At 33.4% G+C, this 60,948-nt stretch overlaps 1 protein-coding gene across 1 annotated transcript; it reads left to right on the top strand.

The window, feature by feature from the left end:
• The first annotated feature begins 672 nt into the window (after positions 1-672).
• LOC106121815 (uncharacterized) lies at positions 673-33,763 on the top strand. Its single transcript, XM_013317634.1, has 4 exons — positions 673-1,153; positions 30,375-30,434; positions 31,442-31,516; positions 31,721-33,763. Exons 1-4 carry the CDS (start codon positions 1,028-1,030, stop codon positions 32,717-32,719), a joined length of 1,260 nt encoding a protein of 419 aa, XP_013173088.1. The 5' UTR covers positions 673-1,027; the 3' UTR covers positions 32,720-33,763.
• Positions 33,764-60,948: the final 27,185 nt, after the last annotated feature.

The following is a 60,948-nucleotide window of genomic DNA, read 5'->3' as shown; positions in this document are numbered from 1 at the left end:
CAAAATAATGTTTCCGAGATACAAATAACGAAATGTTATAAGAAAGAAACGCGAAAGTAGCAAATGTGTTGTATCACAACTTCGAGTATAAGAAATGAAACAAGATTTTAATAAAACAAAAATATTTTCTCTTGCATACTCGTATACGTACTGGTTTTTAAAAAGGGCGACTATAAAATTAAAATATCATAAAACCCTTTAATGATAGGAAATTTGAATTGTATTTGATGTAGCGGCCATTAATAATATTAATATGGCATCACGAAGCGTGAGCCATAAAGTTGAACAAACGAGAGAGGCGGGATACTTTTTACCACTCGAGGTCCCATAAAAACGCAAGCCCTAAATTAGCTCGATTCTTTGTCACCCCTTTTGAACGACCCTAAAATTTCTACTACAACCGTCTTTGTCTAACGATAACCACTACATTCCCATCAGTTAAACTGCATCAAGGAAAAACAACGTAAAACCACCCGAGATGAAACGAGATAGAATAAAATATATGCACTAGTAGAGACGACAGAGAGAGCGCTATATGTAGTAGTACGCTCGTACGGTTCGTGTTAGGAGCGAGCGAGAGGAGGGTAACCCTCTTGCGCGAGCGAGAAAGGCGACAAAATTAACCATCAGAGGGGAGAGGAACAGAGCTTCTTCAGGCGGGGTGGTTAGTCCGCAGTCGACCGCGCTAGAGTTCGCGTCGACTCTCGTCAATCTCAAAGCGAACGATTGAAGTTGTGAAAACATTTATCTAGTGCGACATCGTATTACTTACAATTTGTGTTACTTTATGTTAATGTATTACTTTATTAACATAATTCTGTTAACGATTTAAGTTATCTTCTTCGAAACAACTCAATTTTTCAATAATGTTTTTCGTGCCGAAAGCTTTTCAGTAAGATTAGCGAAGTTTAATATTTTCAGTTTGTTTTAGTTATTATGATAACTATTCTTGCGGGATTCGTGTCCCGGTTATGATAAAGCAAAAACATTGACCGGGACTTGACTTTACTTAGGAATACCAAAGAAAATGTGTGCCAAAATGTTATATAGTTCGCTGTTGCCTATTGTAATGTTATGGATTGGAGTGCTCGCCGAAGAGGAAGTTTCATCTCCTTTGCGGGTAGCGCAATGTAGAGCGACCTGTTTGCAAAAGGTAAGATTATATTTCATTGTAGATTACTATCTAGTTTTACTTTTAATCACACGCTGTTTTTCTTTTGTGTAGTAGGCAAATCCTATATTATTTCAATTTTATTTTGCTCATTTACGTAACATTAATCAATGATTTTACTGGTTCAATTAATATTCTACGTATAGATGTATACTCCGTGCTATATTAATTCCATTCGTTTGTCCCTCAATCAATCACACCGAGGCTGCCCGTTAGGCCGTCAGCGGCCGCTACACGTACAGTCTGAACATTAAATTCGTCACGAACCTAATGAAGTATTCCGTAATATTAAAAGATGACTTAACATAAAAGACGGTAACATTTCTTTATAACTCGTAACCCTGTCAAAAGTTAATTTTAACAAATACTAATGTTAACTGTTTATTCGAGTGTTAATGAAAGAAGTCAACTTAAATTTAAATTAGGATTATTATAATTATTATAGAAACCAATTACAACATCTAAACTGTCATTGTGATAGATCCCGTAATGCTTAACAGGCATATTTAGGAAAAAGATCGGAACATAACAAAAGGAACAAAATGAATCAATTAAATTAGATATCCACTTTTAAAAGCGCAAAAATCTTCTAAAACAATATAATCAGTTTATGACACGGTCTGCAATACATAATTCACACGTTCAAAATTACTGTATCGCCATTGCGCTAAAATTTAATTTGGTAGAGCAAGCATTAGTTTGAAGTAGTTCATAGTAACAATTATAAGAATAACATAATAATTTTTTTAAATTTTATCAAACGTAGAAAATTTTGATGTATTGATTTTACAACATATACGACATATAGATAAGCATTGGTAAATATTTGTAAAAGCCTCATTGAGGTTACAACTTGAATTTATTTCATTATCCTCAACATTTATTGGTCGGCGACGCTAACGAACCGCAATCACCGCGGTCCAGTAGTTACACCTTTAGATCAAATATTTACTCTCTACCCACAAACATAAAAACACTCTCTCACTCTCTTCACAACAGGATAGGTAGAGATAACGAATTCCTATACGTCCTATACGTTACGTTTCTGACTCACATCCAATTTATGACGTAATATTTTTTCCTATTTCAGTGTTGTCTTTCAAGTATTAGCCTAACTTAATTGATAAAGACAAAATAGATGTATCAGGATTAATCATAAATAATTCCATAAAAATAACTAAAAACTTTTTTTAATTCCTTTATATGACAGTTTTATCGTATGCGTTTATGTAGACCGCGTAGATTCGCTAAGCATGTTCTCTTTACATTTTTTTATTATCATATATGCACACGAACGTCACCTATCCATCTTATATCATTGCGTTTCTTCGACCATTGTTGAAACAAGCTGTGGATATAAAAGCAACAAAACACAACGTTATAATCATACATGAACAGTAAGTCTTTTTAAGTCATAGAAAGAATTATAAGGAATATGGGTTCACTTTAAGTAATTTTCAGTAATGGTCAAGGTATATCTGCTTATCGTAATCATTAGTGTATTCAATAAAGCGCATGTTACACGATTTTAAGCATTTTCACAGGTCCTTGCCAAGATAATCCGATACAATATAACGCTCAATATTTACGGACAGAATTTATCTAAACAGGTTATGTTATTTATTTGAACCATTCGAAACAGGTTGCCGCTGTTATCGCTATCGGGACTATGCGTCCATAAATGTAATTTGTATCGACTATCCCCTTTAAATCGAAATAAACCTATTTGTTTCAACTCTGCACAGCCATTAAGCAAGGATGTAATAAAATTTTATTGTCGGTCTCATGTTTTTTCCAACATTTGCATTTCAATTTTGTACACCCTTTATTGGAAATCAAAATTGCTATGTTATACAAAGCCAACGCGGCTTATGAAAGATAAATATTCAAATCAACATACAAACATATTTTTATCACATCTTACTTCAACCAGATGGGGTATTTAAAGGGCCTTATAATTCAAGCTAATTTGAAAGCAATATTTCCCGTCTTATTTAATTGGATTCTTTGACTTCTGATTAGAAGTCAAAACCCAATCACTCGATTGTACGTGACTATATACCCGATCTGTCAGGTAGAGGTATCTTTATACAAAGCTAATCGGCCGTAGAATTGTTTCGGAGGTTTCATTGTTGGGTATTTTTTCATTAATTTCATGTTACCCATATCATGCATTAGTTAAACATTTCAAAAATTGACATCTGTTGATAATCCGAGCCGTTCGCTATAATCACGCGTCGTCGGATTTTTTGTGCAATCCTTCGCATTTAGTGGAATCTTTTTTTGTTCAGTCTACCTGCGACTAAGGGCTCTGACAATGCGCTGTTCAATGCTCTTTTTTTTCTCCGCTCGCTTAGGGAAGGATGTGCGTGACGTTTGTAAGGACGGAAGGATAGACAGCCTTGAATTCTTTGTCCGGATTATTAGGATACCATTAGATAATTTACGATCACACAAAGAAAACACTGTACACAGCTCTTTATGATGTATGTCAGCTTCCGTTGTAAGAAGATTAGAGACCAAAAGTTAATGTATTTGTCACAAAAAATACAAATTACGGTTAAGCTACTAACCGACGTCAAAAAATTTGATGACGCTACGTATTTAAATGGGTCATAAATATATTAAAACTTTGAAAATTGTTGTTTAAATATATTATTGATAAAAAAACATGAATCTCTATGGATAAAAACCTTCCTACAAAAAACCTATTTTGTAGGCTCGACGAGTCTACAAAAACTCTGCTACTTTTTAAACAGTGATGCTAACACTGGCCAGAAAGAACTCATTTAAGGAGTCATACAAAAGATTTTATTTAAAAAGAAAAAAGTAGACGGGCGCATTGTAACGCCTTATGCTGTCGCCAGAAACTATTTCCTCTATTGTATCTCATTGCAACATGGTCCTTTTTAAACATCGACCCATGTTTTTCTATTTCTTCTTGAACTTTTTTGTTTTTTGGTTAAAAGCGTGCCTCCCTCGATGTCGACGCGGACTTTGGAGACATGTGATGAATTTTAAAAAGTGTCTGCAGTAAATGCCAAGATATGCTTATGACTATGTAGGACCGTGAACCATGTTCATAACTTTACTTATTCTTCATTTTTAAGGACACTTTTTTTTTTTTTTGGGACATACAATATCCAGAAAAAAAAGTCATCAAACCTATACCATCGAGATTTATTAATTAATTTAATGAGTGTTACTTTGTAAAGAGAGCATGAATAACAGCCGCCTCACTATTGCAAAAAATGAACCATTCCCATGATCGCGAAATAAAATCTCAATTAGAAATTTAGGAACGCCTTCCTGCCACGATCCCTTTTCGAGTCGGTCAGGTTTCGATCCAGCTTTATTATTTTATAGTTGAACCTAACAGGTACGGTAGAAATTCTGATGGAAACAAAAGTGAGAAAAAAAATTAACAGTCAAGGTCTCGGCTGCACGTCCTCGGGCCACGGAGCGTTTAGAAAAAATAAACGAGAAAGTCCCAGCCGAAATGACCTGCGTTTTTGTCCATGATTTGTTTTCGTTTTTGTTACGTTTGAGTTCATTTGGAAGTAGCCATGTCCGTTGCTTACTGAATTAACTTAAATTGCCTCCAGTGTTTTTTTGTTCGTTTTTAAGTTTTTGTGTTTTGCTTTTGTGATTTGCATCTTTAGTCTATTCATTAAAGTACGAAGAGCTATTTGTTTTCTTTACGTTTTTTATTATAACATCGGTTCTCACTTACCTTTATAGTAGTTTTGTAATTTTACAAATATAAAAAGAATCATTTGCCGAGCATTTTGCAATTTATAGCTATCTTTGTTCTCCTTAAAATAACTTTTGCAAATGTAAACAAAAGGAATTATTTTGTTGTTCGTTCAAAACTCAATGTAACTTAAAAACCTGTCAAATGTTTTATTAACTTATCGTTATTACTTGTTTTAATAGTGCATTACCCGTAAGGTGAGAAAAAGGCGAACACGAGAAAGCGAACGAGAGCAGGAAGAGATCGCAGGAGCTCAGCCCGTGAAGGGTGGCTTATCCAGCAAGGCAGTCGTAATAGAGCCGTAGAAGAGCGGGCGATTAATGATTCATGACCCTTCGCAGCGCAGTGTCATCAATATTATTCTGTTTGTAGCTCGCGCGTTGGCCCACCCTCGCCCGCGCCCCTTTCATACATAAATAAGCGCGACACGTCGTCTTCTCTGATTACATCGCGCCGATGTAGTGAGAAATAGTGTGCTCGGATGCTGAGCCCGTCTTTTGTTCAATATATTCTCCGGAGACACCGAATGAATAGTTAACATAGTGTGCTCAACGCGCATGTTTACGGTTTCGGATTTCTCTTAAAGATCCTGGATAAGGAAAGGTGACGGAATTTATTTGCTTAGCGGTAATAAGCCGATGTTACAATCGAGTTGAGCTTCAACTTAGACTATACTTTTTATAAATTGATACGTTTCATTTTCGAGCGTTCGTTTTTTCTTTTGAATTCTATCCGTTATCGCTTGATGTTATCTTGGTAGAATATAATAACATCTTCGGAGTCAGTTATAAGAAATCATTTATGATCTATAAAAAAAAATCATGGGTGGGCCAACAAATATAGACACAAGGTTGTAAATAATGAAGTAAACATAGCTTTTGTTATCAACAAAGCTACCAAAATTTATAAGGACCACCAGTATTGTAAACTTTTACCTCTATTAGTAGTCCAGACAAAGATATCGAGATTGAATCTGGAATTTTTGCTCCGGTGGCAAACTATACAACAACCATTCGGCTTCATTTTCAATTTTTAAAGTCGAGGTTGTTCACAGACATATCAAAATTCATTGTAGTGGTCCCGCCAAGGTCAACGTGTGAATAAATTTAAAAAATAAAACCAATTCAACACATAGTTACATAAAATCTGAGTAAAGAATACTGAATATAATTTGAGCTAAACGAAGTGCAAAATTATATTCGAAAAATATATAAAACTAGCTATCGCCTGCGACGCCGTCCGCGCGGTGGTAAAAATAAACATAATTAGTAGCCTATCTGTGCTTCCAGATTATGCCAAATTTCAGCGAGATTCATGTAGCCTTTCTGTAGATACTTTCAAACAAACTTCATCCATCCACCCAAACATTATCATTCATAATATTAGTAAGATATATTTAAAGTTAAGAGAGAAGATGAAGTCATAGTCATCTTAGGTAGGTATTTTATACAAACACAAGCGAACTTCCAGTATTTTAATAATAAAAGGTAATTTAGCGCGCGTAAATTGTGCTCAAATATCACAATGCTTCATTATAAGCATAATTAAACCGTAATTCATTTCGAACGCGACACAGGAATGCGCCATTACCCATATACGACCTGAAATAGTTCGATGCCTTCTAAAAATAATAAAAACATAGTAACTAGAAATTACATGATGTCGCTTTAGCCCTGCTGATGATAAAGAGACTTAAGTCACGCGATGCATTCGGACGCCCAAACTTTACTACATTGGACATTGCTCCTAACATAAATCTCCTTTTGTCTCAATACATTAATTAGTAATTGATTGAGACAATAAGAAACTACGTAATTTACAAATAATCCGCACTAAAGCCAAAATTAACTTATATTACGAAAATAAAACTATTTTCGTTATTTTTTTATTCGCGCCGTCGCATATTTTTCGCATTTCATTTATCATTTAATATTTAAAAATGTGCAACATTCTTAGTGGCCAGTACAATATCTTTAAAAACAACCTCCTTGACTCCCAAAGAGGTCGAATATATTAAGCATCACTAAACACGACAACTTAAGAACAACTTTTTAGTGACCAAAGACTTCACACGTCGCTAACATTCTACAAGTAGTATGTTCTACTAAATGTAACAATACGAGGCGGCCATTGTTGGTGGCAGTGAAACAATTAAATATCCCTTACGGGTTGAATTCTGTGACGTTAAAGTGAACGCGAGATACGCCTCGCTCCTGATAAATGATACGCCCGTTCCTACAACGGTTCGCTTTTAATCCTCAAACGACCATTGTGTCCCGTCCGATATTTGACAGTAACAGTTTCCTTCCTCCGCAGACACCTACGTTGGTTTTTTCTAAATTAATGGCGCTCTCAACTTTATCTTCCTTCGAAATCAATCCTCGAGCAAGTGACATACGACTAATTTCAGTGAACTGGTCCCATGTGTTTATCAAAAGAGTTCTACGGTAATTTGATATCAGTTTTAAGATTTCTTTTTAAATTTGATATACCATTTTACACTAAGATTTAGGCGTCGATATTTTTTTTATGAATACAATAAAGAACTTACTTTCAACTAAAAGATATCAAAGCAATATATTATCTTGTCTCTACTCATATGTAAAAACCTCCTCAATAAACCCAAAAAAACGCACTAGGATCTTTTCCAACAGCCGAAGTTGTCACAAATCGCAGTAAAAGTAACTGCTTTGATTAAAATATTCATAAAAATGTTAATAGCAAAGAATTTATATTGGTCCATTAACGTAATTTTTGAATTTTTAAATTTTGAATTAGGAAGACAAACGGCCATTAGCCCCACTTGACATCGGTAAATTAAATCAAAAAGTTCTTGTATCTGATACATTTCAACTGTGAGTAAATTAAAATATTCAAGGTAACGATCAGAATGATTAGAAATTATGACGTAACTTTTTCGTTTTGTGTGAGCGCGAGCGGTCATTTTGATTACGTATTCAATACACCAGTAATTCCTACATCATTCCTAGTTGATTGGTATTCGATTAGAAGCAGCTGCTCTCGGGTAAGGCGTTCACTAAGCTCTGCACTATTCGATGGAATGGAGATAGTTTTAATGCTCGTAAATTTCGTACCGAAACTAACGCTCCATCGACTAATCGATTTTAATAGATTTCGCCAAAGTTTAAATAATCGACAATCAATTTCCAAATTAGATATTTTGTTTGAAATCTCATAAAATAAAGTCCTATTTATATAGATAATTTCAATCGTTTCAAATCAGAAGGTTCTCCTGAAAGTTTTTCACAACTGATAAAACCATAAACATCTAAAAAATTAAACAACAATTTGACATAAAAAGAATATTAATGACGCATTACAGACTGTTTATTACTCGTAGTGTTATAGTGTTTCGCTATGTGTAAAATTGTTACATATTACGTTACTACAGCAAGCAATAAAGGAGTATACTGAGCCCACTTCACGCATCGCTTATTCGGCTTAAACAAAGCACAGCAGGATGCCCCATTATGGGCGGAGCCAATACCATGCACTGCGTAAACGCAACTGAGTTTAAAGAAATTTAAAAAGAGTGGGGATAAACGAAAGTGGGGAAGGATTAATTTTGCTTTTAATTAAAACATTTCCTTCACAAAGTTCCTAATTAGAAAACACAAATCACTCTCCTACGAAGCGGTTTTGTTTTATTTAACAGTAAATAAGGTGTCAAAATTTATTGTGCCCCTAAAATTCCACTCGGTCGCAGCCGGCCCAAATCTCTTTATCTGTGCATTAATCTTTTAAAACCCATAAAAACGAATCTTTGGATCTCACCAAATATTTTGTACGAAATTGATGGAGAGACCGTCACTTATCTAAGACTCAAATCTACGTGCGGCGATCAAAATTCTTTGAGGTGTCGATACGCGGTACAAAAATCTGAATTATTTCTGCCTCATAATAAACTTCATGGTTTCAAATTAATAATACGACACAGAAAAATAAAATAAGATTTAATGTCTGTAATTTGCATCTTAGTAGCACAATTTTACACTAATAAGCAAAGATGCAAAGTTGCTTTTGCATTTTTGTTGTTAGGTGCGTACAATTTATGTAAAGTAACAAAAAAATTTAGGATATGAGAACAAAGAAATTCCTTTACAGTTTTTTGTTCTATCTATGCCTTCTGAGAAGTTCTAATAATAACTCGAGTACGTATATATCACTACTGTACAACCACTTAAAGTGTGAACCGATCATGGGCCTCGCGTGGGCCGCGCAGTTGGTATTCCTCTTACAAAAAAAGCATGAGGCACCCCGTTGTTTTAGAGGAAAAAAATAATGAAATATGCCTGTTTATAACGTTTTTTATGTAAAACGTTGAGAGTTTTAAGTGTTGTATTTATAACGAACAACCCGCGGCGTGTAATAAAATTTGAGATCCAGCAAGTAACATCCACGTTTTTATTTTAAATTGAATATCACTTGTTTCGTAATATCGGTGTTAGAAATTGACACACAATAGCGTAAAATGCGTTTAATTACTTTCACACCGATAATCATCTACAATGTACGGACCCCCCATAATCTGTCCTGTTTCTCTTCTTACGTCCACGGTACAGAGAGAAAGACATAACATGTGTACACGTGAGAAGTTATACCACATAGAAACAATGTATTTTATTATCAACAGTCTAGCTATTTTAGTATGTGTTAATTCACAAGCTTTTGTATTACCAGCTACCAGACACGAAAATCATAAGTACAACAGTTTTTGCCTCGTTCGAGATGTTAGCTGTAGACCTCGTTACGATGAAATGAATTAAAGTGGGGAACTATTTACGGAATGTCTTGCCTATTCTTATTAAGAGAATGGTTTCTAAACTAATTTTAAAGTCACTACGAGTCATGTGAATAAACACGTTGCGAACAAGCGGTGCTGGGAACGTTGACAAAAATACCAATAGGGTGCCGAACGATCTGTCTCCAAGGGCCGCCTTGCATGTCATGCCCAATAACACATATCAATGTAGCGTGCATTTGGCCACGCCACTCTAAACAAACTATTTCGGAACCACTTGCTGTGGATACATTGTTCTTTGACTGAAATAATTAATCAAACACCAGAGAATAGCTTTGTTTCAACGTCTAATGTAACCGGTCCAATACTACCGAGAACATTCACAATCAATTAGGAAGTTGATTATCAATTTGGCTCAGCATTCTAAACAACAACGACGTTTTTTTCGGATGCTCGGACAAGTTCGCCAAAAAATATGTTATGCAATGATGATTCTTGAGTATCCTGGCACAAAAATCGTTGAATATTCCTGCATGAAATACCTGAATTATTGGCAATACTTCTGCATTGCATACTTAAATATTCTTATTGTTAATCAATACTACAATACCATCTAAGAAAGCATATTTTTATAATAATTGAAGATAAACGTATGTCACTGATGTTGAAAATGTTATGTTGACGATTCTAGAAGCTATTAATAAGAAGCCGAGACGGTAATCCAATTGAAGACAATGTTCCAAATTAAACAAAAAACGCTTCTCGATAAAACGAATTAATTAACATAATCTTGATAAAAGTTTCTACGGAAAGATAAAGTACAGATAAGATCATTATTATTTATGACAGCGTTTAAACAAGCTAAGCCCATGGCGAAACTAGTGTTTTATTATTTCATAAATTTAAACTTTACAACCATTATTGAAACATTTAATTATCCGTGGTTGTATCGATAATAATTTATTCAATTTCATTGCCGTTTAGTTGCACAAAGAACGGACAGGTTTATTATCATCGTCCAGATATTTTAACGAACTCAAGACTCAAGATACGTCTAAAATAAAAGCGGAACATGTCGGAGCATTTTTTGTTCATCCGACACGCCATTTAAGTCACAATCGTAAATTTTATTGAAATGTCGCAACAGCGATCGCCGCACGAGATGTCTTGTCTTCGGGGACGAATTTATGCGTAATTCGTAAACAAATTGACGTGTTCGAGTAAAGTCTGTGAAGGGAGGCAACGCTTGACGACTTGACACTTCTTTTGAGCGGCTACAACGTTTTTTTCCAAGAGGATATTTATTTATGTATATTAGACAACTACAAACATTGTCAATGTAATAAAGGTACTTGATTTATATCCAATTGATTGTTTTTCTACAATTTTTACACAATTACATAATACAAAAAGATAGAAGACAAGTAATGTTTAGGTCTTGATTTTTCATGTAAAATATTATCTTCATCGTATTTTGGAATCTCTTGTGTTTTGCAATTTGTGACTTAACTCTCCAAATAAACACTCGGATTAAGTGGCTTGTCCATCTGGATTTTACTGCACTATTACACTGATTCAAGAAAATTCCAATCGCACTTTACCTTTTACGGTATGAATAAGTATCGATACAAAAAACAAAGTAATAACAATTGGGTAAGTTGGATTTAATGTTTTGTTTGTTGTTTTGGAATGTCACTCGGCTGCATCGCATCGGCGAGCTTGTATGGCTTCGTAAGTCGTACGATATCAGATAACACAATGGTCCGTGAAATCTTTTTATTTGAACTTTCTTCGTTCCTGTAATCTGTTGACATTTTTCATTGTGAGAGTATCATTTGTTTCATCGGATACGGAACGTTTGCTATAAAATAACGTTCGATTTCCGCGTTACAATAGGTTTAAGCCTTGTAGAATTTATTGATATTGATCTTATGATAAATTAATTTGGATTAAATATTACAAAAAATGTTAAAGAACTAGTAACTAGTAATGGTTGAATAATCAAATATAGCATAAATGTTCGCACTATTTTTATCTATTCAAACAGTTTTCACCATAACAAATCATCATTTACCATTTATTAGCGTGAAAAATCAGATATAAAGTGGGTTTAATTCGCCGTACCTCTTGATCATTTTGATTGAGTTCAAAACAAACAAGAGCGTCATAAAAATGTTTGGTATCTAAGTCGCCTGCAGCGAATGCCTTGCTCTGGGCGTCCTGCTGCTAATGTTGCCATCTAAACGACCATCATGCGTTCTTTACGCGAGCCACACCGCCCGTCCCAGCGTGTTTATTTCTAATCGCCTCTTAAATATTGTTATTTCTGTTCCGATTCTAATTCGGATGTATTTATTGGAATACATCTGGATCTCCCTCTCTGTCGTTTACATTCCCGTTAATGGTTATCGTTCACCATTTTCTAAAACCACATCCGATTACGAGCTTTTCGAAAAACCCGCTGTTAATTAAATACTTCCCAAGCAATGTTTATGGTAAGCGATAGTCACAACAATAATACATCTCGAACGACTTCCTTTCTCGGAGTCGGAGCTGCCGAGGTTTATCTGATGTCGTAAGTAGTATCGCTAATATCTACTACACTCAGACATGCGTTTTCTCTTTTTAGTTATCTACTCTTAAAAAATCTAGAACGCTGATTTATTTTTTTTGGCTAGGTCCTTTGTAGTACATTAGTAGAGAATTCTTTCATCTTGGACACTTTGTTTCAACATAAATTACACGAACGCTCCAGTTCCGACACTACGGCGTTGGTACCTATCTTCGCTCGGTTTCGTTTTGCATTCGCCCAGCTGTGTTTGCTCATTGTCCGTTCGCCTTAAATTAAAAAAAGATTCTGTTTTTATTCGAGCTGTCTTCCTCGCCCACGACTTTATGTGACGTTAAGTTCGGAATGAGGCGTCCTTATTGTTCCTGGGTCCGTTTACGCAACGTCGCATAAATTAACTTTGCACGAGGGCTTTATTGTACTCGTGGTCACTTGTTGTTTTGTTCTTTTATATAATGAAAATGATCAACGACTGCAATTTAGATTCACTTAACTTTAAGCGATTGTGACCATGTTTATCCAGTAAACGAAATAAATGTAAGAAGAATGTACAATGTATGAATCCTTATAGCGTATTAAGAATCGAAACAATACCCTACAATCTAAAGGCACGTTTTTATTATTAAGGCCAATAAATATTTGAGTTTTTAAATAGTTAAATGTTAGACGGGTGATTGATTATTAAGTATCATACATTTAAAAATTGTATATAAGGAGATTTGGACTTCTTAATTGCGTGATATATGCATAGTATTAAATAGAACCTGTACACTTCACTGCGTATACTGCACAGGAAGTGTTGTTTAAGTCAGGTTAGGCAGCGCACATAAGTCAACTTCGTCACGCGCCTGAAGCTCGGTCAGAAAATGCGCTTCGCCAACAAATCTCTGATAGCTTCGTAATAATTATATGAAATTAAGTGCTTATTGTCGCCTGTGATAATTCATACAGTAGACTCTTGAATTACTTTCATTTATTGCTCTTTAAAACATTTTCTTCAGATTACTTGCACCTATGTGTATGATTCTACTAAAATTACTTTGCGTATTATATACGTTCTACTGCATTTAATGCGGCTAATTCATTATTTTCACGTACCAGGAATCATATTAATAAAAAAAAAACATTAAAAAAGAAACAGATTTTTAATCATAGTCCATCTATCCTCTTTAATACAAAAGAATCTGTATAGATAAATCGAGTCTATGAAGCAATTAATACCAACGAACAAGATTTTATCCACAAGGCAAGTAAATTCTCTAGATAATCTGTTCATTCCAACAAGGGAGAGATAGCTCGACATACATTCTTTAAGCATCGTACAGCTGACTCCTTCGATGGCCTATCATTTAACTTAACCCGTGCCCTTTCGAAACTTTCTAATTACTCCACTTTTGTGATTATAACATTGTCTGTCTCCTCGATCTAACATAACGGTTGTAGGGGTCAATGAACTGTGGCCGGCTCGATCAGCGTCGTGAATGAGTAGTAATAGTCATTACATATGTGTAATAACCGAACGACCCGGTCGACTAAGTTATAGTCTGTAACGACTTCCTAAGTAGGGACGTAACTTACATACTAATTACTCCAAACTATACAAAAAAAAAGTATTTTATTCTTCGTTTTAATTTAAGTGATTCTTTTAAATTGGTTCAAAAAGAATCTGTTATAATGTTACCAATACACGAGTTTAACAACTGTCAAATCCACATTACAATGGTTTCACCCGTCCATTATTTCCATGTGACATAAATTTGGCGGCAACTTATTGAAGGAAATCGACTTTGTTACGAAAGTATCCCGAAAACCATTTTGCAAACATTTCGTGAACATCCGTACCTTTCTATTGATACGGAGCGGAAATCGTCGTAATTGAAATTGGCTACGTATATGTAACAATGTCAGCCGAACCCACAAATAAAATGTTAACGGAGCACAATTTCTATTCTATTGCCAACAAGCATGTCCTAGGATCATTTCAATAAAAGTTATTGTATTGAAAACTGACAATGGGTGGCACAGGAAGTGTGAGCCGAGTATTGAGGCAAGTGGACTGTTTATAATTTGTGCATTGTACGGTTAGAATGGAACGAGACCGGTGCCCGACGCACAGCCCGCTACGCCATTGTGTGGCGCGAGCCGCTGTATCTCTTTCTAATTGACTTTTTACACGATTGAATATCGAAGCTAAACGATTATGGCGACATTAGATGGCATCCGCGAGGCTATAATGGCGTGATACTGACGCCCGGATTAGTGGCCGCGCATACAAAGATCCCTTTTAGGCTATTCAATTTGCTACCTTCTGCATATCAACATTACGACCGGAATAATGGGAGCCCATTTATTTTTATTTCGCTTAAGATAATGCGATACAAGATTGCGATATACCGTTTATTGTTTTTCTTGTATAGAATTATCTTAAGTAAATTAGTATAGGAACTCGAGCATAAAACGGTTTTTTCATCAATTATACTTAAAATTGTTCGATGGCTTTAATTCAGTATGCCAAAAACAAGATGCAAACTTTATTAAGTTAAAACAAAAGTCCAAAACATAATCATATTGTATAAATTGGAAATGCATCGATTTTCGACATTTGGCAATGATTTTTTTTGTTAAATATGTGCTCAAAACTGACGTTTCAATTTTAAAAGTAATTAAAAGTAGTCTAGTGCGAGTCGAATCTCATGCTATGAGAGCCCTACTGAAATTTCAAGGGAGGAAGTTGAACACTTCAAATTAGCGCTGTTAATGCTCAGCTACACGTAATTTACGTTTTATTTTCCAGCAGAATAATATAACTATCTAAATAATAAGAATGTAAATTTTCTACTTAAGTCTTCGTAAAATAATATAATTTGACTAGAAAATAAAAACAAGTAACAAAAAAAAACATCTATAGAGTTCGAAAATAAATTCAACAATTATATGCATATAGAACTTTTTAGTACTTAAGAATGATAGTCAATAGAAAAAGTAATGGACATTTTCTACCAATTAGTAAATTTCACCGAAAAAGCTTTTAAAGCGAAATTCTATTGTCGATTCGGACACGATTCCCTTATATCCGCTGATTGTTTTATTACTGTTAATTATAATTGAAATGAGAACTTTTTTACAACCTCCATTGTAATAACAGTCCTGTCTTTTGTTTTTCTTTAGTGGAACAAAATACTGGCCTAATATTTTAATTCAATTAAAATATATACGAAATTTATGAAGTTTTAGTAACATACGACGTTCGTTTTGTATTTTCCAATATCGGGCTCATTAATTACTTTATTAAATTATTAAACACTTTGTGTATCTTTATTCCTATCTGCATCTGATACTGAAACAGGATCGCTGTCGAACCAACTTTTATAAGAAGAACTATGTTTTAGTAATCTTGTTAAAGTAAATACTAGAAGCTGATCGGTCAAGTTACACTGGTAGACTATTTACCGCCTTTACTTGCAGACCGCTTCGTGGGTAAGACTTTAAACCGTTTATTAGAATTTTATTACGTTTTGTGAGTTTTATTAAAAAAAATATTCTAATTTGTATCCTGAACACGTAACACGTAAGCTTTAACAAAGTCAAGAGCACTGTTGAATATGTAACGCCGGTGGGTACTTTGTAACTTGCAGGGCTAACGTTGAGAACAATGGAAGTGTAAGTAACACTTTCCTAGAACCATTAGCCGTCGTGTCTTTTCAATAACTTGTACGGTGTTAGTGTTTTTTTTAATTTGTTAACGTTTGTTTTTGTATTCAAATAAAATGCAGATCTTTTTTATATTATGTACAGCTGGTAAATAGAAATTGTAACCGTCATAATTAGGATTGGAATCTTCATGCTTGCTTGCTTGCATTGAACAATTTTGATCTTAAATATAGCCGATAAATCCTGTATTTAAAATTCTCGTGTCATTATGTTACTTACTATACTCCTGAAACGGCTTGACCGATTTTTATGATTTTTTTTAAGCATATTCAGTGGGAGTTGCGAGCGACAGCTATTTATCTATACTTTTCTTTCTACAAACAAATAAATCATTCTTTTTATATACTATTACCGTTACATCTCCATCCTTGCGTATTATAATCTCATAGCATTTATTGTGAGGTGACGTCACAGAGATGCGGCCATTTGTCAGGCTGAGCCGACACTGCATTGAACCCGCCTTATCTAAGAAAGCTGGCTTTAGTCCCGTATCGTATCAAACTGAATAACCCGACTCGATATGGCTTGGAGCTGCAGTGCTGTGCCTCTCTATGGATTTATTGGTTGTAATATAAATGGTACCGGGTCGAAGCCTCTCGCGACTGAATGTATAACTCTCGTTACGTTATATTGTTGGATACTTTGTTTCCCTAGATTGACATGGTTTTATTCATATGAATACAAATTGCATAGTCGGTATTGTGATATCTTTGAACAATAAATCATTTACTTTAAGATACTGCAGTCCACAACTTAAACTTAGCATAACATATATGGTACAAATTTTTACACTTGACAACTATAATATGTTATAATATGATTTACTACACTAGAAGTGTAAATATGTATATTTCCCCCTGTCGTCTCGTGTGGTACTTCCCAAGTAAAGAACCCAACTACTTATTCTTAAAAGGATACTTACTTTAACGGATTCATAACTCTGGATAATAATTTATATTTTACTACTAAATACAAAATATGTAACATGATGTTATGTATGTTAGTTCATAAACATGATCTTATTTACGATTATTTCTTCGAAGACCTTCCCACGTCTTAGCAAGTTTTGTGATATAAATGTATTTACAAAACTACGTCGCAATGCGTAGTCCGTATAGAAATTTATTTGCGCAAACTTCACTGGGAAGCTAGTACGTACGTATTTGCTATTAACCTAGATAAGTAGTCGAGTAGGTACATTATGTAGGTACAATGTTAGCGTCGGTAGAAAGCGTTTACTTTGCCGCTTTTGTTTTTGCTGAATTAAGTAGCATTTATACTCTAAGTGGTACTCAAACTATGCAAGTAGATAACAATAATGTTTCTTACCACCTCCGCCGCGCGGCTTAAGTGTTCTTGTTCTTGATTCTCTTGTACTATTTGCATTTGTACTTTTCAACTTTGTAAAGATAAGTTGCAGATAAACTATTATGTCTTCTTTTAAGAACTCCCTTTTCTAGTTTACTAACCTAAGGTCTTAATCGCACAGACGCTTTTTTAACGCCACGTTAAAACTTGGCTTTGGTAGCTGGCGAGCAATGAACGCTTTAATGTCAACATTGTTCCGTTCGTCCAGCGCTAAATATGAACCCTGCGCGGTAAAAAAACGCCGCATTTTAATGAACAGATGAAACAAAAAACGCATGTGTGTTTGAACGCCTTTTAACACAAGACAAAGATCCTGCTTTAGTCAAATAAACTCACAATAAATATGTCCATACATCTCTTGACAAATTTCCCAGACGTGTTCGCTAAGTTGCACCGTTATTTATTCTATCAGGTTCATCTAACATCGATTAGAGTTAAAGGTCCTATTCTCTTTACAATTTATCAATATATTCATTTTAGTGTTTCGAAACGTCTCCTAATTAGAAAGCGTACAAATAACAAAGTATTATAAAAGGAAGTTAGGATGCGGGCGTGACCGAGCAACAAAGAGTTGGGACTCTACCGGCCAGTAGCTTACCGAGTAAATTGGATGACTATCGAACCGTGACACTTTCTGACACCAAAGAATTGTTTTAACCCTTCCCTTCCCTTTAGTAATTTAACTAATTCTTTGTTTAACAAAGCTTCATTTAGTCCGATTTTTGCTTCTTACCAGTACTGTTAATCATACCTAATTAATTGATAAACTAAAGTTCGGGAGTGTTCATTTTATTAATTATGAGTATACTAAGGTTTAAAGGAATCGAATTATATTTGAAAATACAAATACATTCAAAAATTGTATGCATCGGATAATCAGTTTGCAGGTGCGCTTTAAGTTAGAAAGTAGACGGGGCACTCCTCTCCGAACGGCCTGTTCGCTAGATTATCTGACTTTAAGGTTACTGGGACATTGATGCTACAAGTGCCTTTAGCGAGTGTGAGAACCGCAAATTTTCAATGCACTACAACAATCCCTTCTCTTATACGCAATTGACACTTAAATGTCATAATTATGATAAAAGAAAAAACAAGTAATTTATGCATCTCTTTTTCAAATGCATAAGTTATTCAGTCTAGTGTTAGGTGTGTAAGTAATCTTGGTTTTATCTTAAATTAATGAATTAAAAAATTGTTGTCTCGTAAGTTTTTAAGGGTTTCGTAAAATCAAAAGCTGTCCACTTAACTAGTTATACCACTAATACACTTCTTTACGGACTGTCGAGTTTAAAGGAAGGAAACTTAGCGTAAAATACAAAGTTTCCGCTCTATTAGTTCGTATAAAGTAAGTCCTGGAAGCGTTTTGTCATGTTATATAAGTGATTACTGTTCTCATAAAGTCTGGTGTAACGCTAGTTTCACACTAGGGTAGAATAGCTGACTGTGCTGCTGTTGTTTGAACGCACACTCATTGACGGAACAATACTGAGACGTAATAAGTCGCATTCGATTAAGCGTAGCGTAATAAGAATCGTCAAAATGTGTCTAAATCAATGATATCTCTAATCAAAAGTTGCTTTGTCTAGGGCGTCGCGCCCTTCTGCCTTTGCGTGTTAGTCAAGCAGTGATAGGGTACTACTACTACTAGTTATACTGCACTGCTTTACTGGTCTACCTCACTATTCTGCCTGCGTGTGAAACTAGCATTAAATACAAAGAGTGGTTCCGAGATTTATCGCGCAGCTAGCGCGGGTGCACCATCACAGTAAATATCCGTCTCGCGCCTTCCACTTCCTCTGAACTCTTGCCTATTGATTTATAGCGGGGGGATTTTAAAAGCTAACTTTTTATAAAGCAACTCGGGGCCAGTTGTTCCCAACTGTCTGCGGCATCTGGCTTCTTTAGTTCACTTTTTACTTGCCGTTTTCCACAACTTTGTTATTTTAAACTTTTCGCCTAAAATTATGTTTCAGAAGTTACCTAACGTCTTTACGATAAGTTGAATAAGGAATATTGTTCAAAAAGTAAATAAATAATTTGTATACAATTTTATACGATACATTTTTATTTAAATTTATTAATAAAGATAATCGTAAATAAGTATCAAAATGTGTGTTTATTATTAGTTATTGCCTGCTACACCGTCCGCGTGCGATACAAAAACTTAATTATCCTATGTGTTCATTCGCACTAAGTTCTACGTCTACGAAATTTTTCAGCGCGATCCTTATAGTTCTGGAGATTTATAAAAAAAAAACATCCCGTCATCCATCTAAATTTATGCATTTATAATATTAGTAAGATGTAAATCTAAGTTGCTATAATTGATGACAAAATATGAATTGAACTAAAAAAAATCAACATTTTAAATGCTCGTAAATTATGTTCGTTAGTATAAAATATTTCCGAAGCATATAATCGATTGCAGCTTTATTGCAACTTGCGCTTGATGTCAGTTGCTTTGGCTAACACCGTCTTAATTGGCCATAAATTCACTTGAAGCAAGTCGACCAGTTCTTGCTTTTACGATACGCTTCCTCTTGTTGATCTGTTATATCTCAGCTACAAACCGATCGGAATAATGATGTTTACTATTTAATTAATTTAAATTGGTCTTCAACTTTTAAGATTTTTGTTAATTATCTAAACAAGGAACGTAGATACGAGGTTACTCAAAAAAATGTCCGAATGTTATTCTTGTCGAAGTTAAACTTTACAAACTACTTTTTTGTCGAATGCTCCTTACATCAACATATTTTTATCAGTACGTTGGTAGCTTTTACACTGTCAGTTATAAATAGTTATAGTTAAACTGGTTGTCACCCGCGACACTGTCCGCGCGGCATTAAAACAAATATTTATTACTATTAATTATTAGCCTATGTATTCTTTCAGGCTATGTTCCACATCTTTGCTAAATTTCATCAAAATCTATTGAGCCATTCCGGATATAACTTCTGAGAAACAGCCATCCCTCCATCCATCTAAACTTTTATACTTTTAGTAAGAAGTAAGATTTATCACCTACATTGAATGTGTGCAAACAATTAATATTTAAAAAAATAAAATAAGAATGTATTTAAATATTTTAGCGGAAACTCATCATCATCATCAACCTGCCCTTATCCCTATCGAGGGTCGGCAAAGTATGTACTACTTCTCCATACATCTCTTTCACACCCTCTAATATACACATTTTTAACTTTTCTTGTCACACCACACATCCATCGTAGCATACGTATTTCAGCTACATGCAATCTTCTTTCAGCCGAAACATATATTATATAAAATATTTTAGCGGAAACTCATTTATAATAATTTATTAAATGCACAGTTACGCGTATCCACAATATTCATCGGGCTTGTATCGAACGAATGAATTATGATATTTTGATAAGCAACAGTTACTCCGCCGCCTCTGTTTGACAAGGCGATAAAGCACACTAACTAATTTTCATTCTATAATTATTTGACTTCCTATCTCATGCTGTTCACATCGCAACATTTCATTTATTATTGGAATATCAGTTTTAATAATTGTAGTTATGAACGAGTCAGTGATCGATTCTCATTCCTTTTTAACGTAACTTTTTTTTTCACTCTATTGTTCCAAAGAGTTTGGGAAATATTATTATTCTATTTGGATAGAAAATAATAGTAATAAGTGAAGCATAATGTGTTGTCTTGTGATATGTAAAGACATATCGAGAGTTTTCCGAATTTCAACATACAAACGACGACAGTGATTTTTTTTGTATAAATTTTACATATAAAAAATATGATGGTAAATTTACGTGTTTTACTAACTTATTATATATACCGAAATATAAGTATTTTTAACCAAGGACTTTTACTCCAGTAAAACAATATAAATCTTTGTCTTTTTTGTACTTGTTTATTGTCCATTTCCATGTTTCCAAGCTTTAGTCAACAACACGGTGGAGTGGTAATTAGCAGCGGAGATGAAGCAAAAAGAGTACGTGATATACGCCCACTTACAGTTCCTAGGGTGGGTAAGAATAGTTAAGGGGAATATCGTGTTTTAAACTAGAAGAAACTATTTGTAATTATTTACATTGTCTTTTTTACACTAGACAGTATTCACAAGCAAAAATATTATTATCACACTATATTACATTCTATTTTTATCTAGTTACAACTTTCAATAACCATACGAAAAAACAATTTAAATAAAAGGAAGATTGTTTTACATATAAATTATAATTTCACGTTTAATATGATATTAAAATAAGCGCTTACGTTGATAGCTAACCCAAATTGCTTCTTACGAAATACAGATGATTGCGTGTGGTTCTTAAAAACTGTGAGGAAAATAATAGGCATTAAATATAGTAGATACTCTTTATTCTCACTAACGATTCAGCTCCCGTACGTCGTAACGGCAGTCGACTTCTAAATACCGTTCCACGACACTTAAACGTGCCAGTTTCTAAGATCATAATCTAAACAAGTTGAATTGAAATCGATGGAGCCAATATATTTTTATTTGTACTTATTGCGACGTTAACTTTGTTCCGTATTTACGGTTATCGTTTACAATACATCGCTTGTTTCAAGCGTATTTTAACTTAATACAAGTACATTCCTTTCTTAAAATATAGTATCGTCTCTTCGTAAGTATATCATACATATGCAGATTACACCTTAATCCAGTTGAGAATTTCTAAGCGAGTCATTTACATTTTGAATCGAGGTGCGCCGCCTTAACAAGACTAGTGTAAACCGTACGCTAGGAAGGATTACCTCACTCGACGCGCGATGCTCCTGTGAGCCTCGCCCCGGGGGAACGACAAGCATTTATGGTGTTTGTGTCCCGCTCCTGTAATTCTTTCAGCCTGTTTGCCTTGGATTAAACCCATGTCTTCGCTTTTAGCGTTACCGTTTGTACACCCGCCTGTGTAAATATTTGGTGGAATATTCGACCATTCACTTCCACGCCTTCGGATCCCTTAATTGCGCTTCGTACTTTATAACTTCTAAATTTTCTACGTCAAAATTAGTCTCGCCGCAGTCGTAAATAAAGTCGTAAAAACTCTTCTGTTCCAGATTACTTTAATAGATATTAGTGTTGAACGATAAGCCCCCATCTTAACATAAATTATGCGCCTCGATTTGATGCGGGATTTGCGGCTCTATCGTAATACCTTCATCGTCAGAGATCAAAGGAAGTGCCTCTAGACTCGGCAACTGAGCTACGGCTAACTGTACATTTGAACTAATCATACCCGTATTGTTCACGTTTTGAATCGATACATCCGAGCAAAAGTTGTAGCTCGCATCTCAGATGGGATTCCTAATTGATTTCTGCGAACAAGATCTTTAAGATGATATGTTATCTAATGTTAAACTATGTATTTAAAATATTTTTCATAGCTTTATATAGTAAGGTTCGAAAAAGATATGGGATTCTACTGTTCAAACATCTTTAAATTAGACTTGATGTTTTCTACAAAAAATCATTTTTTGTTTAATCCTTAAAACAAAGCATTTGATACGTCTAAAGGTGGAATTAAATCGATTCATTTTGATCTAGGTACAATAATAAATGTAAAGTTCAAATGTGATAACTATTTATTACGAGCATTTACCACTTGCAGTGCTAAACAACGTACAATCAAATGTAAAGGCCAATATTCCAATACGCGAACACAAATAAATTGATCGCATCTCCGGCATATAGTAGGCAGAATAAACGACACGTCACAACTTGAATCAGATACATAGGGAAACATAACCATTGGGATGTCCTCCTTACACCTTCGTTGTTCGTACAATTGCATGCTAGTGGTTGCGGATAATTTTCGCATTGCGTCTATCGGATTCGGTGTCGATAACGCTTTGTAACGGTCTCTTTGTGTATCGGAATTGCATTCTACTAGTTTTCCGTCAATTTAAATCTACTCTGATACAGCATTGCGTTATACATGTTTGAATTTCTCGCTTAATGAAGTTGTCTGTTCGGTAAATATGTAGATAAATTGACTATTATGTCACTATTTACTCATTACACTGGAGTTTGGGGTTAAATGCAATAATAGACATGCTTAAGGCAAGATATTGTGTTCATAGATAATAATAATATTAAGGTCGGAAGCGCATATTGGATGTGGACAGCAAATCTTCTAGTCATCTACATCCCGGATATTTTAACAGATGTTGAATATATGAATTAATTTCATAAGATTTGGTCAAGTTTGAACTAAAGTTGTTCTAAAAAGTAAAACAAAAATATTATACTGGACATGTACAGAAAAAGAATTACCTTCTTTTTGTCGTAACTAGATTCGAAATCATAGAGCCACTCACGGTCAACGAATCATAGATTTGATTGATTATCCCAATTCAAACACGCTTCGTTAGCAACCGCATCCATGCGCACATCTGTCGCATGCTCCACGTAACTTCTGAGACTTACAAAAACCGACGAGCCGTGCTAGAGGGAGACGAGGATATTGGAAAATGACCCTGAGTGAGAGTGAGACGGTGCTAAATAAATTCATCCCTGCCGGAGACACGGCTGTCTTTCAACTCCGATGAATTTCAGAGGAATTTGTTTAGTTTACAATTTATAAAGTTATCGAAAAAGACAAAATTATAACGTATTTTTCTTTTACCTATTATTGTCTTTTGCTTGTAAAACAATGCTAGCTCTATTCCTACAAAAAGATTAGTCATCAGATTGTATAAATATTTTAACTTCACCAGTTTTGAACGAAATATTAAATAAAAATAATTTAAATTCGGAAGTTTCTTAGAAACTAACTGTGCGAAAATAGTATCTTATAATCCTTTATTAAAAGTTTTCGTAAAAGGACATTTATATTAACATCGGGATCTAAAGGAAAATTCCAACGAAACATATATTATAGGAACATTTCGTGAAAGTGTATTATATGAATTCTTCTTACACTTTAGTTCCTTTACATTTTAACTTTAAGGCTTCGTACATGATTGTGTATTTATTAGATACTAGTATAGAAATGTTCGACGTATGAATTGAATTCGCGCCAAAATGTACAGGAAGTGTAAGTCGGACGTCATTATAATGCAGGCACATAACCACTTAACGTACGTAGCCAGTTTCTTGTTCGAAATGTGTGCTATTGTCTCCGCCGAGATATAAAATACCGATATGACCCTACGACGTCTTCGTTGCAAGAAATATTCAAGGGATACGGCCCACACTTTTAATAGCGGTTACATCATTTCCACACAATGAGAGCGCCGTCCACACCCATTCTCTGTCCGTATGATTTGAAATTATAGCACCGTTTTATTTGCTCTCAGAGCATTTATATGCGGTCGCCGAGCGCACAATGTGCCACAATATTATATGTTAGGGCACCTCCATACATAACGCGGAGCGCGCGAGATGTGTCGCGCGTGTGTCGACGGCGTGGGCGGCAGGAGATGGCAGGAGTCAGCCTCGTGCAGTAATTTAATCCTTGATTGTGTTCCTATTTAATTTATTCGCAGCATGATCAAATTTGGTACGTGTTTGTGACCATTTATATCATTGTAGCGGCGGCCTGATTTAATTCAGCTTTACATGTCGCCTCTCGCACCGAAACGGTCGACGTTGTCGCTATTTTATTTAAATTCACCTCTGGAATTGAATGCAGAGAGCCAACCAGTACGGCAATTATCATGATTAAGGGATGGACGCAAATAAATACATTCAACATTTTATTATGTTCGTATAGTTACTGTATTTCAATAAGTTTATGAATTTAGTTAATCGTTTAAACGTAAACACATAATACCTTAGTCGTTCTATTAAAAAACCTTTTTTACTATAAGAGAAATATTTAAACGTATAATTTAAAGATAGTTTAAGGATTATCAGGTAAATTCATAATTATAGGCGGTCTAAAAGAAAAGGTAGATTTTATAAAAACTTAATGATGCTATAATGTAACATCAATAAAGTAAATTGGCAGGATGTCCATAATACGTAAATGGGCCAGAGTCGACTCCCCTGCATACATAAACAACTTCAATACATTTATTTTTACTTTCCTATCCTTCATAAAAAAAATATCGTAATTTTGTTCACAACGGACGCGAATTTTATTTTCTATTTTACTTCGAAAGGTCTAATGAATTCTACCTCACGTTTCCTACTATTATTGAGAGACATTTTATAGCCTTGTTCAAAAGACGAGATAAAACAGCGCGGTTTGTCGCAAAAAGTCAGAAAGGAGAAGTATCGACAAAGATAATAATACCGATACTGTTGAAGTTTGTACTTTTAAAATAAAGGTGAGCTATACGTATCCATATTTCATGAAAAATTCATGTTGTGACCGAGACCTAATGATGTAGAGCCGATCTTTTATTGCCATCGAGGACATATCTCTCACCGATCTTTTCTTATGAATTATGACGCGTTCTTAATTCTATACCATGATGATTAAATTATATAAATGAAGAAAAATCTTACAAATCTTACTATTATTATAAATGCGAATGTTTAGATGTATGGATGGATGGATGTTAGTTTACAGTGTATGTGTAGAAAAGGTAAACAGATCTCGCTGAAATTTGTCATAGATGTAGATCACATCCTGAAAGAACGCATAGGCTACTAATTATGTTTTTTTTTTAATTCCGCGCGGACGGTATAGGGGGCGAAAGTTAGTTTAAAATAAATTTTCTTTAAAACAGTCGTTTCAATACCAATAAGTTGCATTAATCACAAATTTCCAAATCACAATCACAATTCTCTAAAATTATATTATACAAAAAAGATTGAATTTCAAATTTGTAATTATCGATATGTGGTAAGAAACTCGAGATTGTACACCATTTTTAAAAGGTAGTACTTCATTTCATTTCATTTTATTTATGTCTCTCCGTATCCAGTAACCTACTTTTCACTAAGAACAGGGCGGAAGCTGAAATTGAATTTCTACTTGTAAAAACGGACCGGTAATAGAGTTTACCTTCGCTACATCAAATGAAATAACAACTAACGTACGCTGTATAGACGAACACATTTGCGATGTATTTCACATATTTCTGTTTGTTTTTTGTCATTACTTTTTTTTAATAAGATGAGTTTTTCGCATCTTCTTCGCATGCAACTAATAATTACGACTTATTCCGTTTGATTAGTATTTCTAAGATTTACACACATACACACATAACGACTCGCAGAGTTTCACACAGTATGTTTGTCTATGAGGAAGTTCCTTAGCGTGAATTTAGTATTTAGACCAAAAGTATTCTTAGGAATAAATTTTGCTGGAAACAATTAAAGAAATTAATTATAGTTAACTCAGTTGGATTGTATTTTGTATCGTTGTCAAAGAAATTGATATAAGCGATAATTTTAAGTAGATAAGTAAAAATGTATAAAGTCGTGCGTTGACAACATAATGAGCAAGTAAATCATTAAATGTCGCGAATCCTCGCCGAAATGGACTTAGCTCGTTGCTTTTTAATATCGTCTCGTATCAAATACAGGTACACTGCGATCCGAGTTCTTGTTACATCAAGTCGCGGTATCTGTTCCCTGCAGAATATTACATTTTTTTCTTCTCCATTTGGCGCGCTGGCTTAGATTGTATTTTATCTTTATGAGAAATCATAATTCATACTGTTTTTGCTTGTCTCGCTGAAAAACATTGTGTGGTGTTTGATATTTTTGCTATGTTTGTCCGTCATTCATTTCGTGTAATATGTTTTGGTGACAAGGGTATTATTTGTTGACGAGAATTCTGCTTTGATAAGATATTGTAGCGTCTTGATTTTAATACGTACAGTTTACCCTATCACTAGAGAACGGATCTCTTTCTTCAAATCTTGCATATATTCTTGAATTATGTTTCCTTTTTTAAATTTGTAAGGAATTCTAGATTCACGTACTTCTTTTGTTTATAAGATAAATTGATACGAACACGGATAAAAATCAATAGTTAAAATTGATAACTTGGCGTGCGTTGTAAGTATATTTGTTTTGTATGAACTCTCGATTTGACCCGCGAGCGTGTTCTGGCCGCTACTCACAAAACAAAATGATAAATGAAGATCATCGGTAGTTACGCCTTACATAAACGCTGATGGATTGATTGTAAACGCCCGTGTGTGTGTCTATCGACCGATTAGTCGATGCCTGCGCAGCCTGAGGCTGGGATCATGAACGATTATATTTAATAGCTTTTGTTTCTTTTTTAAGCATAGTTATGTGAGATCCAGGCTCGTTTAAAATGCTTCATATTATGCGCTTTTTATATTGCTTTTTTAACTTTTATGTCAAGAGAGTACTAGCAGCCATACACTTAACAAAATGATTACGAATTGACCAAAACTTAAAGAAAGGGTTTCAATATTTTTATTGTTACTAAGCAAAATCTGAATCCAGATATAACTTAATAACTTACATTTAGACCAGATAACTTAAGAGATAAGCCTACAAAAATCCTACCTCTTTACCTTCACGGGGTTACAGCTGACACCATTCACTAAAAGCGATTAGTCTTTGATTATAATTCATAACTAACTTTTGAACATTTAAATTCATTTTTTTTCATCGCTTTCTGTTCAACGGCAAAGTCAAATAGTAAAGATTAATTAAATAATATTCAATAAGCGCAGTTTGATTAACAAAAGAGTAATCTGTGGCGGCATCTTATACAAACACGGGCCCACTCGGAGAGCTGTTTTCAATCACCGTCGTTCATTATTCACTCACTTCCCTTTGCAGTCAGCGAAGTACATTCGTCCGTTTTGTTTTGTTTAACTTTCATATTTCAAACTCTTCGAGACGGCGTCGTGCGATACAATACTTTGTAATTGAATTGGTTAAACGTTCTTTGTGGCATTCGGAATGGCGAAAGTAGAATTCGGTACAGTTAGAAGGAAATATAATTTATTCTAATTGATATCATGCCAAATTCATCTTTAGCTGATTGTTCGGGTGTTGCTTTTAACTTTTATTGAATGCTGCAGATGAAAAATGATATGCTGTTTTTAATAGACATTAATAAGAGGAAATTTACGTGATTGTCACGTTTGTTTTCTAGATTTCTTACCCTTTATTCTTATAACGAAACACTAAATTTGATAAGCAAAGGAGAAACTATTCATTACACACCAATTTTAGTAATTATACCTTACTTTGGAATCGCAAATATGCAGGAAAAATTTGACGTGTATTTCTTAAAGGACACTTAATTTGCGTAGCTTTAATTTATGTAAGACATCCATGGCAATTCTACTATGCTAGAACAATATTAGTTTTAGTAACGTATCTTATTTACCTTAACAAATAACAAGACTATATACCGAGTCTAACACTCGATAAACAAAGCATAAAACTTCAATATAGACGTAATACATTCGACGCGCCTCTCTCAGCTACCAGTGCAACGCTCTCGACTATATTTTTTGTTGTCATTAGCCGACGTGAAATAACACTTCTGTGGCGTTGTATCGTGATCCAAAAAAAAAAAATTGTGTGAAAAATTACGATGATTACATCTAATAACGGGCGGCCGGAGTGGCCTGATGGCTCTCGCTTGAGATTGGCGTCATTAGCGGGAATGATAGTGACCTAATAGTGTAATTTCTTTTTCTTCGTTGCTACCGCTTGATATTACCTATTTGAATTGCTTTCTATTATTGTGGTTTGGATTTGACGTCTATTTTCAACGGATAAACTTTTTATGACGTTCTTTTTAATGCGTTATGTTAAATAGGCAAATGTAATTTTGTTTTTGGATGAATTGTAGACCAAATTAAACTTTTCAAATTCATAAATGCAACCCAATAATATATTCGTTTCATAAGACACGCACAACTTTAATGTTTAATGTAACTATTTACACAAAGTGTTAAAGGAGAAATGACATTCTTTTGTGGCGTACAAATACAATTTCATGGCTTATCGTGTCACGTTGATAGATTGCATGGGGCTATAACGTTTAAATTTAGTTTATGTTCTTTGTACTCGTAGTAAAATAGTAAAAGACTAAATACGTTTGGAATAAAAACTATACTTATTAGAGGTTTACTTTTAATAGAGGAATTAAAATATAATTAAATAACATATGTGTAATGTACGATGTAAATAATGTACGAGATGAATCACATCTTAATAAAAGTGAGTCGCGTATTTAGTAAAATTGAAAATCGTGACATTTAGAGAATTGCATTTAGAAAGTTAAAAATCACTTTATCAATAAGTCGTGAGAGTAGTTGACGTATCCGAGCCACCGTAAGTACCCAGCCTGAGCCAGCAGACTTCGCCCATTGGTATCAGGCAATTAAAACGACCGGCAGACGGTAAGCAGATGCATGTCACTTTTATCAAATACATTAAACTCGTTGCTCGAATCGAACATTTATTCTCTTCTTCTTTTTATCCTCTCGAATATAAAACCCACTTCGGAGTCAGATAACGAGTAATGTATTGGTGTCCTTTCGTATAATTAAATGTCCCTTTTTATGGAGCCCCTTTAGGATTTGAATGTAATGTTTAAGTGCTAATTAAGAATTTTGAGATTTATCGTGTTATAGAAATGATTTGATAAAGCAGGTCATTTTGTTTGAAGGGTCACCAGTAACGTTTTGGATGTTTTGACATGACCTGTTATATATGTGATACATTTTTGTGATAGAGATATTAGTGTCAATCTAAAAGAAATATGAAAATTGAATCTTCTAATGAGTGGTGTAGCTTTCCTTTTACAATGCCTTTTAAAGCTTTAAAGGTTAATTTAAATTAAACGGTTATGACAACATTTTGTGAATTTTTGACTGAACCACATACGGGGATACCTACAAATTGACCATCAATTTAAAATTTTAAAAACTACCTGATAATTTCACTTTAAATATTTAAAAACCAATAAAATAATTTAAACGATCTACCCATATAGCACATAATGCCCAGTAAAATAATTTGGCAATGAATCATTGATTTCGTTCCGTATCATAACGTTATTTTCATTATTTTTTGTTGTGTTTTTCGATAAATTGGTGAATGATTGACATTTTGTGTGTTTGTTCGCAGTTCGCGGCGCCTCGACCCGGCGGGGAGTCATCGTGTTTGCAAGGCCCCGACTGTTTTATGGTAAGTATCCACGTTTTAATTCAAAGAAACACTTCGGATGAAAAAAATATTCATATAAAACTTTATTTATGCGATACATGTTGTTTTAAGCAAAGATTTATGATTGTGTTTTGTAATTTTTTAATTACAATTTTTTATAAATACAACCCAGTAATGTAAAAAAAATAGCTTTAAGATTTTGACCTATTTTAAAGGAAATTTTCTTGCAATGTCCTATTATTTTATAAAGTACTAAGAACTTTAATTACAATCTAGAGTAACAGTACGGCACGAGCGAATCCTTTAACTAGCGATAAATTAACTAACAATATTCCAAGATAAGATTCCACGATACAGAAATGCAAATTAATGGTGACTAGTCTGTAAAATCAATAACATCTCCACTTCAAACGTTCTCGGGCATCCAGGCGACAGGACGTTTTGTCAATATCAGTAATTAATAACCGGCGTTGGCGTTGGCTTCTTATAAATTATTAAACCTTAGCGAAGCGAGACTCGGTGTCAAGTTAACGTCAGCTCCGACTAATGAGTGGCCCGTGACAAATGCTGGATTTGTATCGAACGCCATCCTTAAATCCGAACAGACGTGGCCAACATAAACAAATTATTATCTGTGTTAACTAAGTTATCCGACTCGAAAGAATAAAATAATTTAATAATTCCTTATAAAGTTAAAATATTGTGGTGATATACATTTTGAAGTTTAAGAATTTACTATAATAATAAAAGAAAATATTCAATTATTGTATTTCTACCAAGTTCATTACATTAAGACGTTTTTGTAAACGGTGTATGAATGCTACAATATCGCAATTGGACTAAGATCTAGTTACTATGCACGCGTTGTGAAAAGCATTTTACTAATTCTAGCGATAGTCACTATTTCCATTTATCATTCAGAGAGATCAAAGGCTGTCCCTTCGTAACAATCCGTGCCAATGATGTCCAATTAAGTCGTTTATTTAAATTTTACACACATCATTAAGGCAAGGCTCTTATTGTTCCAGTGTTGGGAGAATTGTGAACTACTGCAGTCTAACTATCAAGTATGGGGTGCAGTTTGTGATGAAAAAGACATATGTGTAAGTTTTTATTTGTATTTGATAACTTCTTCACTTATTAAGTACAAAATTTTTATTTCATTACTACAGCAGAGTAATGAAATAAACATTTGTAATTATAAAGTGTTTTCTTAATTTATACGAATGAATAAACGTTAGAAAGGGCTGCATGGTCTGAATTAATACTCTATTTGAGAAGTTAATTAGAGCAAATATTGTCCACAGTTCCCAGGTTGTAAGGTAGCATGTGAATTCCACATTGAAGCGGCCAGGGCATCGCAGACGCAGCCTGTCATTCACACCAAGGGAGAGGGTGTCATGAGAGTTAGTGGCGCTCTCGCCCGCTGGCCCCCACCGGCACCACGAGCCTCTACAAAGCCCGCCCCACTCGTCTACGTGGTCATGCGCCGAGCGGCAGAAGGTCCTTGGCGGCAAATCATACAGACCCAAGCCCTCGCTACCAGAGTACCGCCGAACAATGAAGGCGCCCTCCTTCGAGTTCTCGTCGTAGACCCTCAAGGCCTAGTCACCATCTACAGCCCCGACGAAACGTGGCTGGCTCGTGACACTAACTCTTCAAGCCACGACGAACATAAATGGATTCTTAAAGAAATTTCTCTCATTCACCAAAAAGTTCTTGTGATCGGTGAAATCGCCTGGGAACCGAGGATCGCGCGTGGCGTTTATCTGGTAACGTGGGAAGTCGACGGCGGAGGCCTGAAAGGAAACCTTTTTACTGATTCCACACGTGTTACTTTATCGCTTTGGCCAGATACAATCTATCACATTCAAGTGGAACTGGTCTCTCGGACGCCTGGCGTAGATAACGAAAAGTCAGAGACAATGACCATTGATACGAGTCGAGCACAACGCGTTTCGACAGAGAGCGTACAAGATGTTGAGGTTAGTGAAGGGGACCGTTTAATGTCAGTATTAGTAAGCTCCATGAGAGGGGAGCGTGTACCCGAACGGGCCCCAGACTCTGAGTTAGTTCTTGGCTGTCTGTCAGCTATGATAGCGTTTGGTTTGGCCGCGCTTGCTGCTATTGTATGGAGAAGGAGACGGCGGGGCACATTTCCCGGAACCAACGTATATGTAGGATCATCATCGATTCTGAAGCGAAAGCTAGTCGAAGATTTTACTCCTGCGTCGCATTGTTTCCAGCCCGTGCTCACACCAGCCATCGCGTCTAACGAAAACTCTGTGAATGACGTCATCGTGTGACGTCACAGCTTCGATATGCTGTCTTTCGATGACCGCGCTTTGAGTTCCTAAATATTAGAACAAAATCGTGAAAAAATACAAACGTTTCTTCGTATTAAAGTGGACGAACAGTTTCTATGTGATACTGAGTGTGCAAAAGTATGCGGGAAAGTAAATAAATATTGTATTTTGTGAGATAATTTCTTTTGTGATTTAATTTAAGTTATATTACTTTTGATAGACACTTCTGCTCATCGTTCGCTATGATTGCGTGACATATTATCGGATTGTTCGTATGTAGTATTAGGGAAATTGTAAATTGTACTTATAAAATATATTTATGATTCACAGTAAGGTAAACACCAGAAAATTTAGTAATGTAAATATGTTAAGAATCGTTTAATGATAAGTGGTATTTTTTTTCAATTGAAATTGAATTACGTATGCTGTAAATATTACATAACTAGATGTCATTTGAAGTATATAACAAGCAACTTGTACATAATGCTTAATGATTTGAATACTTTCATTAGTGTGAAATTTGAACCTTTCTCAACTTTTTTTTGTGACCTCTTCAAAGTGAAATATATTATCTACTATAAAATTGTGGTAAATGAAATTAATAATTAGAACTATTTTTACAGCCTAGTCCTTATTAACGTTTAGTTAATAGTTATTAGACATACTTTATTCAAATTATATTATAACATTTAGTAAATATATAAAAACTTTGAATTTCTTCAGCAATAAAATAATGTACGTATCTGTAAATATTCGAAGCATTTATTGTAAAAAAAAACAGAGTAATTATATTTTTCTCGGTCAACATTATATCTAAATGTTATGGGTGGAAATTAATGGTATTACTGTGTTAAGAAAAAATATAAGCTGATAAATATCTTAATTTCGTATCATGTAATGAACAAATGTAATCAATGTCTTAAAATTGCATCATTATTATTGTAATATGCTGCATTTATATTTCTTTATAATTTAGCTAAAAATTCCTAAAAAAAAATCTGCACGAAAGTGGAAACCAAATTTTTCCCCATCTAGATGTTTTTTCTTTTGGTTTCAATGACCAAAATTTATAATTAATTAAAATTAAGTTATGTTTTAATTATTTATTATTTTTGTATAATTTCATCTTTCACTCGGATTTGTAAATAAAATTTACTTGCTTTGATTGATAAAGCTGAATTTTAACAAGTATGAATAAACATGTCTGCCAAATTATGTCGTGTTTTAATGACTTCATTAAAATTAATTGACTACGAAATCGTTATTAATTGGTAAGTTCATGAAATTGAATTTAGATTTCTCCATTGAGATGAATAATTTTATTACAACTTTATTTTAGTAATATATAGTTTATATTGTTTTTATTCCAAGGTATATTTGGTAACGATAAATATGGATTTCAAGGTCATAGTATAAAATAAATGGTTAACATTTTAATACATTAATTTTCCGAATTATTTTTATTCAAGTAAAATCGTAAAAAAGTATAAAATATAAAAGAACAGTCATCAAACTTAAGAAGAAGAAGAGTTTTTTTTTATTTTACTCACGAAGGCAACCAAATGACTATTAATGTACGCAGTCAAACTCTCCGTTAAACATTTATCTAAACACATTTCGGATGATATATTTTAGAGACATCTCTATCATTTATAGTAATTATAACATTCACTGAGACATTTATCTTAAAGGCCACTTACTTTGACATTTAAAAAAGTTACGCTTTAAGAATAAAAAAATGTTTTTTGTCGCTTTTATAAGTTCTACTTGTACTTGTATCTTATAATTCAAGAATACATTTGTAGCAAGAATCTGGAGAGTAAAAGTAAAATGCTTAATTTCATTTAAAAATTATTGGCAAATTGTTTTCATATGTAGACTTAAATAAAAACAAAACTGTTATTCTAAGATTCTAAAGCATTAGCCTCATGAAAACACTTAAAATGAAACGAAGTCCAAAAGATTATGCGCATGAATAACTTTCAACAGCAATAATTTCGAGTAAAAAGCATTTATATAAATATTAACAGAGAGATTTAGCATTACTTAAAACGACGCGTCGGTGGTCGAGCCGTCATCTGACTTGTCCCATGGAACGGTACCATTGTCTAGGGATTAACGTCAACGAATTTGTTGTCAACAAGCGCCTGATCAAACAAAAAGATTTGCGCGTCACATAACCCTAAGGAACCCTTCGTTTTAACCGTTATTTTCATCCCGACTCTGAAAGCTTAAAAGCTTAACCTTTTTTTAATCACCGTATTTAAAAATAAGTCCGTTGTAAACATTAAAACATAAATATTTCTTAGGTAAAGCTTAAACAAATACAATTAATTTTATCTTTCTTAATTGTTACAGATTGAAATTTTGTTTGTATTTTAAATCCAGATAAATTCAAGGGAGCGATGATGTGATAATTATAAAATGATTATTCTAAAATGCAAATGTGAGGAGGCCTATGTAAATTAAGATTAATGAAAGATAAAACTAACATTTGATCCGTAATAGCGGGTTTATATTCTCAATTTCCCATCCATAAATCTAGTTTCGAGATAGAGAATAAAGACAATAAAGGTCTGTAATGGCATATTATTGCTTTAAGTGTACGATATATCGATTTAGTATTGTATTGACTTATTTTGCTCATTCATTTTCATAAAGTTTGATAGGGCAAAGAAATGTATGATTATGGTAACGAACAGTCATTTATTTTAGTTACCCACTTTATTCTTGGCTCGCGGTCCTAGTATAAAGCATAGGCTCATAAATAACAGGAAAATAGAAGGTGAACGCTTCTACGAGTATCCTTTTGGGAGCGGCCAGAGCATTCTTTTAAGATTTATTACAGAACTTGAGCGCATTACTTATTCCTTATGTGCCTATGTTACTGATGCTCCCTTAAATTTAAATGTGTTTTTTTGTTTGTACTTCTTTTTTTAATTTTTAATTGTCCATGGAACATTATTATATTATAAATGTGAATGTTTGGATAGATGGATGGACGTTTGTTTGAAGGTATCTCCGGAACCGCTGAACGGATTTTGATGAAATTTGGCACATATGTAGAACTTAGTCGGGAAGAACAAATAGGCTACTTATTGTGTTTTTTTATTCCGCGTGAACAGAGCCGCGTTTGAGAGCTAGTACATTAAGTTAAAGTACACAATAAAAACTGTAAACTCACTTCGACCTTGCGTCAATGATATAAAATAGTAGTTATAAAACTAAAAAGAAAACTAAAATTTAATTTGACTAAGAATAATACAGAATACTAAAATTGCAAAAACAGGATTAAGGCAACGAACAGAGCAAAATACCTGAACTGGCATGTTACCATTCAATGTTGAATTTATTAGATATTAAATTGCGCAGTAAGCAATCGAGAGCAACCATAAATTTAGATAGCGGCAATTCCGATTTTGAAATAATAAGAAATCATTACTGCGAGAATTAGATCAAGATACCATGACAAGAAAGACAAAGTAACCAAAATATTTAACACGACAAGAATATAATATAAATACACATATACTACTTATATTTTTGTAATTAATCAAACGAGTTTCAAGTTTTATAAAAATCATCGCATAGTTTTCAATTCTATTGATTGAAGACAAGAAATTTTTATAAAAGATAAACAAACCTTCATTAGAAATCGGAAACTAAATTCATTGGACTGACAAAAATGTAACTGACCATAATAATTATCAACAATTTAAAGCATCGTCTCTATCTAATGAGTTCCATTAAACGCCAGTTGTCAGCTTTGATCAAATGCGCTGTCATATCCTGAGGCAGTAATGTGAAAGAGCCAAAGCTTCAGCGAGTTACAGTGTGCCGGAATGAAAGAGCCAGAGTCTCAACGAATGTCAGTATGAAAGGGCCTAAACCTCAGGGAGTCCGGCACTCGTCGACACTAATAGGCGGCTGTCAGCGTGGGCGATCCGCTAAACATTACCTTGTAAATACCGGTAAATATTTGTCTTCGCAATTATTGTACTCGTTCTCCCGCGTAGACGTCAACAAGGTACACTTAGCTCCAAAGAGGAAAATCTGCATTAGCTGTTATGGATATTATAGTAGTTCTAGGGCTAAGATGAAATAAATATTTCCATCCAAACAATTGCATTAATATTGACCTGTGATTGTCATTTTCTCCTAGGGTAGATTCAAAGGCTGAATAACTTGATTCGTTATTATTTTTTATCAATATTTAATACGAAGAACCTCTCCATAATAAACAAAAGAAAGTCCTTAAAATACACTACAAGTAAAAGTCAATACAAAAGGTAAAGTGGACTAGAAAACATATATCTTGAAATATTTTCACGTCACTGGAATTTTAAGCATAATTGACCCATTTCTTAATCGAAGCATGATTTGGGTCAACCGTACATTATCAAGAGAACGGGGGATATGTTTTTCTTGAATTCACTTAGAAATCACGGACTGGAAAGTTGTTACTTTGCCAAGCAATATTGCTTATTTTAGAAGCATAACAGAATCATTTTTTATTTAAATCTATATTACTAAAGTTACACTATTGTTCGATAGAATATTGTTTGCAATTTTATTTAAGTGTTAACACTTTATTTATAGAGCTTATGAAAAAACACTTATGTTTATTGAACGCGTGCTTATACCTCGCTCGGAAACGCCAATCAATCAATAATTCTCGGAAGCAAAATATTATCTTAAAATACACGATCGTTTATAATCGATATGAAATTATATATGAGATAGAGATCTGATATCGGTGTAGGCAAGTAATTACATTTCTGAGGTTGCTTCACCTACCGAATAATTACGACATTACGGGAAATTCCAGTTTAGTATATGCTCATACATTTATTGCTTTTATAACATAACTAGATGTTGCCTGCGACTCCGTCCGCCAGTAATTAGAAAAATCTTAATTAGCAACCTATGTGTTTTTCCAGACTATGTTTTACATCTGTCCCAATTTCAGCGTCATCCATGCAACCGTTGTGGAGATACCTTCTAAGAAACATCCATCCATCCAATTGCATATATAATATGAGTAAAATAACTCTTGCATTTTGCGACATGTTTTGATATAATAAATTTTGATACGGAACTTACATTGTTTATTAGATTTTAAATTTTACCTACAAACTGTCCCAATTTTTAGGCTTACTTAATCTTCTTCTATTTTATTCTTTAAATCTTTGTCTAAACAGGTAACAGAAGCTCAAAGCCTTTTGCTAGTAAAAAAATATCAATGCCTTAAAGTTTTATTTGATGTAATTACGATAAACGACATTTCCACGACAAGTTCAACAAATATACTGAATTAGATTCTTAGGATTCAAAACGAATCCCCAGTGTCTAAGCACTTAAACCATTAATGGTCTGGTATTCCAGGAATTTACGTCGGACAACTGTTAATATTCAAATCCTTGTTAATTACGTTTTCATCTAGCTGTCTTTAACGTTCAAGTGCTATTTCGAAGCGATTCTAAAGCGCCACAGTTAAGTCAACAGGTGGCGCCGCAAATCGGTGACTAATTACCGACGGTTACAAACAACCGGTTATAATAATTAGTAATGGGCGTAGTGGGCGGTACACGAGTCGTCCCGAAACGAGGCGTGGTCGCTTTTCGGCGATGCCAACTCATGTTTAATTTAACGCGTGAATATCGTCATGAATAGCTTTAAGTCGGTCTCATTTATTAAGGCTTTATTCGGGAATATACGGACTCCGATTATGAAGCACTTGCGCTAAATATTATTTCGCAAAATGCAGAAAGAAAGAGCAGAAAGACGGATACTAATAGAGACGATACCGTGAATTCTTATTGCACATTTCTACTTCACATGATAAAAGTATTTGATATATTCCATAATAAAGTTGTCGTCAAAAATTCTAGACTCAGCAACTCGATAACCTGTTAACTGACAACTGATGGATTCATGAATAAAAGAGTACATGATTCAAATTGTATTTGACCTTAATTATTCCAAATGGTTATTACAGCGGGGGCTTATTTCTTCATACATTCACCGATAAGCTTGATTAATTGAATAGTTTTATCGTATTGATACATCAGTTTACCAGCGCAGCAGCTAGCGGATAACGTATCTAATGTAATTCTATAGCAGTAATAGCTGTACAAAAAGTAAACAAAAAAAAACTTTAAATCGGTCAACAACTTATAAAAGTCCACTTAGATTGCGGTGCGCGTGCGCAGTTCGTGCGAGCGCTGCGCGTGACTCTTGCCCATGCTCTGTACACGCTTGCATGCATTTTTATGTTTGTCAGACACGTTTAAGGAAATCGAGTAATTATTTAATAGTACACATTATTGAAATTTATTGTATATTGATTCAAACGTAGATACAATTTAAATTGTGCTATAAAATACTTTGATTTCTTACTTGAACTTACCGTGACCAATCGATGTTTTAGTGGGATTCGTTATATTTAAATCTTCAATTACACAACTTTCATTTTTTAAAAAAGAAACCTAAGACCAGTACTAAAAAAATAACATTACAAGTCTTTCTACTCTACACATAATTCTACTATATTCACTCCGTAATTTCAAAAGATTTAAGGATATTTTTTATAAGATTTGAAAAGATCAAAACAAGGATTAGGTTAAACATAATTGCTTTTCATTACTTAAGTAATGTATACAGTAATGTAAAAGCTACTAGAGTAAAAGAACTTGACTCGAGTTTAATTAACAACAAAACAATGTGATGAAAGGGCGCTCAACGTACAGCAAAAACATGCCTGACTTAAACCCGCAAGTAAGTTGAAAGCGTAAGCAACAATAGCCATAATATCTTCTATGTGTCGGCAAACAAAAGACAGAGTATTATTCTAATTCTCTTGCGGGTTCTCGCACTCAAGTTTTTATGTTAACTACCTTTGGTGGTGATGTTGTTAGTTTTATAGTGTACGTGACGAGTTATTTGATTTTATTTCAAACTACCGAGTCGAGTGTTACCATTTGTTTAGAGTTCTCTTCTGAATAGAAAGTAGTTTAGGTTTAAATGTTTGAAAAAGAATAAACGTTTATGTAAGCTTCTTCCCACATCTCAATTAACCTCTTGTAATGCAAAGCACGAGTTAAACCGGTCAACAATCTTGTTCCTTTAAAACTACAATCGTACAATTTGTAACGAGTTTCTTTGTTGCAAAGAGAAATTACTTAAACTGCAACACAAAATCAATTACCATTAGTTGTAAAGCTGATGGGAAACTGATAAAACGCATAAGTAAATCGCAACACGCAACTTGCTACCCACACATTTTTCACCGGCAACGGCCGTTTAGATGTTATCAATAATTGGCATATCTATGAACCGTAGTGTAGTAGATCATTTAATTTTCTTAATAATTTTCTATCGGATTCTGCCTCAGGCACACGCTAAACTAGTCGCTCCATGGTTTTATACCTTATACTTGTATATCGCAATCAATCATTATTTGCTCTCGTCTTAGACAACGACAAATGAATAGATATTTTTTTTAAATTGTCAATAAAACACTTATGCAACATTGCAATGTCTTGATTTTATTTAACTCCTCAGTAAAGTGATAATGAAGTATTAAAAATACTACAGTTAATACAGATTTAAATGCCTCTTACAATTTCTAATCAAGGCTACCTCAACAGTTTAGTGTGAAAAATCTGCTAGACGGCTCTTTAATTTCTTGATAAACGAAAAACCAAGGTATAAAAAAATAAAAATTCAATTTATTTTTGTCGGGTTTAACACAATTTCGTATTTGAATTTATGAGTATTTACCAAGTAAGTACTGAATGATGTAAACTTCACTTATATATTTTGATAAACTGGCACGGTAACAAAGTAAAACTATCAAAAGATAAGATTAAGGATATTCAGAGCGGAGCGTTTTTATTAAAGGGATAGAAATTTAAAATACCGTAGAGCGCCCGAAGTCTCGCTTCCCAGTTCAGTGTGGCGGCAATCTGAATCAGTTGCGGCCGCCAGTGATTTATAGGACGTGGCCATCGTCCTGGCTAACATTCCGCCTTGTCTCGCGTACCGGTAATAAAGGTAATTTTGTTTCAAACAACGAGGGTGTATGGCACTGTGTAATATCGTCTGTTCTGTCAGAATGACGTTCTGGAATAGGTTTGTAATCGATTTGAAACCGTTCAGGCGGAAATTCATAGTTATAGTGCATACACGAGTGCCTGTGAATTTCAAATTTTGATATTATAACCGATTGAATTTAGATCATGTATTAATGTTTAGATGAAGAAACATTTTATAAGTTGGTATATTATTTTTCGTTCATAATAATAATCTGTAACCATAAAACTTTATGGTGACTGATAGGTGTTAATTTAGATTCCATTTTTTGTATTTCCGAGTTCGCAATACAGATCGAAAAAATTAATACTAAGCTTAGTTGTACCTACTGATATGCATAACGACAATTGCTGATAATATTTTTTTTATTCAAGATAATGCTGGTTATTTAACGATCCAGACAGCATTAACTGATATTCGTGTAAGAATTAAAGATAATTCATTAAGGTTCATAATTCCTAGTACATTTATTTTGAATCAAAACTTGTAATTAAAGAATCCAAACTTATTACGTTTATATCACATTAAATCACCAAATGTATAATTTATCTTCAGATAATTCTATCAAGATTTAAACTAGATGTATAATGTTTTTTATTATGGCTTTGAGGCTCGGAAACATGTTTATCTTGTTTTCAGCTCCTTGAATTTTATTACTTCAAATAGGAATCATTATCTTTAGATCGGAAATTTAGATCCTTAAGAGATAAAATTAGAGATAACTTAAGATGCATTAAAAATACTACTTACGGGTTACGACAACATATAGAAGACTGGGGCATAGATTCAACAAAGTTACGCAACATTTGACAATGTAAGAAACTGGAGTAAACAATATTGATAAATAAATATTAAATGTTATACATTAATATTATAATATTCATATTACCGATCGCAATTCATAGAACGGAAATATTCTACAATATTCAATCTTGCATAACTCAATAACGCAAATTGTGATTAGAAATCACGCATACGTTTACGGTATTACGCGTTAATATAAATGTAAATGTTAAGTAATTATGTTTATTGCTCATGTATTTACTATAAATGGAATCCGTCGGTGTGAGCTTAACTGTTACAAACTGTTCATTATGCATCGCTTCGATAGGATTAACAGAATTTGAATTGCTTATTAAGCTGATTGACGTGTGACTTTATCCTCCGCATGAAATTCTAATCGAATTAAATGGCTAAGGCTATCTATGCATTGATGAGAACTCTTGGACCGGCTTTATCGGTAACATGATCTGATCTAGATTCACTTCGATTGACGGCTGCGCTGTTACTTGCCGCTTTTAATTTGTTATATCCAACCGGTTTTCTACTAACATTTTATAACTAGCTGTCGCCCACGACTCTGTCTGCACAGAATAAAAAAAAAACTTAGTTCGTAACCTATGTGTTTTTGCAAACTATGTTCTACATCTGTGCCAAATTTCATCAAGTTCCGTTCAGCCGTTATGGAGATACCTTTAAATAAACATCCATCTATCCATTAATCCATATAAACATTCGTATTTATAATATTCGAAAGATAAGATTGTATATTGTATCACTTGTACGTTAAAATGTTTAGTTTGGGACACATTTATTTTGAAAAAAAAACTAATGCACACCAATCTTAAGGAATTGAGAAATTTAAGACTCAGAGTGCTGCATAAAGTGAATGAAATTAATTTCGTGGGTTTCTACCAATACCAAAATACTATTCAAAACTTAAAAAGAATTATAAAGTAAAATATTTCAATACCAAATGTATGAATATAATTTGTCAGCGTTGAGGGGAAACTCATCCGAGTTGGAAACTATTTCGTTGTACACAACATTTTAGATACAGCTAGCGGATTAGGGTCAGTCCGGCGAAGTTAGTGGGGATTTTGCCGGAGCTGGCATGCCGAATGGGCATTGCAGAACAGCTTAATTGTAGGCTTTAAAAGCTTTCATCGTGAACTACGAATTGCATATTAAAATTTTTGTTCAAATTTTTTGTTAGGATCGCCAGGTTGTAGAATGAAACAACGAAACATATAATATATTTATATGTAAAAAAATATATCTGTAAAGTAAAGATCGCAAACTAGAAAATATATATTGTGTTTCCCTGGCTTTTAGTTTAAATCATACAACATATGCAAAGGAGTCTGTACGCTGGAGAGCCAGCGACGGGGCGACAAAAGATTGGGCGGCAGGTATTCGGTGAGCTCGAAATTGGATAGTAATCGATGCGTGAAACTCCACTAAACTTATACTCGAGACACACTGCTTTATCGTTCAAATAACATTTCTGTAAATGAATAAAATGTTCTAAAAAAGTTTAAAAAAGTTAAAAGTTCTATTTTGAAAGAAACTTGCTACCCGTGATCTTACATCAGTATAATAAGGAAAGTGAATGAATGAAACTTAACCAGATACAACATTACGTTCAAGTAATATGTTATTTATTACATATTTTGTTCTACACTACTCGTTATTCTTATAACACTATGCAAAGTGTAAATATGTGGCACTGGGTTATACAATCTCTGCAGCTGTGTGTCACAATTTACGCAATAAGAAGCCAGACGGCTGCCGCTTTCGGACGTGGCGTTATGCACAAACGAAGGTCATTACCATCGGATATTCTATTCCCGCGTGCAATGAATCAGCAAACATAATATAGGTTTAAATCGATTTATGACATTCCAATTGATTTTATAATCATAACTGTAATTACAATTGTGTTATGAATACGATCCATATAAGATGAAAAAAACAAACAATTTTTGCGAGAGTACTACTGAGCATTATATTAAATTAATGTTTGACTGTACATACTCGTACATAAAAATCTCATGTCACAATGTTACTTACAATACTCCCTCGAAACTTTTTACAAAATTTTATATCCATAATTAATAGGTCTGAGAATCGGCTTATTTTTCAATCCCGCGAAGACGGAGTCTCGGGCTACATCTAGTTTTTTTTTTTATAAAATAATAAACAATGGCATGTCCTATCATACTTGCATAGGTTGTCATAACGTCAACATGCCACATATTTTATGCCATGAGAAACAATGCAGTGTACTTAAAAAAGTGCCTCGCGATAATTTTCAAGATGCTACTCAATATTTAATTGTAAGCTTAACCAGTATTGCTTCAACCAATCAATTTAATATATACAGTTGAACAAAGCTTCATTAATTCAGTTGTTCAAGTTGAAGATATAATAAAACATGATGTGCATTCCACGGAGTTGGCTTGTCATAACGATTGAAAAGTAATAACTAGATATGAGGGAGTAACATTGTAAAAATAGAAGTAGGTGTAACGTCCCGATGCAGGATCGACCGCTATCATTTTATACGATATGACAAATTCAAAGATACGACTCATATTTTATGCATAAGGAATATTGGATGCGCACTCTTATTATGTCGCAGAAGTTATGTCTATGTATATTACCACAATATTTATATTTAAGTAATCTGTTATAAAAATTATCTTAGTATTATAATTTCATATGGAACTTCTATAACATCAATTAAATATTAATCAAATAAAATCCTAAAATCACATCTTGGCTACGCGTCTTATTTAAGTTTATTTACTGTGGGTTTCTGAGGCCAAAATCCACGTTTAAATATTGTTGTCTCTGTTTTTTCAAAGATAACAATATTTTTAGAGATTTTGCTTTCGGAAATTAACGGTTATGTACCTAAACATATTGTTTGTCATTAACAAAATAGTTTAGGCATGTAGGAGCACTTTACGTTCCCTAGGTAGTTTATAAAATCTCTGAGAGACTATTAAAACTTTATCACAACTGGGAGCAAATTGATTAGTTTAAACTAACTTTATATTTTCTTAGGATAAGTTATAAATAACGACCATTTAATATTATTCTTACCCTTTCGAGTACTTGATTGTACATATGAGAAGGAATTATTTATGAGAATCAATGGTTGCATACATGTCAATTTCAAATAAAGTTGCAGTGGATATGATTCCTGTGCCTCCGCAGTAAGTTCTTTGTGAGTAGCTTATCATAGTCATCATTTATCATTGATATATCGCTAGGTCGACGCTTCTGCGTGTCGGTTGGGGAAGTCAATCACACGACGCATACTTTTCAAACTTGATTGAATCTACGATTTAAATCTTTAACTGATTACGCTCACCGGAGCTTTTTATAGAAGCTTTATGGTGAATTACATATGCAAAAAATCTAGATTCACGATAATGTATAAGCTAAACCGAATTACGGACAGTGATCGATTAATTTTTTTCTAGACTTTATTCAGACGTGCATTAGGTATAGATCATGATTATGTTTCTAGCATTTTTTCTACTGCTTTCTGATACTATTGTGTAAATATTAAACAACAAATTTAAGTATATATCAAACATCAACTAAAGCTAATATATTGGTAATGCATTGTTACAAAAGTCAGTAATAAAAACTACGTTAAATTTTAGTAGTTTCTGCGACTCCATTATTCGTTTATATCGGTTCATTTGCTGAGGTATCGTTTTCGCATAAAGAAATGAAAAGGAATAATCCGACATTAAGATTATAATTTTACTTCATTCGAAAGCAATAAGCCGCAATAAAGTCCCACTCACGTAGGATCAAGGCGCTGAACGGCACGTATTTTTCGCATTATCGGCTAAAATTATTATAAAAGAACAGACGTGTAGCTGCCAGTAATTTCTGGCTAAACTCTGGCAGCCAAGAAATGATTGTTACAGAAATAGCACGTTCGACATTTAAGACAAACTTAGTATAATTGATGAGGGATTCAAGAGTTCGTAGGCGCTGCAATCAATTCAAACTACGAAACGTTTTAAACAAGTTTACAAGCACCATTTGACTTGTTGGTTTCCGTTTGAAAATAAATAAAAAATGCAGACATAATAAAGGTTTTATCATTCGATTCAAAAATAGTACAACAATGTGACAAGATTGATTAACTTCGAACGTTCTCGAATAAATAACATGGCTATTGACGTGTTTAAAAATGATAAGTCATGATAGAACAATGACTACGATGTGAATAATTTGTTCTGATTCGATACGAACATTCACGTGTTTTATTGTGAATTTTATCTGGAATTATTAAGAGTTGTAAGTTGTAACAAAACAATGAGAGCATTGTGCTATCTGGAATATTAAAACGGTGTTCCTTGAATAAACTTAAATAAATTTTCGCCTGGACCACTGTTTAAGTTAATATTTATGACCGTTGTACAAACAAAACCTTGAAGCATTATTCGATCGCGCTTTAAATTTTAGATTCGCTTAAATCGCTTTATCAAGAGCAATATCGTCTATGTATTAAACATTAGATACCCACCTAACTTTTAAATGCGACCGAAGCGGGGACGTTTTACTTTGAAACCTCTCGAGAACCAAAAGTAGGGAGATTCGTGGAATTTTTGAGACTAATAAGTGTCGTCGAGGGAGCCGCATACTAAAGAGATATCTTGTGCATGGTAAGTAAGACTCGCAGTGAATATAAAGCGTCCGGTATCTATTCTAAAATCCTTTATCAGACCTCTTAAGGCATAAAAATGATGCGGCACGTAAATGACGTAAGGCTAAAAAAAAACCTCTTAACGGTTTTATCTTTGCAAAGAAACGTTGAATTTATATTTTGAGAGTTCCAGCTAAAGTTTTTATAGATTGAATTATGAAGGACAGATGGTTTATAATAATATTTTATACCATTATAAGCCGGATGAAAATTCTAAGAAACTTCAATCTGTTGTATTAACAAAAACCAAGATTGTGGTGCACGGAGGCGTTATCATTTCGCTTATTACCGGTCCCCTGCGAGCGGAGTACTGCTATTAAATTGTCATTAAAGCCACCTCGGTGTCATCTGCGATGTCCATTTTCGTGTGACCAGGTTTTTGCTGCAGTTTTTGGTGTGCGGATACTGCGTCGGCTACAGAACATGTTTCGGTTTAAATTGGATTTTAAGTCGTGAAGAATAAAGAACATTATACGTCTGAGTAATCTTTATATAAGTTTGTTGAAGCTCGTTAATGATCCTTGATGTAATTTGACGTAAATTGACCGAAGCGGACGGCAGTGGGCCACGCAACATGTCAACTATGAAATTTAACCTAACTATAGTTTAATTCTGGCTTGATTAATGTCACAGAGTTTTTATAATTTCATTCAAAGACCGAAAAAAGTTAAAGGTAAAAATAAAGAGAGGGTCAGGTTTTGTTAACAGAATGTTACATAATTAATTTGAAATTCAACAAATATAAAAGTGATAGAGTAATTTTATTCGTAACTCTAATTACTACCGCAAAGTTTTGTTATGATAAAAAAACGTTGAAATAAAAATTTCCCAGTTCGTAGTACTCATATTTCCATTAAATTTTTTTTCATAATTAAGGTTATTATAATTTTCTTGTACAAGGTCGAAGAAAGGGACGAAATTATAATGGCGATTGTCACGGTGAATTTGAAGCCGGCCATTAAGGCGCGAAGAAATTACCGCCAGCCCGAGTGCGTAATCGTCGATGTGACTCCGATATCTTAATAAGTGGTTATTGATCAAGTTTCGCCCGATACTGCCTCGGGGTTTTTGCATAATTGTTAAACGTTCCTTAGTAACATCACTTTATATTCAAAAATATTGTTACTGCTTCCACTATTACGTTTCTCTCGAATACCAAGCGCGCATTTGATATAATTGATATAGCAAGCAACATCATGTATCATATTAAATCAAGATCATCAAGACTTAATGATAAGGCGAAAAAAAAAAACAAAACAGTAGTTTTGTTTTATCAAGATTATCACTGTTTGTCGTATTTTGGTTCGATTCATTCTTCTATAATGCCCAACTAATTTCATCGCAATCTATTATAGCTTAGTATATTATTAACTTAAAATTAAATGATAAATTCTTAAAGATTCGTCTTTGTATACAAAGTTTGGTTTATACTTAAATATGCAGGGATGTTTACAAGTAAGCTTCTAACTAATTTGAATTTCAGAATTTCAACCGAGTCCACTGTCCCTTTGGATTGTATAATTTTCGGCATATCTAATTCAATAAACACGAATGAATGAAACAATTTTGTATAATCGTAATAACGAAACTTTATATTTTATGTTGTCGGTTCATTAATAAAATATACAAACTGATATTTCCCGGACTTGATAATTAAAGATTTTTTGTCTATATTAAGCAAATCGGATTGAAGAAATATTTTAAGGAACTGTACGAAAACAAAAACAACCTTAAAATAGGTTACGTTAGTGATAAGTGTTAGGAAGAAAATCCGACACTGTGCCGGAGTACTGGCGCAATACCTGCCTTACTAAAATGTCGACGTTTTATGTCCCCTAACTATTCATTCTGACACTTGACTTGGTAACGAAAGCGCGCTATTATAGCGCCTAAAATAAATTTCAAGATAATATGAATTTATTTTCACCGAAGTTTGATACGTCGATGAAATATAACACTAAAAATGTACAATTAACTGTAAAAATGGTAATCACTGAAATACATAAATCAGATAAAACCCCGTAAAGAAATGAAGATCATATCAAGGATGAGGAAAAATTTTTATTATAATCACAGTTTATTACATTTTATGAGTATCAATAAAAAAAATACAACCAAAAATCGAACCTTTTAGGACACCGAAAGATTTTTAACGTACCAAACTTATAATCGGTCCAAGCATATCAAAACTGTAAAGCAAGTAGCGAAGTAAATATTTGCTAGTTATAGACCGACAAGTTAGCTGACCTTGTAGCTGTCATTTCTTTATTTATTTTGTGCCATTTCTTACATCCATGCAGGTTTTACATATTTTCCGACAGAATCAAAAGATATCAGTGCCTCTCTCAACGGGCTAGAAACCCAATGGGCGTGTACCTTTAATTTGGCATGTAACGCTATTTTAAAAATGGAATTCGAAATGTTGACATTTTAAGTAATATCTAGTCAGATTTTAAATCAACGAAGTTCGCAATCGCGTGGCAACTAAAACGTGAGATTATAAAACACCGAGCGCTCGGTAGATTTAATATCAGTGATACATTGATCACAAGCGAGCTCGTATGAAAGGGTGACAGTGATACTCCCCGCTGTTTCTTTATGTCTAACTTTATTGGGACGAAATGTGTCTCTTGTGAATCGGATCAGGACGAGCTTTTCATTGTGAGGCAAATGATAATGGTAATGTGTGGACGCCATGTCGCGCTTTGTTGTGGACCACGGAATCGAGTTCTATAGATGTGACAGTATGATCATATTCTTCGATAACATTATATTAGTTTTAGAATAAAAATTGTATGAATATTATTTAATGAAATTTGTTAATAAATACTTCTATGTAATCTAAATTGTAATCAATAAGATAGCATTTTAAGTAACTACTTATAAAGCAATGACGAATTAAAAACTCTAGAAGGTTTAAATCTTTTAGTAAAATTAGGACAATTATAATTTCTATTCACTTTAATTTTGTTTTTTAATATTTTTCTTACTACATGTGTAAAGAAGCAGAAAACTAATACAGACGCACTACGAATTCCTTTTTACGCACAAGTTTAGACAAATTAAACCGGATGTAAAATAAATCATGTTATTTGAAGAACTTCCAGAGACGATAACTCTTTAGAGTGAGGGGGCCATAATGAACGTTATTTAAGATAAGGGGCCATTTGTTCGTCTACAATTTGCTATGAAAATTACAAAATAAACACAGATATGGACAACAGTAAACCTTCTGTCCTCCACAATGGCCTTCAATTACAGAAAACGATGTAATTTATTTATATTATTATTGGCTCCAAGTCGGTACTCTATTCGCCAGAGCGAAGACTGCCGATTACTTTGTTGCCCTATTTATTGTGAATTCTCTTTGGTGTCGTTGCTTTATAATAATTACAATAATGAACACAATTAACAGAATAACACCATTTTCTAATTGAATTAATTGCTAAGACGATCTAATTTGAATTTAATAATGGTACCTCTAGTCTCTTTATAATAGAATAAGCAAAATAGTCTGAATAATTTTGGCAAATAATTATCTAGTAATATATTTAACTTAGACACTATATGGAGGTACAACTTAAGTACAATATGACATGAATAGCCTGAAAGCTTGTTCGAAGAAACATTTTGTTTCAACAATTCAGAAAAAGCTTATATATTTATTCGAGAATGTTGAGTTTCGTACTTAAAAATACAAATAGCGATTTTAGGGCATTGAATTAACTTCAGAAGGATCCTTAAGTTATTTTTTTTGCTATTCCGTTAGAATTCTTGGAAATGTTATTTACTGTAAAAACTCAACTCTGGAATTTGGAGAAAATCTCATTACTCGTCCGCTGATCACGGTCACGTAGCGGGGAAGGCAAGGCCTTGTTAGTCGATCTGAATCAAATTTGGGAGAAAGAACTTCGTTAATACGTTCATTTAGTCTCGACATTATTTCTCCGGAAGAACAAAATCTACCGATTGTTACGAACACAAAACTATAATACGTGGTTAATAAAAGTTTTGTGACAAAATTTACTCATGCGTTTTAAAAAATCAAATCTGATCCCTTACCCACATCCTCCTGTCTTAAGCTCAACCTCTGAACTCTTATGTGATAAAATTTAAAGTTAACTTCATTTTATTTTAAGTGTTAGACACTGTTGCACGTAAAGTCAAATCTTACTAATGTTAGAAATGCGAATGTTTAGATGAATGGATCGATGGAAGGATCGATGTTGTTTGAAGGTATCTCCGGAACGGCACAACGGATCTCGATGAAATTTGGCAGAGATGAAGAACATACTCCAGAAAAACACATTGGCTACATATTAAATATTTTTTTAAATTCCGCACGGAAGGAGTCGCATGCGACAGGTAGTGTTAAAAATATCGTTAAGTCACATACAAAAGTTATGAGTGAATGAAGTAACAGTTCTCACTTTATAAAACTATCCTAGACAATTTCAAAGTAAAGATAACTTTTACGACAGATGGTAAGATGCTGATGATGTTCCATTCGCCTTCACATTATAATATCGCTAAATTCTTAGCATACACATTTATATGCATGTCGGCCTCGTCAATGCGGTTAACCGATGCGGGCTGAATGGAATGCTTTGTTCAGAATGTTGTACCTACAAAGTATACATATGAACATAATAATAACAATGAAAATAAACTATTTACATATAAACATTTATGTGAAACAAGCAGTTGGTAAGAGTTTGATGCATTTAATTTAATGGTTACTAAATTCATTGATCGAGAATCTTCGTAAGTTAGAGACGCACCTCAAGAAGAACAAGAAGAAGAATAGGCATCGTATGAAAAATACGAGAGTAATAAAATATTACTAAATTGCTCCGATTATACCAATAAGTGACAAATTAGAAAAGCCTATCCTTTACAAATTCTGTTCGACAAAATACTACAGCTAGTAGGTTATAATATTACATATTTTCTTTTTCGTGTTGCAATTAAGGAATCTTACTAATGTTATAAATGCGAATGTTTGGATGGTTGTATGTTTGTTTGAAGCTATCTTCAGAACGGCTGCATAGATCTCGCTAAAATTTGGCACAGTCGTAGAACATAGTCTGTAAGAACACATAGGCCACTAATTATTTCTTGTTAATCCGCGAGGACGGAGTCACGGGTCACAGCTAGCAAGTTATAAATAGTGATTGTCTAATCAAATGTATTTAAATTTTATTACACAGACTATTTAAAAGTATCATGTATTTTATACGTTTCAAGATAAGTGTTAGCTTTAATTCTTTCATAATGAATCCCACGCAGAGTTGTATTGCACTTAGTTAATCGCTATTAAATGACTTCCATATCTGAAGCTATAATGTTACTAAGTTTCTAATAATATTTTCTACGATCTGCTTCTTAGTTAGATAGTATAATGTATTTTATTTTATATATAGTTATCCATAGCTACCATGGTTATTGATTTTAATGACAATTTGATATAGTAAAGTAATTAATTTACAACATATCATACTAATATAAGGTATCTCCAGTACAGCTGAAAAGATCTCGATAAAATTTGGCATACATATCATATATGACTTAGTCTGGAAGAACACATATAATAAGTATTCTGTTTTTTTAAAAGCACGCGGACGAAGTCGCGTTCGACAGCTAGTCAAATATAAAATTAAAAACCTAAAGTTACACTTAATTTGCTTCAACTTTAATAACTCTTATTTTATAATTGTTACAGTTCTACTGATGTTACACTTGTGTAAATAGTTTATGCCAACCCTTGCATCTCTTAGAACATTGTCTCAAACAACACATAACCTATTAATTCGGTTATTAATTAATTTTTTAATCACGCATAGACGGAATGATGATGTAACAATACAAGTGCCAAGGCAGTGTAACTCTACGGTTACATGAACCAATTTGTATATTACATAAGACAGTAAGATAATATGACATAACATCTACATTCCAACGTTCAGTCCATATCTGAGATAGTTACCTTGCAACCAAGAACTGCATTACTGGAAATACTGGCTGTTTGCCAACGTTATGACCTCACCAGGTATCTTGAAAGAAAATATTTTAATATATTGCGAGTACATTTGTACGTTTCGACGCAATCACATCTATTCGTAAATAAATGTGTCATCTCCATATTACGCTATATAAAATATTTATTTTTAATCGCGTCTACCTCTGCAAGGCGTAATATACAGTAGTGTTTATTTTCTGTTTGATAAGATTTCTTAAAGAATTAATGTAAATATTATTTTAAAAAATGTTTCATCTACTGTGAGTTTCGAATGCAGTGACATTTGTATTGACACATCTTACTTCATACTTCTTACTAATATTATAAATGCGAATTAGATGGATGGATCTTTGTTTGAAGGTATCTCCTGAGCGGCTTAACCAAACTGAATGAAATTTCGTACAGATATAGAACATAGTCTGGAAGAACACATAAGCTACCAATTAAGTTTTTTTAACTCAACAGCTAGTATTATTATATCTTTCATTCTTTTGTATATAGGCTTTAGAAAAATTAGGATATTAGAAAATATTTTTATTCGTTCAATTTATGTGCAAAACGTTCATCCATCGATGTATCGTGAGCAGAAATGTTAAATGTATTAATTGCTTTAAATTAGGTGGAAACTCGACAAAGGAAAATAAACGTTCATTTTCTTGGAACGAAATCAATCGGATGTTATTTATGAAGATATCAGCTTTATTTTACTAACTTGCTTCTGGAATTCGCATTTACAAATATAGCGAAATAGTTGAGGAAGTGATTACAATTTGTTTTATAATTGAATTCACAAATTTGATATATCTTTTTTTCCAAAATAAAACTTTATTCATTTGCTAAAATGAATGTTTATTTGAATAATATTTTTTAGCTTAGAAACTATTGTAATAAAACTTTAAGGGGCATTTAAATCAAAATAATATCAACTTGTTTTTTATTTTATATTTATCTTCTTATTTGATTGATGCTATATACCAACAGATTTCTAAGTTTGTTATATTAATTTTGGAAGTAATTTAAAGTAAATTAATGTTTGAAAGTTTGAAAATATATAACGGCCAATTTATAGCGCCTTGTTCCGTAACATTAATAAGTGTTTTCACAAAATTTATGTATCCAATTTCTTCATTAAGAAAGCTCACATTGCCTCGTTAAAGTCAGGGCAATTATAGCTTAATGACAAAGTTATTTCAAAGTAAATAGAAAATTTTATGATTCAATGAAACTTAAGACTTAAAGCTTCAGCGAGCTTACTTTAATGGCCTAAGCCTTTAAAGTGCTGGCGATTAAAATTTATTAACATAATACTTTTCCAAAATTTAATTCAACTCTGCTTACTGAAAGCAAATGAGAATTGTTTATGAAGAACACAAAATTAATCCCCTTTGGACTTTCGACCTTTGCTTGGAGCGTAAGAAGATTGAAAGTTATTCCATTTAAAATCATTTTTTACGAAATTGCCTTTTAACTTTGTTTTAAATTCCATTATTTGAAAACAAAAATTTTGTTATTTAAATTCTTTAGGCAATATTACAGTTATTAATAGCGGAACTTCGCTAAGCCAAGTAATCAATGGGTTGCCGTCGTTTTACCGTGGGTTTCTGAGACCAAAATCCGTATATAAAACATATTGTTATAAAATCAGCGTTCTTATTAAACGTCTATTTGTAGTATACATTTTTAGTAGTAATGTAATTATATTGAAAAGCGTATAAATGAAAATAGTTTGTATCGGACGCATGTCAGTTGCGGGCAAGCGATGCGCAGCCGACGTGACGTCACGTACAATGCGCTCGGCTTCAGCTCCGGCCGCGGTCGCGTGCAGCTGCCATTCGGTAAATCGCTAATAAAAACCAATAATAGCTATTTACGATCTATGGTGATTACAAAATATTTTTAATAGCCATATCAATAAAAACTAACAGTCAAATACTACGACAAATAAACAAACTAAAAAGCAAGTTTCAAAAGTTACATTGTTACCGTTAGCCTAACGAATAGGTGTTTGCAATTTCATTGAATAGCATTGCTATCTCTGAGATACAACAACAACTAGAAAAGCTTTGTAACTTTATAAAGGAAGAATGATTATGTATTTCAGGCCATTGCACACTGGCAGCTATAGAATTAAGAAGTAGAAAGAGCCCGCGGTTTAGAAAAAGAATAATACCTTGTTACCAGACGACCCAAGGCTATACCATTTGTGTTGGCGCCAAAGTACCAACGTGCTAGTGTAAAGTAATTTTTTTTCAACGTAATACATAAAATCAGTCATAAATTGTTGGTAGTTGGTGGGGTCACTTCGCTTGCATGTTCGTATGACGTTATGGCTCCCGAATGATTACGTTAATGGATTCAACATTTTAACGTTATTTCAGCTTTCGGAATCGACTATAAAAGAGATACGATTTAATTTATGACCATTAAGACGTGGCCCTCACTCGGTTACTCTGTCGAGGATCCCATGCGAATTGAATGCGCCTTTGAAATTTTACCGCTCATTTACTCATTATGGTCTTAATGTAATGTTTTATTTATAACTTTCAATGTAATTTATTTTAAAAGCATAATCCTTTTATTGCATTATCCAATGATCCTTTTTTATTTAAAAAAAAATCAAGTAAGGAAGAGCAAATCTTTTATCATAGAAAGAAGCCATTAATTGTGGAAAGAAGAGTTAGATTACACTTATGTAACATTTTTTGATACTTACACCAAAACGTTGGCGAGTTAAGGAACATTTTAATTTCCTACCCAAGCTTGTTCAACATAAAATCTTCTCTAGCAAGTTCTCGATGTAAAAATAATGACAAATCAAACATTCTTAACGTAAGTAAGTAGCATTTGTAGCTACTGTTTAGGAGAGTCAATAAGATAAATAAAATATAATTTTATTTGCAATTACAATTGAAATATAATTTATAAAACAACTTGACATTTTTCTAGTGGTTGAAAGACTTTGACTATGGAATCGACAAAATTGGATCGCGTCATTTCGTCCTTACATCAAGTTAAATAAATAACCGCAAAATTCAATTCAACAAACCGTTATAAAATAAGCTGGAGGCAACAAAGTGAAATCGTTTTGCGCGGTTAGCCGCAGCGCAGCGCTGTCTGTCAGCTAAACCGTGCATTTGAAAGTTTACGCTCCGAGTTGTTGCTTGCAATCCTTCAATATTTCCAATAATGCAACGCCAGTGAATATTTAGACACACCATGTCAAAACCTGTTGAGCGAGCTATAGATCAATTTAAAATATTTGGATATAAATCATTTTTTCAATACATGTTGTTTTCTTCACTATAATACAGTAAAATTTGAGGCTATTCTTCTATATTCGTTTCACAACGAACTCTTGGCCTAAGCTTAAATAGTTTAAATAATACTACGTTTTGCAGTTTTAATAATTGAATGATCTACGTCAATTTTTTTTTCTATTTATTAATTAAGAATGCAAAATGCAAAAACAAAAACATTTAATAATATCAAAGTATTTTTGCTCCCTTTTGCTTAACATGATCGATAACTGCATTCGAACAATTTCAATTGTAAGGCTTACATCCTTTATTTTTGAATCACCTTCAGGTTTATCCGGTTCAACGGACTGTCGCCTTGCAACAAAAAAGCTACTTTAAATTATTGCCAGGCTACATGTTCCTATACTCGTCTTGAAAACCTCCCCCGGCTGTCCCTAATACCCGACGAAACCAATTTGAATTCAATTTAGGTTTTTTTTCCGAGCAAGCTTTTGTTGGCTCTCAGTTGTGTTTACCTTATTCGATTTCTGTAATTTCATTCATAACAAACTGGATTTGGGGTTCGAAAAGCCCATCGGGGTTGACAGGGGCGTTTGAAATAATATTCTCTTTGATAAGAGCCGGTTTGGTGCTCGTAAGTGATGGGGTCCACGCAATCCTACCAAACCCTGAATGGGATTTGTCAATGTGAAGTGACGAAAACTAATTATAGCCCACAATGAGTTATTTGGGGCAAGCTATACGAGTTTTACCTATTATGTTCATATGTACTAGTAAATTTCTGGAATTCTATTTTTGGCACTGTGCATAATTTCCGAGCAGTTCAGATGTGATTCAGAGTCTTTATTTTGGTCCCTGCAGATAAGAAATGAAGGAATAAAAATTAACTTTATCTTAATATGTAGCTTTATTTATCAACACAAATACTTGAATGTTAACTAAATATTTAGAGGCAGACGTTTTGAGGTCAGTTTGCAGATGAGAGATTTATATTCAATCCGATTTAGTTTACTTAACTTAAAATAAAATTTAACGAGATTTCAACCAATTTCCAAATCGATACAATTTTAATAGTTATTGTTAACAAGGTGAGAATGTTACAAATGAAAGGGCTAAATTATTCAATGAAAATCTTTTGTAGTTTGAAACAATATGAATTAATTGATAGAGCAACACATTGTTAGTTTAAATTTACGTAAAGGGAATAATAAATGACAATATTTTCGTCAATTTGTCGTATCTTGTCGGCGAATAGCGGCAAGCTGCGGTGAGCGGCGACCAGCTGTGCGCGAGACAGGACAAACAATAACAAGACGCCCCGCGGATAGTTATTGTCTCGACTTCACCGATTCTATCTCGTACCTAATAGTCAATTGACGGGTATTTTTTGGCTTTAATTAAGGCTTGTAGTACACTCCCGCTAAGCCAAATCGAACCGAGGTGAAACATGACGCGAGAGATACGATTTAGCTCCACATCATTTTTTCATTTTTTAGGTTTGATTCTGTCAATTCAAACTGCTATGGAAATGTTTCGATGAAATAAATTTAATCCAAGCTGAGTTTGTAACAATTTTAGTTTTGGTACGTTCCCGATGCGGGGCTATTTAGATATTGTTATTATAATCATTTTAAGAAATTAAACAATTGATTTTTTATGATTTAAACTTACTAATGTGATATGTATTCACTTATTTAAATGGATGATGTTTGTTTGAAGGTATCTCCAGAACGGCCTCATGGATATTGCTGAAATTTGGCATAGATGAAGAACATAGTCTGAAATAACACGTACGCTACTCATTAAGTTTTATCAACAATGCGGCTCTATCAAACTTAACTATTTCTTAAATTATTTTTAAGATCGTACAAAACGCGGCGTAACGTAATAAATTATGATATAAAAACTGATAACATTTTCACAAAGCTTCTACATAAAAGTCTTAACATCTTTTCTTTGTTTGGTTTGATCTTTGAAGTTCAATGAATAAAAACTTTCATTATCATAAAAAGTTAACATTCCTTTTGGTTAAATACTCTTTGATCCCAAAAGGAGTTTTTATTCGACTTAAAAAAATATCAAAAAATTACACACACTTTTACTGGCAGTATAAATTGCAATAAGAATGAGTATAATTTACTTTAAAATTAACTTTCAAAGAATATAATTATATTTATAAGTACTATCGTTCGGGATTTGATATAAAAATGTTACCAAACCGAATTGGAACGAAGACCGCCCGGCCTCTCGACTATCGTACCGCTTTAATCAAAGATATTCCTGATATAATTCATTAAAGATGTTTTAAAAAGGTCCCGATGTTCCGGGCAAATTGCTTTTTTAATTAGTGGTAGCTCTCTTTTATCCCATTCACTCTAATTTAGGGCTAATCCGTATCTGGTTCGCTTTACAGCCCCAAGCGCATTTTGCCCTTCGTATTGTACAGACTATTGTTGAAAGACCCTCATATTTAACGTCTTGAGTGCAAACGAAGGGTTACCAGGTTCAATACTAAAGGTATTTATTTATTTATATAGCTTAATGAACACGAAACCTACTCTATAACTAAACAAACGAATGACTTAGGTTGATATTAAAAGTAAACATAATAAATCAAAATGTAAATAATTGTATTTCGCTCGCCCGAGGTCGTCGTAATCAACCTGAGATGTTCTTTATTTATGATTAAGGTTAAAATGCGTATAAGCATACAGACCGGACCGATTTCGATTCATAGCGATCATTGGAATCGTTTTACCGGTTATGTAAATAGTGTTGCGTTGATTATTAATAGTGTTTAGTACAAATAAACTACATTATTATTTAGGCCTTGAGGCTATTTGATTGCTTGATTGCGCCTAATGGTACATGTTTCTTATCAAATGGCCCATATTTTAATTCATTAATTAGTTTGCTTAATTGTACCAAACTTATGTTATGCCTGAATTTTACATGATTCATTCTTCATTCAGATACAATTTTAATATTATACATAGAAACCATTTTATTTGTCTTAATGAGTAAAATTATTTATACATCAATTAAAAGAAAGATTGACCAGGAAAAGTTTAAAATCCCAGTATTAGTAAAGGCAAATACTAGTTCTTATTTCTCACTTGTAAAAATTATTTCATCTAACTAATATTATAAATGCGAATGTTTAGATAGATGGATGAATGTTTATTTGAAGGTATCTCCGGAACGGTCCAAAAAATTTGGCTAAAATTTGTAATAGATATAGAGCATAAGCCTGGAAGAATACACAGGCTACTAAGTTTTTTTTTTAATTTCTCGCGGACGGAGTTGTGGGCGACAGCTAATTTATAATATTCAAGTAATATTGAAGGTGAGAATATATTTTAGAGGTACGGTGATAGTCAAAGTTGCCGTTATAGTAAACTTGAAGGAACTTCAAAGGGTCTCTTAACGTGTTACAGTTTCTTGAAGCTGCGTTAATTAATTCCCAAGTGATTCGAAACATCGATAAACGCTATCCGCACTTCAATCTAACGTGGCTTAGATCTGATACGAATATTATTAATATTGTGAAACAAGTGTAAGACATGTTTAACATGTCATGTCGCAAACAACTTTACTCCTAAAGTTTATTAATTAAATGTCTCTGTAAGAACATGAGTAAGAACAATATACTTTTTTAAAGTCCTTGTGAAGTTTTTATTTTAATTCACTGTCATTATAACATAAGACTCAAAATTGACTGTAATTATTATATAATGAAATACGGTAAAAAAATGTAAGTAGTTTCCTGAAAAAATAATTTGTCTATTACAAACGTGTTATAAATAATTGGCTACTAAGATAATAGAGAGATTTGTTGCATTAATTTTGTTATATCGCGTTTGAGAAACTTTCTTACTTTATTCATTTATTGTTTAGACGCACAATTTGTCTCGGATCCAACAAATTTATATTTTACTACGATGTCCGTCTAAAAGTTGACCTTAGAATTCTCAAAGCGGTCCGCGGCTGCGTAGATATCTCGGTGTCACTTTATTTTACTTAACACCAAGTTAATTGGCAATAAATTAAGTGCTGACTTAAAGGCTCGCCAATCTACCTTGTTCGTTCGTTTACATTTAGGTACGCGAAGTTAATTTAAAGAACAACACTTTGCGCTCTAATTACGTCCTTGTTTCGATGTCCTGTTTTTTTTAGCTATCAAGATTTTTACTTTTACACAAATTTCCGATGGTTGTGGTTAAATTGACCAACATACCTTTATAAATATATCGATAAAATTGGAATGCATGTACGTAATATCTAAAAAAAATATTTGTCTGTCTGTCTGTCCGAGGTCCGGGTAAACATACTAGACTGATTTCGACAAGACTTTGATGAGATGGTAGCTGATGGACGCAGACATGTTATTCTTTTTTTTTTTTGCTATAAAAATTTATGGTCGATAAAAACAGAATCATGATTTAAATATGAATTTATTTCATTGCATAAAAATGTTTCTCATTTACACTTACTCGTAAATAAAATCGATATCTTGAAGTGTCGATCAAAACAAGCGTATTACCGGGTCTCAATGTACAGTACAATGTCCAGGGACACGCAAAATTGCCCCTTTAAGTTCAATTTACATGACGGTGACTCAATGTTTTAAGGCTAACTGACTTACTCAAAAACACAATCTAATTAAATCGATTGCAAGAAAGAAAAAAGAACAATTTTAAAAAATTTAACATTAATAAAAGAAATGAGGACATTTCTAAAGAAAGTCTGAGTAAAATACGTCCTTAAGCCGGTAATGCCAATGAATATGAGGTTTTCTTGCTAAGTCATACTTCTTACTTATCTAGGGGGCGCACCTGTCGCGAGCTGCAACTGCTCGACACTTTGTTTGCAGTTTGTCTTCGTCTTTAATTACAGACTTGAGCGTTCATTAAATTTCTTTACAAAACATCTCTAAGTTATAAGTAAAAAGACTAATAAAAATTCAATTAAAAATAAACTCAAATATAAATCAAAATTGGTTCAATTTTTTTTTCAATATTACTTTACGCCTTTATTTTATAATTATTATAAAACAGGAAATTTAAACCTAAAATCTTCGTATCTTAAATGCTTTATGATCCCGCACAAATATAATAAAAAATAAGTAAAATCTTGGTCTTTTTAAACTCATTTAGTAAATATTATATATATATTTTCTTGTGGCCAGCCCTTAAAAGGCACTTTTATCAATATTAATTATCTTATTAACTCAACGCCACTTGTTAACCATTTAATTAGTCTGCAAACAAGTTCGAATATTCAAATGCCCATCACGATGACGCTGCTATAATGTACCACAACGTTTAGCGCTAGCTATCTA

This window comes from Papilio xuthus, unplaced genomic scaffold (genome assembly GCF_000836235.2).
Source record: "Papilio xuthus unplaced genomic scaffold, Pxut_1.1 DF826938.1, whole genome shotgun sequence".
NCBI classification, from domain to species: domain Eukaryota; kingdom Metazoa; phylum Arthropoda; class Insecta; order Lepidoptera; family Papilionidae; genus Papilio; species Papilio xuthus.
This window is presented reverse-complemented; position numbering and strand designations above follow the sequence as displayed.

Bases quoted from the DNA above. Each gene is read 5' to 3' on its own strand.
- LOC106121815 (XM_013317634.1), top strand. From the start codon at position 1,028: ATGTGTGCCAAAATGTTATATAGTTCGCTGTTGCCTATTGTAATGTTA. The intron at 30,435-31,441 runs GTAAGTATCCAC...TTATTGTTCCAG, and splicing joins AAGGCCCCGACTGTTTTATG to TGTTGGGAGAATTGTGAACT. The intron at 31,517-31,720 runs GTAAGTTTTTAT...TATTGTCCACAG, and splicing joins GTGATGAAAAAGACATATGT to TTCCCAGGTTGTAAGGTAGC.